This window comes from Haemaphysalis longicornis, unplaced genomic scaffold (genome assembly GCF_048455015.1).
Source record: "Haemaphysalis longicornis isolate Haplotype H1 unplaced genomic scaffold, Haemaphysalis longicornis Haplotype H1 scaffold_12, whole genome shotgun sequence".
Classification (NCBI taxonomy): domain Eukaryota; kingdom Metazoa; phylum Arthropoda; class Arachnida; order Ixodida; family Ixodidae; genus Haemaphysalis; species Haemaphysalis longicornis.
Genome location: NW_027526225.1, coordinates 84,640,880 through 84,712,968, shown reverse-complemented (window position 1 = coordinate 84,712,968; position 72,089 = coordinate 84,640,880). Strand labels below are relative to the sequence as shown.

Sequence of the window (72,089 nt, the reverse complement as noted above, 5' to 3'; positions counted from 1 at the left end):
GTCAAACGCATCTCGCACTTCCCAATGGGAGTGAGTCGTACGCCTGCAGTGCCCACATGTCGCGAAGTGGGGCCCCAAGCTGAACCGGGATCACGCAACCGTAACTGACTTCTGGAGCGGTTTGTGCCTTGTTGCCAAGGCAACCGATGTTTGAGATTGTCAAAGAAATGGCGCTCGCTCCAGCGCTAGAAAGCTCAGAGCCGCGGTGGAGCATGTTTTGCCAACGTTGCCGCTCTCCACCACGCGTCGCGCCAAGCTGAACTGGTCACATGATTGAAGCGTTTTGTGCACGGGTTCTGTATCGGTTTAATATGACTTTTTCACATGCCGCCGGCAGGAATCACCACCGCCGCAAAATAAGACCCGGCACCAGCGGGGCCACATCTGATACGGCGCTTTTTGGATAAACAGTGCGCGGTGCATCAAGGGAACGAGCGCACGACCCTCCCCGTGCGGCTGCGAGTTCGCCGCCGATAAAAAGTCATGTGCCGCTAGCAACGTACACCGCGAAAGGGCAAGGCCAGGCCGCCGCATACATGCGGCCAGATTTTTCGTTCGTTTTTCCAGCCTTGAGCGGAGTGCGGCATTCATGGTGTCAACAAAGCTTGCCCGTAGCAGACGACAGTCTGAGCAGCGCAATAGCGGAAGTACGTCACCGCTGCGGAGCGCAGCATCATGGGAGGCAAGGCTCGCGCGCCGTCAACAGCGGAGAGTAAGTCGAAAGGAGGAGGAAACGCGGAGCGACGATAATGCGCGGTTTTCGATTTACGATTTCTCAGCTAATACTCATCGCTTTAACAAAATTCTTGCGGGAGGAGATTGCAAATACATTGCTTTATTTGGGTACATGTACATCCATGCATCGGTGGAAGGTATTTCAGGACCCCTTTAAGGCTGATATTTCTACCGGTCGCACTTGCGGCATTATTGAAGTGAAATTGTATGTCTCATTATTTGTATGTCTCATTATTTGTATGTCTCATTGGAAGCTTTACCTCGAATAACTCGAAACGGGTGATGCAAGCATGCAAGTGAACATAGGAACGTCAGAAGCGAAGCAAAGCGAAGCAAAGCGTGACTACCGTGTAGAGATGATTAATGATTACCAAAAAAAGTATTGATTGATTGGTAATTGATTGCACTGATTTGTAAGGTGAGATTAAGGTAGATTAAAATATATTAAGGTGGACAGAAATGTGTTAGCGTGTATTCAGGTGAATTATTATGATATGGAAATGGATAATTTATTAGTTATTGAGAATAATGATTACTAACGTGAAATTAAAATGATCAGGATGAATTAAGATACATTAAGGTGTACAAGGCAGGTAAGGGTGGATTAACCCGGGTTAAGGCAAATTATTGTAGGTCTAAGGTGGATTATTGTGGATTATGATGAAGGAAGATGGAATGAGGGGGATTAAGATGGATTAAGGACGGTAAAATAGCGTGGATGATGCGCAGACGTTTGGACGTGGCATCCCCATAAGATATTGCGTGGCACCCCATAGGGTCACCTTTTGGACGTGTCATTCCATAAGGGAACCCCCCTAAATATCGCCAGGGTTTCACCTTCAAAGCATAGAAAAAGACTAAGTGTCTCGATAATTTTATGATAGCGGCGAGATGTTGTGACGTCGCGCTCTTATACTTCGGAGTCGACCGCGTACAGACGTCTCACTCGCGTGTGTACTCCCATGTATTAATGATTATCTAAAACTTTGTACTGAACATAGTATCGTAACTGAAGTTTCAAAGTCATGCTGAAAGAAAAGTTGTAGCGCGAACTAAGACGTGAGTGTGACCAAAATACGTATTCGCACGGCGTCCTGCCCTCACATGCCCGGCGCTGAACGGGGTGGAATAGGGGTGGAGGCGAGGGCTTCAGTTTGACCGGAGTTCACTTTACCGTTAAAGGAGTGCTGACACAAAATTTTGAAGGCGAGATAGCTTCGGAGATAGATTGGGGTAAACACATACATCATCTGCAAAATATCAGCGGCAAATACGGCCTAGAACATATTTAAAATCAATTTTAAAGTCTGCAAAACGCAACCGAGCAGCCAGCGGACAGTGTTGTACGGAACGGCGTTACAAGGAACGGCGTTCCTGGAACTAGTTCCTTTTTGGAGGAACGGAGGAACGCCACCGTTCCATTAAGGGTCGGTGGAACTGTAACGGTAACTCGTTACGTTTTTGAAGGAACGGCAGGAACGGCGTTCCTGCCGTTACATCGCTAGGATTTGGCTGTTTTTTATGCCAAGGCTCGAGTACAAAAATCCACAAAGCACTACTGCGTTTCTCTTCCTATAAGATGGTCAGTTTGCCCGCCCTTCAGCCGTACGTGCTACCTCGAAGGTCAAAGGCAGAAGAATAACCACGCAGCAGGCCGCAGCTTGTGCTTGCTTTCATGCTGGTTGATTACGCGGCGTTCGACGGGTGAATAGCGTAGCCGCGAGAATGCTTTTCACCCTTCATGGTTTGTCTGGGGAGGCCAGAATGCGCGTCTGGCTGATAGAATTGTTCCCTGGCGGGGAAAGAATAGAGAGTTTTAGCAGTCCGTCCGTTCTGTCGCATGCGTTGTTACTCGGTTGACCGGGACCCGGCTGGGCGATTGGGCATTCGTCACGGTAGGGGGATTAGTTCCGCGGGCCTGCCTTCGCCATGTCTGTGCCTCCACACCCTTCCTACTCGCCCTTCCTCGCGCTCAGGAGCAGACCGGTCGCGGTCAACCCAGCAACAACGTAGCCAACGAAACGGACGGACTGCTAAACGAGATCCGGACATTTCGGTGTCGGAAATTTCGGTCCAGGACGTTTTGGTGTGGACATTTCTGTGCACGGACATTTTGGTGCACGACGTCGTGGCCCAGACATTTTGAGTGAGGGGATGTCCCAGGCATTCTTTGAATATTTTAGTTTTAATATTGTTATTTCGTGACTTGATATGATTTTACGTTCGAGACTTGTGCTTGCGCCGCGGTTTGTGGAAACTAGCGCTAAACCCTGGCGGAGCATTGCCACGTGAAACCCAATTTCTGTAGCAGATGGTAAAAATTAACGTTGTTAATTTGGATCCATTCAACCATTTTGTTATTTTAACATTCATGCGAACAACCCTAATACTTTAAGTGTTACCAAAGCGCTTTCCTTTCACTTCACCCAACGGTGCAAGACGCTGCTGCTATTAGTGTATTCCTCCCCCCCCCCCCCCCCCCCCCAGGAAAACTTCCGCAAAAAAAACAACAGAAAAACGAGGTCGATTAGGCGCGTGTGCATTTCGTTTTAATTTATCTCTCAATCAATCTCGCCTCCGTTGCATTCGCTGTCAGTTCTACTTAAAACTAACAAACCAACGATCGCACTTACGGTGGCATTACTTAGGGGAGGGGAAAGCTGAGCCCCGCCGGCAATCATCCCCCTAAGTAGAGAGAGAGGGGTGTCACTTGTGCTTCACCATTGCGTCCACTGGACTTCGAAAACTTGAAGACGACTGTTGCCGCTCTCGTCACACTAGCCTATTCATTTTTTTTGCTCCTTATAATGGGAGGAAGCGATGTATACCTGGGGTGTCCATGATACGCGCGACTTGATGAGTTAATTCCCAAGGGGGCGACTGAAGGCGCAGAAAGAGCGATTCCTGGAGTGGGGGCGCCGTCGATATGACCGCGACGCGCGGAAGGGCATAGCCAGCAAACCATAGTGGCCATTGTGTTCTCAGCGGCTTTTTGGGTGGCTTTTTGTGGCACATTATAGAGGTTTCGTGCGCCCATGGTGAATGTAAAGCTTTTTCTCTGTTTTAAACGCGAAGTGTGCTATGTCATTGTTCTGAATGTATCACCCAATTCCTGCAAAAGCCTCCACTAAGAGGCTAGCAGTATGTTCTAAATAAAAAATAAAAAAAATCACTGCGGTGACGCTTTGGAGACCGTGAACTCTACCACGCCAGTAGGATTTTCAGGGAAACCGAAAATAATATGGCTGAAAAAAATCTGGTCGAGATTCGAGCGTACAGGCGGGAGGTGGGAGAGGGGGGGGGGGGGCGCTAGAACAAAGAATTCAAATGTGGTAAATGTAGGCTTGTAAACATTAAACGAAGGTTGTTTGTCCCGAACACAATGGGTGGAATTTGTATGCACAACCGGTACGCGCTTAATCAGCATTTAGGACACTAGAACCTGCGGATGTTTTCCGAAAGGCCCGTTTTTCCTCCCCGGAAATATCCTAGACCAGTGTTCGCAAATTCATTTTAGCAAGGCAGCCCAGCCTACGTAATACTCTTCATAAGGTTCTCTTCATTTGGGGGGCTAGCTAATGTTAGCTACTTTTTGGATATTGAGAGTGTGCATGTAATTTATGTAATTTGAGGGTGTTTAATTTAAAAAAAAATACAAAAGAGGCGGTAGACCATCGTAAACACGGGTAATTGTCTTAGCTAAAAAAGAGCGAATATAAATTAACAACATGTCATAAATGAAAAAAAAAAAACAAAAAAAAAACGTGTGCTAATGAATTCAATCGGCTGCATCTAACAGGTGTCCCCAGGAAGAGGTATTAAACAAAAATATATAAATGTAGAATTTCTAAAAATACCTGGCAAAGATCGAACCCGGCATCAACCAAGAAAATAAATTCACTGCTCCAGATTGTTGTCCATAACCCACGTTAGGCGGAAATAAAAATATAACGGCTGTCGCAAAGATGCAAGCACCGGATAATTTGGTCGCCGAAATGTCCGTACACCGAAATGTCCGTACACCGAAATGTGCGTACACCGAAACGCCCGTACACCGATATGTCCGTACACCTATATGTCCGTACACCAAAATTTCCGCACCGAAATATCCTGCACCGAAATGTCCTCGAGCCGTCTGGAGTTACCGGTGCTCCCTGAAAAAATTCGCCTAGGAACGTTTCTTTTGATTATCGTTATCTACAGATAATCTGCTGCCGGTGGTGTTAATATTCGTATAATATAGGCAGTTCGATGTGAGTTTTAAATGTCTCACTTAATTTCGACCCAGGATTATCAGACACTATATTTTAATTTAAAAACTTAATTGTAACGTTAATGTAACGACACGTTCCAATTTTCGAAGTGGAACTGGAACGCGTTCCTTTCGCAATAAAGGAACTTGTAACGGGAACTCGTTTCAAATTTGGCAAGGAACGAGGAACGAGCTTTCGTTCCTATTTTGGAGGAACGTGTACAACACTGCCAGCGGAGGACCTCGCGCATGCGACATTCTCTGGATGTGGAGTAAATAAACACCATCCAAACACGTAGCGAGTTTGGGTTGGCCGCTTCCGCACTGCCGGCGTATGTCTCCGGCTCGCCGCTCCGATCGGAGGCCGGAATGGAAGCGGAGGCGTCGGGATTTTGTTTGCTCATCGGGCAGCTGGTCGCGACCTAAGTTCTACAGCGATTCCACGCACCCAATTTTCAGTATCTTTTTATTACAGTGGACGCGAAAATCGCACTGAGCGAGTCGCACGGTCGCTGCGCGGGCGGCGGCCGCGGCGTTGCCACGAAGTGGCGCAGGCCGGCGCAGGTAGCTCGAGCGAAAGCTTGTTCCGCTGCACGAAATAGTACTCAACTACCAAACAAGGCAGCACATGCGAGAAAGGAGTCAATGATGCAATGTGGAATTGCATTAAAAAATCTTCATCTGCACCGTTTACGAGAGGTGCCATCGAATATCCGCCGCAGTGTTAAGCCTAACACACGTAGGCGGACCTGTAGGTAGACCGGCCGGCTGCTCCCAGCGTGCGTCTCCCCGCCCACTGACTGCCTCGAGCGTCGCGCGTCGTTCTCTAGCCGCGGCAGAAGTTTGCATTAGCAGCGCCTGCATCACGTATACTCTCGCTTTTTAGATGCAGAGCATCTGATTCACTCGCCTTGTCCCTAGCTCCGGCGTCGTCGTCGTCGTCGTCGTCGTCGTCGACGGCGTTGTCCACCCCTCCCCCATTCTCCTCGCCGCGCCAGCTGCGCTCTCCGCCGCTCACCCCCTCTCCTCTCCGAAAGAGAACACTCTCTGGCAAGGGGCATTGGATTGGATTCGATTGGATTGGCTTGGCTTGGCTTGGATTGGATTGGATTTGGATTGGATTGGATTGGATTAAAGTGGATTGTGTTGGATTGTGTTGTGTCATAGCCGCGGCACGTTGCGTCATAGCCGCGGCAGACGCGCTGGGGCTGGCGCATGTGCAGTACTCTCTCTTCCACGGTTTCCCCTCCTTCGGGCGCGCTGCGCATATAACCGGTGTGCCGTTCTCCGGCGAAGCAACATCCACGCTTGGTTCAAACACCTAGAGTCCACGCCGCTTTACAAGTACGCCAACGTCGTCATCGACTGGGACCAGCTTACGCAGTCCCCTCAACGTTATGCGCGCTATAAAACGCGGCCCCTTCGCTGCTCCGCCTATGCGTCGCATCTACACAGGGGTTCCCGCGAGGGGAGGTGGGAGTTTTTTAATTAAGTGGCTGACGAGATCAGTACTTAGGGGCATCAGCAGAAACTGTCACCGACGCGGAATCGACAGTGCTACGGCAGCTGGTTTTCTGTGGTCACGTGGACAGATTTGTTTATTCAAAATCCCCCCTTTCGTGGCCCCCGCTGAAACCGGAACTGCGACTGGCCGCCTTACAACGTCTCGAATCAAATAACCGTCGCGCGCTGAAGCAAATGATGTTTCCACGCGTGCTAAATAGGTCATTAGCTACTTATAGCAGCAAAAAAAAAAAACAAGACGCAAAATATCTGTTTCAGTGTCCCTTTAAGGAAGGCAACGCTGAGGAGGACCAGGGAGAGTTATGGCTTTATACGCTGTGTGAAGCGCATATTGCTCGTTTCGCCGCACGTGACCATTGACATCGCCGCATTTTTAGCTGTTGCGCCTCGCTTAATAAACCCGCACGGCGATGTAAAATATCTAGCCTATATCTTCGACGCTCTCGGGACCGGCAACTTGAACTAGAAAAGAATATGCTCAATGAACTAGTGATAGACTATTATCCGATGAAAAAGCGAGCCATGAAAATGACGTGCATACGTGATGGCGCTTCCGTAACATTTCTCCCTGGTCGCTGAGTGAATTTAGCCTGCGCGTTTTGCAATGCATACCGCTGTCGGTGTCGATGTAGCAGCTGTTTACATCGAACCCGTTGATAATGAGTTATTCTAGATAGCTGAAAGTCCCTGGATGCGAAGCCTTGTTTTAACGCCTGCGAATTGCGTGAGTCGGCTGTTCATTTACCAAATCGCGCGGTCCCTCACCCCAAGAAGTCGAGGAGTGCTGGGCACTTTATCTAGGAGCAAAAACTTTTGGCCCATATTTCACTCCTTTTCGAATCTTTGGGCTACTCGTCCCGGAAGGGGCGCGTGGCCGCCAACACGAGAGGTGAAATACTCCTCGTGGGAGTAGATTATTCCCTTCCAGGCGGAGTACCTGGACCCTGTATGGGAGTTACAATACCGTCTTGAAGGCCGCGTTTCGTCACTCCTTTTTAAGAGTGAATAAACTCTATTGGCTGCGGCGTTGCCGGTTACAGCAGAAGGGTTCTACTACTCTCTGGTAAAGCAACCCGCTACGCCCAAAGAGCGTTCTGCTATTCCCCGCGAGTCAGAGTGTTTTCGCTCCACCTGCTACCCCACCCTCCCAACGACGGTAGTGTAGACAGTTAACAAGCAAACAGCAAATAACAAGTAATTTTAAAACATGGAAAAGAAGGAAAAACGAACTGAGACTTTCTTTCCTAAAAAAATATCACATAACAATCGGTTTGCTCTACACTTTCCCGACCAGGAGCTACAGGTACGCCTGGTCAAGAGGGCGGAAGAAGTCGCCAAAAGGCACCGGCCTACGCTCACCACGAGCTCGCCCATCTAACTCAAGGAGAAGACGTACTGGTGGGGTGGGCGTTCAGCCCTTACCCGCCGCCAACATAAGAACTTCAATTCTTATTTTTCCCTGGTGCCGGGGTCTCGTTTCTGCTCCATTCGATGCTTACCAGGGGTCGGGCTACCCGGTGATAAGTGCTTGGCGCTCGCTCTATGATGAATTCTAGTGCCGCGTATGTTTCCGTTGGGCGTGACTCCCTGATGACGAAGTAATACTCGCCGTTTCATCGTGCTGTGTCGACTAGGGAAGACCGCACCCACGTCGTGGCTTCTCAGTGAACGGTTCGTTGGTTTCGCCGTGATTGCAGAGGGGCGGACCTGCGTTTTACGTTGGGGTAGCCCCTTCCTCCTGGATGCCCTCAACCTACTGACCATCACCTCGGCACTAAGGACACGTCATCATGGCGTCTTGGGAGGCTGTTCAGCCCCCGCCCAAGGCCCATGTCTTCTACTTCGCGGCCCCGAAGGACGTCACCGTGGATGACCTGGTGAATGCCCTGGAGGGAATCGTAGGCCGTTATGGCCTGGACACCCTGATGCATCAGGGTGGTTTCAAGTTCTGCGCGGTGGCGGCTACGGCTGCTGCTGCTCGCAAGCTTGCCGAGAAAGGAGCCGTTGTCGTGAACGGCGTTTCGTGTCCTGTGGCCTGCATGGGCCCGCAGGTCGTCTACATGACAGTGTACCGCCTGAACCCCGTTGTGAGTATAACGCGGAGCTTGCGGCAGCTCTGAGACCGTATGGGAAGGTCCTCAACGTCAGCCAGCCGGCGTGGAGGAGCCTTCAGCATATCAAGACCGGCATGCGACTCGTGAAGATGGAGATGGCGAAGGCCGTCCCTAACTTCATGAAGATTCGAGGGTTCAAGGCCCAGTTTGAATACAAAGGTGTGCGAAGGGTATGTGCCCGCTGCGGCCAGACCGATCACCAAGTTAGCGCCTGCAAGACCCCCTGGTGCGGCCGCTGCTCGGAGTACGGCCACGACGACGTCGACTGCAGTGCCCAGTGTCGTCGCTGCAAGGGCAACCATGCCACCGCCGACTGCCTGCGGCCCCGCTCCTATGCGGATGCTGCGAGCAATTCCTCTGAGACGCCTCGCGCGCCCCCCGGTCAGCAGGCTCTTGAGAGTACAAGTGACTTTCCCGAGCTACCCTGGGCCTCATCGGGCCAGCCTGCTGAAGAATCCAGCGGAGGGGCTGCTCTGGGCGTCACCGCGACCGACAGCCAAGAGATGGAACTGGAGAGCTGCCTATCGCCTTCGGAGGAAGAGCTTGAACCTGCGGCAGAAGCCACGTCATCGTCAACGACCGATACCTCCCTCTTCAAGGGCCTCAGCTCTTCCGAGAGCAGTGACCCCGCGGAGCATGCTCAGCGCGAGCCAGGGCGTGCACTGGAGAAAACCATCACTCTCCCTGGTTCCTCGAGTGGCTCGAGCAGCTGCCGGAAAGAACGCAGCAAGCCCGGCACGAGCGGCACGGCAGCGGTGGGCCGTCCTTATCACGCCTCTAAGTCGCCTGTAGCTGGCCACAGTACGTCCAGTTCCAGTGATGATCCTACGCCAAAGGTTAAGGACTCCCGTCTCGCCAATCCTGTCAGCCAGGTCGCTGATCTGCGGGGTAACCCATCTCTCCTAGAGCGGCTCTAAGCGTGCACCAAGCAATGTCAGCCTTCTTCGGCGGACTCAGGTGACGCGGGAGGCACTGACGATCCTCGCACTGCTGGCCCCTCCCTCGTTGTGACCGACCCTCGTCTCACCAACCCGATCAACCAGGTGCACGACTGGCTTCCTCCCCGACCCCCTCCACCGGATCTCCTAGATGCGTCCAAGCGGGCGTTGCCGTCGTCAGCAGCAGACACCGATGATGCCGACGACAACAAGAAACTGTGCGTCGAAGTCGACGTGCCGTCTGACGATAGTGAGTTTTGAGGATGAGAGGGTTAACGTGGTTTGTGCACTTATCACCTTATGCTGGTGCGTTTTCTTACTTTGAATGTCCAGGGCTTTCGGGACTTGGACAAGCAGAGGGAGGTGATGCACTATGCTCGGGCGCAACACGTTGACCTTCTCTTTTTGCAGGAGTGAAATTTTCGTACTCCACGCGACGTTCTCTCTTTTCGCGAGCGCTTTCGTGTGCAAGCTTTTTTCACCTTGCCGGACAGGATGGCTTCGGGCGTAGGCGTTGTATTTCTGCGCGAGAGCTTGCGCCGCAAGGCTCATTGTACCTATGGGATCGGAGGGCGCGTGCTTGCAGTTGATTTTTTTCTTGCTTGCTCGTCGCGTCCGAGCTGTTGTAGTGTACGCACCCGCGCAGCACTCTGACTCTTCCTCTTTTTTCGCATCCCTCGACGCATTCCTGCTCGAACCTTACCCAAAATTTTTGGTGGGTGATTTTAATTGTGTAACCGAGCCTCAGCGTGATGTACGGGGACGTGGGCAAGGTCGACCCTATACCGGTGCCCGGGAGTTAAAGGACCTGATCGGTAAATTCCATCTTTCCGATGCGTGGGTGCAGCTCCACGGCGACAGGTTTGTAGCTACTTGGGAAAGGGGACAATCTGGCAGTAGGCTAGATAAGTTCTATTTCCCACCCGAGTTGAGCCGCTACTTGGATTTCTGTGCAGTCCTCTCCTTTCCAACGGGGGCTCGTCGCGTGTCTGATCACCGGCCCGTGTTAGCGACGCTTAACCTTGGCAACTGTGCGCCCCGCCACCAGATGTGGCGAATGGACGAGCGTGCGCTAACCAACAGGGACAGTTCAGCAGCCCTTAATGCTTCGTTGACTGCTCTGTGCGAGTTCAGTTCTCTGCCTTGGGATGAGTTGAAGGACCACTGGCGCGTGCTTTTAGTAAAGGAGGGTCGTGCGCGCAAGGCGCGCACCACGGCCGCGCTTAACGGCACGTTGTGAAGGCTTCGCATCGTCCAGAGAGGGGGCACCTTAACCTTCGCGATGCGGGACTATGTTAACCTGCTTAAGGTACGCTATGAGTCCCTCTTACGGCAATCATCGCAAGCGACGAGTCGTGCGCAGAACTTAGGCAGGCCCGTCTCGGACCCCTCTGTACTAAGGCATATTAGAGCGGGCTCGCTTGACGAGGGTGGGCTAGCTACTGTTCCAGAGGTTACACTCGCTAACGGCCGGGTCGGCTAGCACGAGGGCTGAAGATCTAGACGAGGTCTTCGTGGGACACTTCGCGAACCTATTCTCGACCGAGAACGCGTCTTGGGATGCAGAGGATTTTGAGGATAAGCTTAGTGCGTTTTGTGGGGTGCTGCCGTGTGTGCCAGATCACCTTGTTGATTCGCTGTGTGCTCCCGTGGATGCTGACGAGCTCCGCGAGTGCGTTAAAAAATTGACTGGTGCGTCGGCGCCTGGGCCTGACGGGATTCCTGCTAGGTTTTACAAGAGGTTTTTCCCGGCCATTCAGGGTGCGCTACTTGACATGGTGAACGGCTTTTTTCTCCATGGAGTAAGGCCAGAATCCTTCCGTGAAGGTCGCGTAATCTTGATCGAGAAGCCAGGCGGGGATCCCATGCAGCCCCAGGCGTATCGACCGATCACACTCCTCAACACGGACTACAATATCGTAGCATTCATTTTGGCTAGACGCACAAGTACCGTTTTGCCCGATATTATAAGCCAAGCGCAAACGTGCAGCGTACCAGGTCGCTCAATTTTCTTGTCCCTGGCATTGACGCGCGATTTGTTCAGTTACGCTACAAAGATTAGCGCTTCTGGGTGCTTCATCTCTCTCGATCAAGCCAAAGCTTTCGATAGAGTGGAGCACCGATACTTGCTGGGCGTTTTGCGCCATTATGGCTTTCCGCCAGAGTTTGTAGCTATACTCGAGCTGTTGTACTCGGACGTGAGCGTTCGAATCCTAGTTAACGGGCTTTTAAGCAGTCCGTTCTCTGTCACCCGTGGGATAAGGCAGGGCTGCCCCATGTCGCCTTTGCTTTTTGTCATTTGTCTTGACCCACTGCTCCGCCGTGTTGATGCAAGCACTGCCATCCGCGGCTTTCCATTGCCAGGCATAGGCCAAGTTAAAGTGTCCGCGTATGCGGACGACGTGTCCCTGTTCATTCGGGACGAGGGCAGCCACCAAGCGTTTATGCGGCTATTTCAGGAGTACGGTGAGCTGTCCGGAGCTCGACTGAACAGGGGAAAAAGTATGGCGGTGCGTTTCGGCGCATTTGCGTCTGGCTTGGCGGGCGACGTAGAATGGGTGACAGGTGTTCGAGTACTTGGCGTGGTTTTCCATTCCTCGGGTGAGGTGGCGCGTAGTACTTGGAAGCGCCTCCTTGATACTGCGGAGCAGCGTCTTGAGGTTGCAGGAAAGTTCAGGCTTTCCCTCGGAGAGCGAAGCTACATAATTAAGTCGTCCGTCTCGGCGGCGCTTTTTTATGTAGCACGCGTAGCAAAACCGCCGCGCCATTTCACCCGACAGTTCGCCACGAAGTTTGGATCGTTCTTCTGGGCGGGCAAAACAGAAACAGTATCACGAGCGCTGCTGAGGCTGCCCAAGTCAATGGGTGGTTTTAGTCTGCCCTGTTTGGAAACCATGTGCAGCGGGCTGGCGGTACGTGCAGTCATCGACCTAGTAGACTCAGACGAGTATCCAGGGAAGGCGCTGCTACAGTACTTTCTGGGGACTTCCTGGTCATTATTTTATGACGTGCACATCGCCGGTCCTTCTGCTGAGCAGCCGCCACCATTTTACGCGTATGTTATAAAAAAAATGCGAAATCTCCAGTCTTCCTTGCCAAGCCTAAGTTTTAGGGAAAGTACGGCAAGTGAAGTGTGCGAAAAATTGGCAATAACCCAATTAGACAACCAACAGATAGGAAGGTCACGCGGTGTCCGTTGGCATCAGCTGACTTCGGCATCACTTCCGGCTGAAGTTCGGGATTTCGGATGGTTACGTGGCTGGGAAGTTCTCCCGACGTGTGACCGTCTAGCGAGATTCGGCGTTGTGCGTTTCGCACGGTGTCCGCACTGCGGCCACACTGAAACATCAGAACATGCCTTGTTTCACTGTCGTGTAGCGGCAACGTTCTGGACTGTATTAAGCAGGATGTTCGGACTCACACTTCGAATGAACACTCGTTCAAATGATGTGTTGGTCAACTTTCTGATGTGCGCTGGTGCTTTTGTTCTGTGGGGAAATCGTGGTGCTGCATGTCTTCGAGCCCGGCCGCAGCGGGCAATGTTCCCACTGCTGTGGCGTGTCCGGTCGATTCTCACGAGTCATTTGGAGCATGAGTTGCCACCTCTAGGGGAAAAAGCCTTCCTTTTGCTTTGGTCTACGCGCTTTATAGTGGTCAGGAGCAACATCCTGAGCGTTCCCCTAGTGCCGTACTGAGTTCAGTATAGTTTATGAACTCTTTCTTTGAACTCTGGTGGACTTTATGTGACTTCATTTGCAGTAGCTTGTTGCCAACGCCAAACATTTTTGCGCAGTGTGTAGAATGACCACGTTACAAGAAAACTGATTGGATAATTTTCTGTACTTAGGGCAGTGCTGTTATCACTAGTCGCTGCGCCCTGATATGTGGGTTATAATAAATTCTCTTTACCCTCACTTATTCAGCCAATGAAGTGTTTTCTCTCTCACACACACGCACACAAAAATTAATTTATTTAGAATTAAGATACCACAGCATAAAAAAAGTTCCTATTCCGTTCCACATAGAAGGAGACCAAGCTCCTATTTCGCACACATTCGAGAAAAATTACACCATCTTACCGTAGGGGAACCCTGAGTAGTATACGAAGCAGCCATGGGGTCGACTGACGTTCCCAATAGTTTTCAGTTCGTCGTTTCCGTTGACGTTCAGCTTCGCGAGCCTTCGTTGTATCAGTAGCTTCTTGGCGTAGTTTGAATGAGTGAAGGACATAAGGCGCGTTCGTAGAAAATGCTCCCGTCTCGGTTTGTTACGCAGTGGGAAGAGCGCCACGTACCTCCTGTTGCGGCCAGAGAGTCGTGGGATCGAAACCGGGCGCCGCTTAACTATTTCTTTTTATAGTGGACTGCGCCGACGTCAGTCCAAACGCTGACGGGGCTGAAGAGACGCGCATGCGCAGTACAGTGTGCACGGCGGACAACGACAACGAGGGAGTGAGGGACACAGCCCCGAGCATGAGATGCTTCGCATCTAAAATTCACAACAATAGGGATGCTGCCTATAAAGCCCAACCAGTGAAGGCATTCAACTGTCGACACCATGCTAGTGCGTTGCCGCCTTTAACAGCAGGTGACCACGTACGGGGAAAGGCCCAAAACTTCCCTGCGACACTCTTCGGCCCTCCTCAAAGGCCTCTCTCATTCGTGGTCGAACACCAAGGGACGTGCTGCAAAGAAACCGCCGCCACTTGGTACGATTCCAGCCCGACGCGACGCAGGACTCGGCGTCAAGGAGAAGAGTGGACGGAACAAGAAGGGAGTACGGGGAGATAGCCAACTTCTGGGACAGTTTCTGTTCCTCATTCGGCGCAGTCTCCAGGCAGCTACCGCATGAAATCTGGCCGAGTGGTCCGGCCCCCGCGAAGATGAACTTATAGCGTTCAAGCGTACACCTTGATTGTAGTCAAAGAGGGGAGATGTAGGGGCTGCCGGCGTATCTGACACGAGTGAGCGAGAGCGCCTGACGTGGAGCGCATGCTCCGAGGCTGTCTGGAATAAAGACTCCCATTCTTGCTGCTGAACAAGTCAGTCGTCTCTCGCGTGGGATCCGAACAAATGAGGAGGCAAGGTAGATTATTCCGAGGGAAATAAATCGGTTTGGAAGAATGCTAGAACGTGAAAAAAAAAAATGCAGCCGGCAAGATGAGTCACTGATAGGACTCTGAATGGCAATGGAACGTGGCGGAAATCCAGAGGAGCATTGTAGTATTGCAGAAATACGAGAGGTATTTAAGGCATGTGTGCAGAATCCTGGAGGCGGTGGGTGTTGAACAGCTGCTGCTCGCAGTTTACTTTCCGCACGTGCTTAGAATCAGCGGTACTGTAAGCTGTGTGCCAGATTTTTCGGGGGTATATCGAGTTTGCCACAAAACGGCTTTGAATATAACCGATGAATATGATAAGTAGTATGATGGTTCGGATGGTTATGATGATTTTGATGATTACGATGCAGGCGATTATGATAATGGTGATAGCAATGAAGGTGATGACCATAATTATAACAATCATTATGATGACAAAAGAATGATTACAATGATGACTGTAATTGTGATTATAGTGACGATTAACATGATGATGATGGTGACAACCAATTCTACTACTGCTACCACTACTACAACTACTACTGCTACTACTACTACTCGAAGCAAAGGACTGCAGATAAGTTTTGCAATCCAGGCAATATTTCTACACACGGGAGTTCTTTTCATTAGCCTTGATAAGAAAAACAGCTAACATTGTCGGGATCATACACACATCGTTCCTCTGTGATCCCGCACTGTGGTTATTTTACATGTTACCGGATAATTCGGTCCTAAGGGTCCTGCATGTGCTCTTATCACAAGTGGCAAAGGAGTTGCTCTCTGCCTTCCTGAGCAAGAACGGTTCCGTCCGTCCATCAGCTGGTCTCCATCCGTCGGAAAAACGCATGAGCCAAAAAATAGGCGTAGTTTGCCCTAGTGATTCAAGGCTAGGGGGAACAGTGGAGCTTGTGCACTCCTCCTTGTAAGCCGCTTCTTTATCAGGTGTCCGGGCTATCTTCGGGGTTCGCTCGGCAGCAGCAGGTATGCACGGTATGGAGGAGGCGAGAGGTCTGTGGCCGCGGTGGGCTTTCCGAGGCTTTTATTAGCACGTGACGTCGCGGCCAAGCTCCGCTTTTACACTAGTCCGCGGATCCGAGAGAGGAGAGCAGAGCGCACACATGCCACGGACTCTGCCTTATGCATGTGGGGTGCGAGGAGGTTACTTAGCTCCAAGATCTCGCATGTGTTTCGCTACTACATACTCCTTTACGCGGGATGATATCACGTGACTAGCTTTAAGCAGTTTGGTGTGAACCTATCACGTGACCACATGGGTTTTGAGGTGATGTCGGTTTTGGTGGGAACATGTCACGTGATCCGCTTTACGTAATGTTCCGGGATGCTGGCGGATACGTGTGTCGTGACGAGCGTTACATTGTTTCGGCGGAAGCATGTCACGTGACTAGATTGACGTGACCTTGATAGGAACGTGTCACGTGACTAGGTTAGTACAATTTGGGAAGCATGTCACGTGATTAGCTTTAAGGGTTGTTATTTTCTTCTTATCACGTGACTAGTGGAATTTTGTTCATGGTACCACGGGATTTTATGTACGCGTGCAATCTGTATGTGAGTTACGCGAGTGTGCGAGCAGCTGTTAAGTGACTGAGGTCACGTGACTAGCTGTACGTTATGTTACGGGATTTAATTTCGCGCGTACGACTACGTTTACGTGATGTTACGTGGTCACCTAAGTGGTATCAAAGCTAGGCTAGGGTAGGAGCAGCTTAAGCAGGTTGTTGCTAGGCGCGCGAGTCAACGTGCAGATGTACTGGGTTTTCTCGTGAAGTTCCGTGGCGTAACTAGGAGCTTGCGCGCCCGTGCTCTTAAAATGTAACCAATGAGCGTGCGCTGTAAGAGCTGCCGACCCACATGTACAGGGATGATGTGTAATTGTGGTGAAGGAAAGAACAAGCAGGAGGCAAAGTGGGTTATTCCGAGGGAGATAAATCGGTTTGAAAGAATGCTAGAAATCCAATAAAACGCAGCCGCCAAGCTGACTCACTGATAGGACTCTGAATGGCAAAAGGACGTGGCGGAAATCCAGAGGAGCGTTGTAGTATTGCAGAAATACGAGAGGGATTCAAGGCATGTGTGCAGAATCCTGGAGGCGGTGGGTGTTGAACAGCTGCTGCTGGCAGTTTACTTCCCGCACGTGCTCAGAATCAGCGGCACTATAACCTGTGTGCCAGATTTTGCGGGGGTATGTCGAGTTTGCCACAAAACGGCTTTGAATATAACCGATGATTATGATAAGTAGTATGACGATTCGGATGGTTACGATGATTTTGATGATTATTATGCAGGCGATTATGATAACGGTGATGGCATTGAAGGTGATGACTATAATTATAACATTCATTATGATGACGAAAGAATGATTACAATGATGACTGTCATTGTGGTTATAGGTACGATTAACATGATGATGATGGTGACAACTAATTCTACTACTGCTACCACTACTACAACTACTACTGCTACTACTACTACTCGAAGTAAAGGACTGCAGATAAGTTTTGCAATCCAGGCAATATTTCTACACACGGGAGTTCTTTTCATTAGCCTCGATAAGAAAAACAGCAAACATTGTCGGGATCATACACACATCGTTCCTCTGTGATCCCGCACTGTGGTTATTTTACATGTTACCGGATAATTCGGTCCTAAGGGCGAATGTTACGTGCAGATTTGTTTAGCCTCTAGAAGAATTCCTTGCCGCAAAACCTATTTTGTCGCGGATACTCACGAAAAACGGTCTCATCTGTTTGTGTTCTTTAGACATGGCGGCTTTCAACGCTCGGCAACCAATAAAGCGGCTTAAGCAATTCACCAAAATTCCGTTCTACCTTAACTTGCCGAGCTCACTAGCCTCCCATGTCATCGACCTTCAAAGAGTGCGTAGAGCGACTGTTAATGTTTGCGCTGCATTGGGGTTCGCAAAAGCGTCCATCGCAAAAGCGTCCCGCGGTTCGCATCCCCTTGAGGGGATACGAACCGCGGGATAAAAGCAATGACGGAAACTGGTGGCCAAAAAAATTTTAGGGGCGAAGCTCCTTAAGGCGTGGGTCTGTCCATCCTCGACGCATGTATGTAGCCACCTCTAGTTTAGTTCTTGGATTGTTTACTAGATGGCGTGGCTACCTCTAGTTTAGTTCTTGGATTGTTTACTAGATGGCGGTACTTGTATATGATGAAAAGATGCGCTTGGATTGTTTACTAGATGGCGTGGCTACCTCTAGTTTAGTTCTTGGATTGTTTACTAGATGGCGGGGAGCGTTGTAATAAAATCCGTTCGCTGTTGGCGCGCGCTCGGAGTCGCCCGATGGATAAGGCTGCAGATGTGCGAGCCCGCGAGGCAGAAGCGCTCCGTGAAGCTGCGCGACGCCGCCGCCAAGATCCTGCCGTACGAGAGCGGGAGGCCGAAGCGTGTCGTCTGGCTGCGCGACGACGCCGCCAAGATCCCAGCGTTCGAGAACGAGAGGCCCAAGCGTCACGGCAACGGCGCGAGGACCCTGCCGTACGCGAAGCGGCACGGCTGCGGCGCGAAGATCATCAGGCGAACGCATCAGGCGAGCTCAGCCCCAAGGTGCCGACGCGCGGTTTAAGCGAGACTTTCTAGACGTCACGTTCGGACACAGATGTAGTGGGCGAACTTTCACTGAAGAGTCACGGTTTTACCGATGAACGATGATTTCCCCTCAGGAGCTTCGCCCACTCATCATCATTCACCCCGTGGATATGCTGTGAATTTTTTTTTAGTTCGCCACCTCCGGAGTTTGCCAAAAAATATTCGCAACTCTGCCCTATGCATGTGGGGTGTGAGGAGGTTACTTGGTTCGAAGCTCTCGCAGGTGGTTGTCCGGGAATCACTGTTTTTGTTCACCTAGTCATTTGTTTCACTACTTGTGCTTTTGGCGGTAATATGTCACGTGACTAGCTTTAAGCAGTTTGATGTGAACCGATCACGTGACCACATGGCTTCTGATGTGATGTGGTTTTGGTTGGAACATGTGACGTGATCCGCTTTACGTAATGTTCTGGGATGTGGCGCATGCATGTGTCGTGACGAGCGTTAGGCGGAAACATGCCACGTGACTAGATTTAAGTGACCTTGATAGGAACGTGGCACGTGACTAGGTTTGTACAATTTGGGAAGCCTGTCACGTGATTAGCTTTAAGGGCTATTTTATTATCGCGTATGTAATTTTGCTTAGCGTACGTACGTGATTTTATGTATGAATGCAAGCTGTATGTGAGTTACGCGAGTGTGCGAGCAGCTGTTAAGTGACTGAGGTCACGTGACTAGCTGTACGTGATGTTATGGGATTTGATTACACGCGTACGACTACGTTTACGTGATGTTACGTGATCGCGTAAGTGCAATCTAAGCTAGCCTATGGTAGGAGCAGCTAAAGCAGGTTGTTGCTACTGTGTTTTCTCATGTAGTTCCGTGGCGTAACTAGGAGCTGATCCACCCCGGCTCTTAAAATAAACCAATGAGCGTGCGCTGTATGAGCTGCCGACCCGCAGGTACAGGGCGGATGTGTAATTGTGGTGAAGGAAAGAACAACGAGGAGGTAAAGTGGGTTATTCCGAAGGATATGAGTAGGTTTGAAAGAATACTAGAAAGTGAAAAAACCGCAGCGGTTAAGATGAGTCAGTGATCGGACTGCGTGTGCGTGCGTGTGTGCGTGTGCGTGCGTGCGTGCGTGCGTGTGACACGAGACGAGCCGAGTGGCGAGGAGGAGAGCGGCGTTATCACAGCTGGCGTGGAGAGGGGGACAAGGAGGAGAGGTGCGGACGCCGGACGCCGACGGAGGGTCGACTAAGAGATGCATCTAAAATTTGTATGAATGGTTGTTACTGCGTTCCTGCCTGCCGGTCTTGATACAGAGGAAACGGCGACAGAGCGTCGCTATTTTGCTCTCCTTTTGACGACGAGCTGCGAGCGAGATTGAAGCGCACTATTCCCCTGCAAAAAAATTGGCGAATTGAGCTTTTATTGTAGCATGAGCTTGCATTGGCCGAGGTTGAGCAGTTTCGCGTGGCTCCTGGAAAGCCGTGCTGCACATGCGCGAGGAGCAGTGACGCCTCACGGCGCACAGCTGGAGCGCCTGAGCAGACGCCGCCGCGACTGGACTAAATTGTATTAAATTGGATTAGATTGGATTGGACTGCAAATATTTTCAGCAGCAGTAAGCATGATAACGAGCTAATCCTAGACAACAAGGAAACCTAAGAATACCCAGCTTAACCTTAGCTCACGCTACGTATATCCTGGCATGCCACTGCTATTTTTTACTCACGTCCGGGTATGCTAAAAATCCCGCACCAACGTGAAACCCGGGGAGGGGCGAAGCATGCAGTGTGCGCCGGTGTTTCCCCTAGCAAAATTGCTACAATTTTGTTTCAGCGTTCATTATATACATACAATCAGCAATCGCGTAGCCAGTCCCAGTCAATATGCACAATGTATTTTTTGGGTTCTTCTCCCTCGTCCTAGTGCTCGTGGTGTTGATAAGGCTCCTGCTCTTCCAAGTCGTAGGTCGTGCCGAGTTCAGGATTTCTCTTACAGCTTTGCTATAAAAGTCTCGCGTCTTTGAAGCACGAAGCGTTCTAGCGCGAAGCGTTGGAAAACGGCTGTTTCGGTGTGTTCTTCCTGTGCGCATTTTTGCCCACGGAGATGAAAGAGAGAGAGAGAAAATTCTTTAATGAGACCGAAGAGGTAAGCCCTGCATAATGCTGGGCTTGCTACTTCAGATGGTTGGTTAACATGTGATAAGGGTTACATGCTTACACGAATAATACAAATAAGAAAAAGAAAAAAAATCGAAAGAAACTCCACCAGACAGACACATGAACCCACATAAAAAAAAAAAAGTCACAGGCAGTCACAGGCTGGAGTCGAGTCCAGAGTCTCTGAGGAAACGCGCGAGAGCTTAAAAACCCCGCACCGCCCTGTCTTCGCTGTTCCAGGGGCCGAAAAAGTCATCCATGCTGACAGTTCTCGCCCGTAATAAACTTCGCGCTCTCGTTCGCGCCGAGTTAAAACGTGGGCAAACGCTGAACAGGTGTTCAGTGTCTTCTCGTACTCCACAAAGCGTACACAGAGGTGATGCCATCAGACCGATATAGGCTACTTTGAGGAGCAGGCGATGTATAACACACTGTGTTTGCCTCGATAAACCGTGAGGTATACGAAACGTACACTTCGGGTCGATAGCTTAAAGGGGGGGTGTAAGGTCCACTTATGAGATTAGCGGCCAGGTGCCCGGGCTGCGCGTGAGAACGCGCCGCTCTGTCTGGCGACGTAGCACTGCCGACACTGCGCTGCAACCACCGCTAATTCGTCGCGGCGTGCGCGGGAGACGGATTGTCTGGCCCTCCGCATTCCTCAAGGATAATCCCCCATTGAGAAGGCAGACTGCGGCGCCGGATTCCAGGAACGCCTGCCGGACCCGCTGGGATTACCGGCGTGTCTCTATTGTCGCGCCCTGGTCAGCATGACGCACTGTCGCCGTCTTTCGTTTTCGCCCCGCGGGGTCGCTCGAACTTGCTCGTCTACGAGCGTGCCGTTGACCCGAAGGTGGCGGCGCCTCAATGAATTTTCCGTGGCGTGCTGAGTGACAGCTGTCTACGTGTATTTGGGCACGCCCATACGCGTTTACGAACGCTACAGGGGCGTTCCCGAGAGAGAGTGATCTCGAGGTTATATAAGACCCAACTTGGCCGTTGGAAATCGTTCTCGTCTGAGCGCTGAGCTGGCAGTTCCCGGCGAGACAAGGAGTCTCGACCGTTAACGCTAGGTTGGGATTTAGGAGCCCCCTAGTCGAGGTTAAGATCGCGTCGGAGGTTCAGGGTGCAGCGCCGCACCGGGCAACTAGACGGATCTTGCGGCGAGACAGAGTCTCGGCCGTCGTTTCTAGAGCGGTTTGTGTACGCTCCGAGAATAGGAAGAGTTAGACGAAGTTGAGGAGCTCGAGTGATTTGTGCGCACTCGGAGCTAGCGTCTAGCTGAAGTTTGCAGTTTTTCCTTTATTATTCATGTACCCAGTTTTCCCACTGTAAATAGCTGTACATAAACTTCCGTTTCACTTAATCAACTTCAACGCCTCGAGTTCGTCAATTCGACCGCCATCTTCAAGAACTTCAACACCATCGCCCAGCCAGCCTCCTGCCAAATCAACCGGAGCCCGGGCGATTGGGTTCCTGATCGACACTGGACTTCGGGGAAACGAAACTTCACTGGGGGCGTACTACAGGTCCGGGTTCCGCCAGTGCTGCAATTGCATGCGCCATCCAAGAGTTGTGGCTATTCTGTTGATGTCCTTCTTGGAAAAAGGGAGTTGTACTGGTGAGCTCGTGGAATGGCCCTCGCGTGCGAGCCGATCCGATATCACATTGCCCGTGATGCCGCAGTGTCCTGGCATCCACTGCAAAGAAATAGTGTGCCCGTTGCGGAGTACCTCAGTGTGTATGACGTTGATTTCTTGTATCAATTGGCCTTGATTACTTCCACGCTTGAGAAGCGTTTGTAGCGCAGAGCGGGAGTCCAGGAAAATTACCCAGGGTTTTGGAGGGCAGTCCCTGACAATCTGCAGCGCAGCTCTTACTGCTGCCAGCTCGGTTTTTGTAGCCGATGTCTTGTGGCTGAGCTTTTGGCTCACAGAGACCCCGAAGACGGCACCCATACACCTATGGCGGAAGATTCAGAAGTCACGGACTCATCAGCATATACGTGGGTATACCCGCCATAGCAGCGAGATATATGCTGAAGTGTGTAGTAGGTCAAGGCCGGTGGAGGCATCGCTGACTTTTTCCCGATTCCAGGCACTGTTGTTGTTATTCACCACGTAGAAAATTGCCAAGGTGGTAACTCGGGTCTAATAGGACGTTGATAGTAAACCGGCAGGAATTCCTGCACATGACTTCTGGAGCTATCTGCCAAAAGATGGGCAAATGAACCGCTAACATAGCGGAGGCAGACACGGATATTTTCTTGTCTTAATAGTACCCTGGCTGAGAGGCACCTCGCTTCACAAAGTGTCCCGAACGTTGAAGTGCACTTAGGGAGTCCCAGGCAAATACGCAGAGCTTGCGCCTGTAGTGCCTCTATCTGATTGACGTTGCTCTTGGACAGTGAACCGAGGGTATACAGGCAGGCTGTAGCGAAGCAGACCAATAAAGAGTGCCCTGTAGAGTCGTAGCAGGGAAGCAACCGAGCAACCCCATGCCACCCATGCAGTGCCTGCAAGCATCCGTAGGATGTGCACGAAACACCGTAGTTTGTCTTTGAGGCATCGAATATGATAAGTCCATGACATTGATCTGTCAAATACAATGCATAAGAATCGCGCGAGGCGCCTGCAAACGAGTGTCCCAGTGTGTTCTTTAGTCGCGTTACGCTCTATCGCGAAGCGTTGGAAGACGAATTTCTCGGTGTTTTAGTACCATGACTACATGAGACGACGACGACGGCAGGAGACGCCGACATCCCGAGCCCCTCAGGCTGTTCGTCCCTAAAACGCAATGTAATAAAGCCAGCTTACAAAAATCAAGCTTATGGCCAAAGCAAACGTATACCACCGAAGAACCCATATCGACGCTCGCGTCGGATTGGAAACTCTCCAAGGAAAGAAAGTAAAAAAAAAACAGCCAACAACACAAACGTACACCTAAAAGCATAAGTTTACGTACCATGAAAGCAGCAATTCTGAGTTATTCCTCTGCCGCACGGCACCCCTGAGTACTATGTGCGGTAGCTTTCATTTAATTCAGAACTTACACGACATCTCGCATGCATTCGACAGTTTGTCGGGCTGCTGTAGGAAGAGAAATAACCTAAAATTACTATTTCCCTGGTGCGTAAACTTTTGATCGCGGCTGTACCTCGCCAAAGCAAGCGCATGTCTCCGCTCGCGTCGGAGCTGCGTGTTTCTGTGGCTATAGCTTGTATACAGCGGCGAGGCACGCATGCAGGCAACCATGCGAATGCGCAGTCACTGGTTACGTCGGGTTACGCGGGATGGCGGCACTTGTCCGGGCTAAGCACATGATTTGTGTTGGACGTTCCAACTCCACCCTACCGACCGCAAAGTAATTCCTCAAGAATAACATATCTGTTGACACCACCATTAAGAATCGGGTTGAAACCGAGCAGATGACGCACGCCGATGGTTTTATATTCTCCGGCTTGCGGGTGCAGTGGCACAAGCCGCGCCATGTCCATGGCTGTTTTCAGCGTCGCCAAGCGAAGAAAATGACAGCTAAACTTTTCAATGAATACCACCTATACGATGTTTTGCGTGTAGTGTGCGCCTGATAAGATGGCCAAGCACGCTGCGTTTTAACATCGAACGTCCCAGTGCATGCGCTTTTAGAACGTGGTCACCACCAAAGTACCGAAAGCATGACTTGCACCTCCAACTCGGCAGGCATGGCTTTGCCGCGGCAAGATGGGTTAGTTTGTTGACCTTCATGATTTAAAGTGACCCTGGACAGGGTTCTGAAGGCTGCGATATTACGCTGGAAGTCGTTAGAGTACTATCCAAGGATCGTACTCCCGCAAAAATGTTGTAGCAGCCGAAAGTGTGTTTTCTCCAATAACTAGGGCATCACACAAAACACCTTAATTCGAAAAGGTTTTTGTGATAGTTCCGCAGAACTTTTGAAATTTGAATTTTTAGATCTACCAGCTGCACGGGCCGCGCTAAAAGATATGCTGGCAATCACGGCAGTGAACCGTGCGACAACATACATCTAACTGCATGTGAGATTAAACGAGGTATTAAAAATTGTTTCCGGCTAACAAAACAATAATGTGCAACCTTTCCTATTCCTTCGTGCGATTTTTGAATCAGGCGCCGAGATCGACGCAGATGTGTGGACACGTGTCACGTTTAAGCACTACATGGCGCCACCTCTCACACCAGAAATTTTCGTGCAAATTAAAATGACTTCCCTCTGTTTATTACGAAAGGCCTCGCGGTTACCCTAGTATTAAAACGCTGGCTTCCATGTGGGCACGAGGACTTGCACTCCACAAAAATCGGTTGTCTGTCCCCTCAGGCACCAGCCGAGTTATCCCTAACCAGAAAGGGCCAGTCATAAGGCCTGGGGTTTTGTATCTTACCTCGCTCCTCGAAGCACTGCGGATGGTATACGAGCTCACCAGCTCGGAGAAAGACCACCTATCGAAATACCGATCATGGCTCTTGCACTACAAGGTACGCGCCGTCATTGGTTCCGCGTTCAACTACCGTAATATCCCATGCAGTCAAGTCGAAATCACTGGCAAAGTTGGAAGAGGGCGCTATCCTGGAACGGCACCAAAATTCAAGATGGCCGCAACAAAGCTCCCTCGTCAGACAAATGGAAAGCACATGGACGTAGCGTTTTGCCAAGAATATTAGTTATCGCTTTCAAAACCATCAAAAGACTCCTCCGAGTCCGTCCCAAAAAAATTTCGCAGCATTCCACTTGAAGTTCGCCCCGGTCTTCCGGCACTACGGCTCCAACCAGTCCATCATGCAGGTCACTTACCTTCGAGTCATCAAGTGCATTGCTTACGGCACAGCTCCAGAAGGACCCTGCCACAGTATTTTCGGGTACAGCATCGCACGCCTCTTCAACAAAATCGAGCTCACGCTGCCGCGAATGGAAACCAAATAAAAACAAGCAATGGCGCGTGGAGATTGGCTAACACGATTGGTTAGATTGGATGATACACGGACCAAGGCACACCAGTGCTACCTCGATGGGCACGGTGGATCATCGAGTGCGGAGTAAAGGGAGGGCAGTTTGCCGCAACAGCGCAGAAATTTGAAATTACTGGTGGATTTAGGGAGAGGAGGGGGGATGGCCGCTTACACCGGTGGGGGCGCTTGTTCGGAATTTTACGCTATACCTTTAGCATTTTGACTACACCAAAATTTCCACGATCGGCCTTGAAACTTTTGCTGCCCCGAAACTTCCACCGTTCGCTGAACTATATACCCTGACCAGTTTGGCTATCCTAAAATTTTCGCCATTGGCTGGACTACAGCCGGGGCACTTTTGCTGCGCCAAAATTTGCACTTTTCGCTCAACATTAACGTTAGCACTTTGGCTACCCCAAAATTTTTGCAAACGGCTGAAATATAGCCTGGGAACCAAGATTGCTGCACCAAAATTTGCTCCCAAGGTTCGTCTATAGCACTGGCACTTTGACTACTCCAAAATTTTCGCTAACAGCTCCACTGTGGACTGGGCACTATGGCTGCCCCAGAATTTCCACCATTCGCTCAATTATAACCGTAGCGCGTGTACTCACCGAAAATTTTCATCATCGGATGAAATATAGCCTGGGCACTTTTGCTGCACCAAAATTTCCGCAAATGGTTCGAGTATAGCATTGAAACCTTCGCTAGCCCAACATTTCCGCCATTGGCTGGACTATAGCCTTCATACTTTTAAAACCCCAAAATTTCCACCATTGACTCAAGTATTTCCTTACCACTTTGACTACCCCAATACTTCCACCATGGGCTTGACTAGCCTTGGAACTTTGTGCACCTAAATTTCCACCACTCGCTTAAATGTAACCGCAGCATGTTGGCTACCCCAAATTTTCCATTATTCGCTAACTATAACCTCAGCACTTTGACTACCCCGAAATTTTCGCCATTGGCAGGAATAAAGCCTGGACAACAAAATTTCCCCCAATGATTCGACTATAGCCCTGACACTTTGGCTGCCCCAAAATTTCAGTCATTGGCTGAGCTGTAGCCTTCATACTTTTACTCCAACAGATTTTTCACAATTAAGGCCAGTATTCTCTTAGCACGTTGACTATGCCAAAATTTCTGCCATCGACTGAAGTATAGTCTTCACACTTTGGCTGCCCTAAATTTCCACCATTTGCTCATGGACAACCTTAACACTTTCACTAAACCAATAATTACGCTATCGGCTGGTCTATAGCCTTGGCACATTGGCGGCTACCCCTAAATTTTCACCATTCGCTCAACTGAAACCTGAGAACTTGCACTACCCTAAAATGTTTGCTGTTGGCTCCACTATAGCATAGACACTTTGGCTGCCCCGTAATTGCAACCATTTTTCTGAACTATAACCTTAGCACTTTGACAACCCCGAAATTTTTACCATGGGTTGTATTATAGACTGGCCACTTTGACTGCTGCAGAATGTTCACCATTCGCTCAACTATAACTTAGGACTTTGCCTACACCAAAATTTCCGCCACCGGCAGGTCTACAGCCTTGGCACTTTAGCTGCTCATAAATTTCTATTTGTGTGTATTTTGCACTTTCGCATTTGTGCTTTGACAACCCCAAAGTTTCGCTATCAGCTGGACTATGAATGTTTCAGAATTTCCATCATTCGCTCAACTATAACCTTTGCACTTACCTACCACAAAATTTCCGCAAGCCTTGACACTTGGGCTGCCTCTATAATTCCACCATTGACTTAGTAGATACAACCTTAGTACTTTGACCACCCAAAATTTCCACCTTCGGCTGCAATATAGCTTGGGCAATTTCGCTGCTCCAAAATTTCCACCAATGGTTCGACTACAGCACTGACACTTTGGCTGCCCCAATATTTCCGCCATTTGCTGAACTATAGCCTTCGTACTTTTACTGTCCAAAAATCTCCATCATTGGCTCAAGAATTACCTTAGCACTTTGGATACCCCGAAATTTCCGCCATCAGCTGGACTATATAGCCTTAGCACTTTTGCTGCCCCTAAACTTCCACCATTTGCTAAAGTATGACCTGAGGACGTTGACTACCCCAATATTTCCATCATCTGCTGGACTATCAGCTGGACTACAGCTTTGGCACTTTGGCTGCCCAAAATTTTCACCATTCGTTCAACTACCGTAACGTTCCATGCAGTCAAGTCGAGATCACTGACCAAGTTGGGAGAGGGCAATATCCTGGAACAGCACCAAAATTCAAGATGGCCACAACAAAGCTCCCCTGCCAAAATGGAAAGCACATAGACGTAGTGTTTTGCCAAGAACATTAGTTACCGTTTTTAAAGCCATCAAAGACTCCTCTGAGTCGGTCCCAAAAAAAGTTTGCAGCATCCCATTTGCAGTGCCACAGCTCCAACATGTACTAGTGCATCATGCCGGTCACCCTCCTCCGAGTCAAGTGAGTTGCTCATGTCACAGCTCCAGAAGGACCCTGCCACAGTATTTTCGGGTACAGCATCGCACACCTCTTCAACAAAATCGAGCGCATGCTGCCGTGAATGGAAACCGACACCACAAAAAAAAAAATGGCGCGTGGAGATCGGGCGATAGGGCTGTTAACAGGATTGGTTAGATTGGATTATACACGGTGGATCTCCGAGTGTGAAGCAAAGGAAGGACGATTTGCCGCAACAGCGCAGAAAGTTGAAATAAACGACAGATTTAGGAGAGGGGGGGGGACACACACTGGTGGGGGCACTTGTTCGGTATTTTACACTATACATTTAGCACTTTGACTACCCCAAAATTTCTGACATCGGCTGGGCTACTTCGCTGCCCTGAAATTTACCCCATTTGCAGAACTATATACCCTGACCAGTTTGACTATCCTAAAATTTTCGCCATTGGCTGGACTATGCCCAGGACACTTTAGCTGCCCCCTAATTTCCACCCTTCACTTAACTACATATAACCTTACCACTTTGCCTACCCCAAAATTTTTGCCATCAGCTGCAATATGGCCTGGCCACATTTGCCGCACCAAAATTTCTGCCAATGGTTCAACTATAGACTTCGTACTTATACTGTTCCAGTATTTCCACCATTGGCTGAAGTATAACCTTAGTACTTAGACAACCCAAAATTCCCCCATCGGCTGGTCTATAGCCTCGGCACTTTGGCTGCCTTAAATACCAACCATTTGCTGATGGATAAACTTAGCATTTTAACTCCCCAAAATTTCCGCCGTCGGCTGGACTTTAGCACTTTGCCTGCCCCTATATTTCTACCGTTCACTCAATTGTAACCTTAGCACTTTGACTGCCCCGAAATTTGCGCCATTTGCTGATAGCCTTGGCACTCTATCTCCCTTAAATTTCCACCATTTGCTCAACTATAACCTTAGCACTATGACTACCCCGAAATATTCTCTATCGGCTGAAATACAGCCTTGGCACAAAAACTGCTCCACCAAAATTTGTGCCCATAGTTTGACTTACCCCAAAATTTTCGCCTTCGGCTGGACTGTAGACTGGGCACTATGGCTGCCTCAGAATTTCTACCATTCACTCAAATATCACCTTAGCACTTTGACTGCGACAAAATTTCTGCCATTGGCTGAACTATATAGCCTTGACACTTTAGCTGCCCCTAAATTTCCACTTTTCGCTCAACAATAAAGTTACCACTGATTACCCCAAAATGTTTTCCATCAACTGTAATATAGCCTGGGCACTTTTGCTGCACCAAAAGTTCTACCAATGGTTCTACTACAGCACTGACATTTCGACTGCCCCAAAATTTCCGCCAGTGACCTTCGTACTTTTACTACCTCCAGAATTTCCACCATTGACTCAAGTGTTACCTAGAACTTTGGCTGCCCCTAAATTTTCACCATTCCCTCTACTATACCTTTCGCACTTTGACTACCCCAATATTTACGCCATCGGCTGGCTGGACACTATCTTGGCATTTTGGCTGCCCCTAAACTTCCACCATTCGCTGAATCATAACCACAGCACTTTGACTACCCCAAAATTTTCGCCATGGGCTGGACTATAAAATGGTTGCTTCAGCTGCCCCAAAATGTCCACCATTCCCTCAACTATAACCTTAGCACTGACTACCTCGACATTTCCACCATCGCCTAGATTATCAGCATTGGCACTTTGGCTGCCCCTCAATTTCCACCACTCCCTCAAGGATGCCCTAAGCAGCTTGACTACACCAAAATTTCCCATCGCCTTAGCACTTTAGCTGCTTCTAAATATCCATTTGTTGAACTAACCCTTTAGCACTTTGACCACTCCCAAATTTTCGCCATCAGCTGAAATATAGCCTGGGCACTTTTGCTGCAGCCAAATTTCCACTTTCCCCTCAACATTAACCTTAGCACTTTGATTACTCCGAAATTTTTGCCATCGGCTGAAATATAGCCTGGGAACCAAAATTGCTGCTCCTAAATTTCCGCCATTTGTTGAACTATAACCTTGCCACTTTGACCACCCCCAAATTTTCGCCAAAAGCTGAAATATAGCCTGGGCACTTTTGCTGGAGCCAAATTTCCACTTACCCCTCAACATTAACCTTAGCACTTTGATTACCCCAAAATTTTTGCCATCGGCTGAAACATACCCTGGGAAGCAAAATTGCTGCGCCAAAATTTGTGCCCATGGTTCGAATATAGCACTGGCGCCTTGACTACCCCAAAATTTTCGCCAACAGCTGGACTGCGGACTGGGCAATATGGCTGCTCCAGAATTTCCGCAATTCACTCAACTACAACCTTGACACTTTCACTACCACAAAATTTCTGCCATCGGCTGAACTTGATTGATGACTGATTGTAGAGTTTAACGCGCCGATGCAACGCAGGCGATGAGGCGCGCCATAGTGGAGGGCTCCGGATTAATTTTGACCACCTGGGGATCTTTAACGTGCGCCGAAATCTCGCACACACGGGCGTTTTTGCTTTTCGCCTTCATCAAAAAAGCGGCTGCCGCGGCCGGGAATCGACCATCGGCTGAACTAAAGGTTGGCACTCTACTGCCCCTAAATTTTCATTTTCCGCTCGACTATAACTTTAGCACTTTGACTGCCTCCTTTCGAAGAAGTTCAAAAGCTCGGCCTTTCACACTGTTCTGTTGGTCGCAAGCTTACAAGCTCAATCTTTTACACTTTTTTGTTGGCCACCAGCCTCCTTTGGATGGACAAGTTCTTCAACAAGCTCAGTCTTTCACACCGTTCCATTTGCCACAAGCCTCCTCTCAATGGAAAAGTTCTTTCCCTGCTCTTCGACCCTTGCACTGTTCCCCACCGCAACATCTCCCTTCGGCACTAACTAATATCTGACAGCCCAACCCTGTGGTCATACGACCACACGACTTGCAATGGGCAGGCCTCCCTCAGTAGGCTGCTGTCATGGTTACGTGCAACAATTCTGATGCCACAACAAAACCATTTCATTTAAATCCTGCCGTTTTTAAGATCACAAAATGAAACGATGCCCGGCCATCCCTCTATGACAACAAAAAAGACACCGTGTTCACAGAAACTGTTGGTTAGCACCACATGTATACGACGCCTTAGCAATCGGTGCAGAAGGATCAAAGTATTTTCGAAAAAAAAATATTCCAAATGCAAAAACAAAAAAGCATGTTAAAAGCAGAACCAATAGCTTTCAAACAGTTTTCTGCTTCTATAAATTACGCACTACTTACCAATCATGACATAACCATTTCTGGCTCCGGCAACTAGCTATATTCTCGCTGTCTTTCTGATCAGCATTTTTCCACGCATGCTGGCATTGCACCGCAAGAAAGGGCAACTGGGCCCTACAACTTGCTATTATTAAGCGTTGCTAATATTTCAGTGTGTAGCGCCTTACAAACTGCTGGAGCCTCCTAATGCAGAGAGGAACAACGTTTAAGAAAAACGCTGAAAGCATTGTCAGTTCATGGTGTGCAGCTTAAAAAAAATGTCCAAGGCCTAAGACGACGTGTCCAGTGTTCCCTGCTACACTGCAGTCGCCCAGATGCTCTCCTTCTTGGGTGGCACCGCTCCACTTCTTGGGTGGCACCGCTCCCCTTCTTGGGTGGCTCTAAAGCAGCTGCACAGGAGTGACGGCGGGCAGGAGCGAGTTGACACAGTTCACCCACAGGTTGGCACACGGCGAGTGGTATTCGCGGCCACTGTACGACAGCTTGGAAGGCGCAATGTCCACATTGTCCACATTTAGCAGGCACACACCACAGGACCGGGCCGACTCCTCCCCACTGGGCAGCCACCGGGGATCCTCAGCGGGGGACACCTCCAGGCTCTGCACAGTCACCGCACACTTTCAACGTCAAGCAGGGCCCAAGCGGTGCGGTGTGCTACACCACGCAATGTAACATGGAGACACGCCAGGTACTAAAATGTCGGATGCTGTGAACAGGTGGGCAGCGTTAGTGTTGAAATTTAGAGCTTCGTAGTAAGGAGGCTGGGAGCAAGTAAGGTGCAAGCCCTGCCACTAGCAGGGCGGACCTGACCAGTTTGCCAGTTCATTCAGGCTGTATGGAGTAAATACTATTTTACCAACCCAATAAACGATGAAGAGTGTTTGTTTTATCACATTATGCAATGCAAACACGAACAGACCTTTGACAAATTCGTTTCAGTGTCGCTTTAAAACCGCCTGCCAACTGGTGCCGCAATAAATTAGCGGTTACGTATTGCTGATTCTTCGTTCAGGCCCGCAGTGATTGTTCCCCCCCCCCCCCCTTCCCCCCCCCCCCCCCCCTTCGGCAGCTCGGTGAGTGATGTCAGAGCCCCAAGCATGTCAGTGTGCCACTGCCTGGACGGGTCGTGGCCAGCATCTGTGTACAGCATCGCAGGGGGTACTCACCAGGAGGCAGGAGTTCTCGAGGAAGGAGGCCAGCCTCTGCCAGGTGGCCTGCACCTGGCCGCACAGACTGTCCACCTGGTCCGAGTGGAGGCCCAGAAGGCGCGATGCCAGGGCGATGCGCTGGCATACCCGGTACACCTCGCACAGGTCTGCACCACAGGAGGGAGGGAGGGCAACACTCACTGCGCAGCTGGTCTCTGATGCGTACCCGTCATGGAGCGTCTAGTGCAAAATCCACCACTTAGCTTCGGTGACGCACGGCTGGCGCACGCATCCAGACCGGCCGTGGACGTCGGCGACCACATTCACTAACCGACAGAACTCGAGAATGTTTCACGATGTACTTCGGCTTGGTTCTTCCTTAAAGGGGCCGTACCAACAAAACACAAGTTTGGTCCATTCGAAGGACTGCCTCTTTGGAATCATACTGACACCACTTTTAACGTAAACTTCGCTGAAATAAGCTATATATTTAGGAAGAAAGGGAATGGCCATGCGACTCACTAGCTCATTTCCCACAACAGAACCTATGATGTCAAATGTGCCCAGGTGTGCGATTGGCAGAGGCCGGCAAAAGCAGACACAAATTAGGCAGGGCTTATAAGCTTGCCGAACGAGCTAGGTATTTGTGCTTAAACATAATACATAATCATCTTACTGAAGTAAGAACGGTGCGGTAAACAATGAAAGTTAAGAAAATATACGTAAGCATAGAAGTACCGATGCACACTGCTGTTGGTATGGGGCGCATTATCTTGTTTTAGCTTGACAGCACTGCTGCGCTTTGGAGTTGTCTTACAAGAAGACACTGGCCGATTGGCATAAGCGACGTTGTCTTACGCGAGTGTGTCGAGCATACCCCATGTTTCACGAAACGATTACTTTCTAAGTAGCAAAAACAAGCCTGAAAATACAGTAAGAAAACAAAGCAATGGATGAGTATGGTAGCGCCATCTGGGAGGACTGGCGGCAAGCAAGGCTGCAGAGCCAAATGACACAGTGGAAGTTAGTTTGAATACGAGCACTTATGACTTCATTACTTATGTCCCAAAAACACACGATTTGGCAGGAGAGTCAAAATTTCTTCTGAACTGATTAATTTCTCAGTGAATACGGCATCGTTCGCTGCCAGACAAGCGCTGGGGGCACTATAAAGCACGAAATCTTTCGAATGAAACAAACTTCTATTTTGTCCGCGTTGCCCTTTTAACAGCCCCCTACTGACACCTCCCCAGATGATTCAACCAAGTTCCACTTTTCATTCGCTTCAAAACAAACTTTGGCGAGTCATAAAGCGGTTGAATGTCAGAGGACATGGGCGTTTCGCCTTCAGTATTCCCTGTTGCACTGCGTGCCAACCGCACAATTTCTTAAAATTAAACCTTCATTGCTGTATTTTTTAAATGAACGCTATTTAATTGAAAGTACATTACCTACACAGAAGTAGATGTGCTGCATTCAGCTTCAAGTTAACGTTCAGTGCATGCCAACATCCTGACCTTTTAGTAAACAAAAGCAATACATTCTGCACTGGCCTGAAAAACACAGTGCAGCCCTATAGAAAAAAAACTCGTTTTCACCTCCTTTATCATTTACAGGTTTACAGATGCGCAAATGCTTATACCAATGCCCAAAATTCAGTTTTAGAGCACACATCAGGCTGCGGCAGGTCAATGGTGAACACAAAAATGACAATCAAAGTTGCGTGTGACATAACCGCAAGCGACAAACAAAACTTGTCCACTACGCCAGGAAATATCTCGCAGGAATGACATCCATCGCTACTGTTCAAAGAAAGGACGAAGACGGCGTGCCACGGAGGGAATATGAGCTAGTAAAGAAAAAAAGGGCAGGATTAAACGAGCGTTCTCAGCCTAGCCATGGCCAAGGGTTCTGTTGCTCAACATTTGTAGTCGTGAAACCTGGGAGGAACGGCCCTGTGAAATGCACACGATGGCGCAGCGCAACTTCAAGGTATGCGAGGCATCCCCTGACCCCAGCGGCCTTGCCCTTGAACGGTTCCTGCCTTGGCTTGCTGCTCAAAGCATCGCACCGGCCCCCTAGAACCCAGAGAGATGTCCAGAATCCCCTGACCTTAGCGGCCTTGCCCTTGAACGGTTCCTGCCTTGGCTGGCTGCTGCTCGCAGGACATCTCAGCGAATGTGAAGAACATCCATAGCATCAGTCGGCAAAGCAAGATGCTCGAGGTTTTGAATACCTAAGGAATGAGGGCGGCTTGGGCACAAGCCAAAAGGGGGCAGTGGTCGAGGGCAAGGCCTCCGAGACAGAGCAGCGCGAGGTATGCAGGCCTCACTAGCCTTGAAGCCACTGCACCATCAAACATAGGTGTAGTGTAATATAGTGTAATAGTGTAATAAACATAGGTGTATTTGTAACAGTAATGGAGTCGATGGACAAGCCAGTCAGTGAGCCAATCCTAGCCTTCCTCCCTCCCTAGTGGCGCCCCCTGCAGGCGCGCCTCTATATGTCTTAACAGCGCCCGTGGGGAGGAGCTTGGCAACTCCTGCGCATCCAGTAACTGCTCAGGAGGCCAGTACTCACTGCGAACGTAGGCGCCGCCTTCCTCGGTGTCCAGGGCCTCCCGACAGACCTGGCTGCTGGCGTCCCGGTTGAAGATGGAGTCGGCCTCCGCGACCAGCTCCAGCACGCTCTCCAGGCAGCGGGCCCAGCTGTCCATGCATGCCGCCTCGCCCCCGACCACCTCCTCCTGGGGGAAGGACAGTGAACCAAAACAAGCTTTAAGAAAGATTTAAACCCTTGTAAGAAATGCCTCAATAAATAAATTTCAAAGCATTGTATTTCTTCACCAAATGCCGCTAAGTTAAAACCATATTTGAAATCAGCCTAAAAAACGGCTTAAGACCGCCACTTTTCATCTAGCTGGCACTAAAATAAAATATATTGTCTAAAGACCCACCTCGTCCCTTAAATTAAGCAAGCGCACAAGTTCACCATTCCTTTTCCAGGCACCCCTTCCACCCACTAGCTCTTGTCCTTGCACGGATGGATCAGTTTCTGCTTCACCACGTGTTGAGACCTGTGACCGCAGGTAGCTGCAGTGGCAGACACATTCGCACCTTGTGCGCAGACGGGCCTCACCTGGTTGAGTCCCCGGATGACACTGTACTTGTCCAGCAGCAGAATCGGCTGGCTCGTTGCATCCGGCTGAGCGTCCGACGCCCCATCTAAAGAGAGGACGAGAGGCTGCAGCTGGCAGCATGCCTGGCCCAAAAGGGTCGGTGCAAGCAAGACCCACACACCCTTCCAGCATGCCAAGTAAAGGGCGGCCCTAATCTTTAGCCCCCCTAGTAGCACAGTGTTGCTCATACACACGCACTTCCAACGAAAGCGCCTGTACAGTGAAACTTCGATACTACAGCCCCGTTACAATGAACAACTACCCTTACGCCCACTTGATACAAGATGGTAACTTGCTGTAGTTTCTGCATAACAAAGCCTCTGCAGTTCAAGAAAGCTGACCCGGAAGCAAAATTTCGCCACGACAACGAAGGCTGTGGGGAAAGCATTGAGTTGGGGCAAATGCAACAACGAAGGCAGGCGAGCCTCCTGGAGTGGGCGGCTTTGCTCTGCCAAGAGTAGACGTAAGCAGCTCCATTCTTTGCTGCCTCTACACCGTGCTAGAGCAAAGGCTCCTGTTCTCAATCAACATTGCATGCTATGACAGGGAGCAAAGTGAACCAACCGCCAGCTCATGTGCTGTCGAATGATTTTGCATGAGCCATTTGGCATGAGTAAAGTAACGATTCCTTGCTGTTTTCTTTCGCTAGCTTTTCTTGTTTTCGCAAGCTACTTTGGTGGTGAGCGCATGCTCTCTTGCATGTAAATTGTCAATCGATACGGACATTGGCTATAACAAACTAAGGGTTATAACAAAGTATTTACGCCCACTATTCAACTTCGTTATAACGAGGTTTCACTGTATGCGGGTTTTCTTCCCATAGCCTCAATGCATAAACTCACACTCCCAAGTCAACTTATTGTTACAGTTGAACCTCGTTATAAGAGACATGGATGTAAGAGACAAATTGGTATAAGAGACACTATTCACCCACATGGTTGGCTGCCCTATCTTTCCCGTTAAATTGCCTCTTCTATAACAGACATCGGATGTAAAAGGCATATAAGGGACAAGTCATCCTTGAGCTTTAATCAATAATCTCACTTGTAACAGACATTTTAACTTCAGATGCAGTGCCACCAGTCACTGATTGCAGTTGCTTCCATTGTGGAAACACAGGTGGACGACAGACGCCTGCAGTCGCTATTTATTATAACTTCAGCAAACACACAGTGGTTCAGTCAGCTGTGAAATGATGTTGAGAAGCCCTGCCAATGGAAATGCAACTTACAGAAGTGGTTGAAGCTTACTGCCATCCATTGGTGCGTGACCGCACATGCGGGCTCTCCCACTCGCATAGCTCCCAATCAAGAAGCACTGCAGATGTTGAGTCCTGCAAGCGTAATGAATAATCCGAGCACACAGCGGAAGGAGCTGTGCACTCTGGCTATTCATCAGGCTTGTGAACTCAACAACTACGATTCATCTTCCACAAACAGTGAAAGGAAAAAAAGCTTGTAGAATCGGTTGTAAAAAACAGTGTAAATACAGTCATGAAGCAAACAAAGATTCAGAACTGTTTCAGAAATTCTGGGGGCCAAACGTAAATTAGAATGAATCTTCTGCAACATGCTGTACCATTCTTTCGAGCTTATTTTAGTCATATGGTGCCCACATTGAACTAGGGTCTGATTAGTAAGTGAAAACATGGTTCCCTGCTTATAAGAGACATCTCGTATAAGAGACAGAAACTGCTGCCTGCTACTTGTCTCTTATAAAGGGGTTCCACTGTATTACCAAGATACCGTTATATGTGGTATCGTTATAAGTGGACTGCACTGCACAAGGGCTCTCGTGTGCGCAAAATGGTGCGCTGCCACGCTTAACCTCTCTTCATCGTACACTATAGCGAAAGTTGACACCTTGATTCCTTTTCTTTTTTTTTTTTCTAAGGGGGGGGGGCGTAATCAGCAACCAGGCACAAATCAGCTTGTTTGGCCCTGAGGTTTTGCCATTGGTTTAGACATGGTCACTTAGGTCATCCCAAAGAATCAACCTTACCACAAATATAAGACGCAACAGTGGTTACAGCATATACTGCGCTGTGGAACTGCAAAGGCTAACTGCTGCCTTCAGCCACAGTGCAACAGGCGACTAAGATGCAATGTTTGAACCCCCTGTCGCCAGCATGAACGACCACAGTCAAACCCCACGATAACAAAATCCCGTAAGGACGAAATTCCTGCGGCAACAAAATATTTTCGGATCCCCGGCGGACATCCATAGAAGCCCATGTATTCTATATCTTGCGGCAACAAAATGTTTTTCGAAAGCGATACCGTGTTACCAAATTTCACTGCACGTCTAATCGGCATTTTATCTACCCGTTTTTTTTTTTTTTTTTTTTTCAATTCCTCTGATGCCCTGGGGCGAAATGGCGCAATAAAAAAAAATCTACCCATTTGAAGCTAACAGTGTCCAAAAAGTGCTCAAATGCATTTTTTTTCACACTCGAAGTGCGTAAACTTCTGCCACAGTGCGCTTGCATGGCCGCCGCCATATTTGTTTAGATAAAAGACCATGCAACAGGTGGCCGTGGAGGCAGCCTCACAGCGAAACCACCAGGGGGCGACACATGGTGACTCACAGCATGTCTTTTCTAAGGCTTGGGCTGTCGCTTTTATAGCCCGCGTTCGTGCATTCATTGTGTGCGTGGCAATCAGCAAGTTTGCTCTGAATCAAAAGTGGAAGTTTTTATCGCTACGAGATAAGGCAGCCGTCATTGTTCAAGTCAGTGGCCCAAGTGCAGGAAGGGAAGATAGCGCCGACGAGTAGGGAACCACTCTTTAATGGTGCACATGCACAAAACAAAACCGTGATGGCTGTGGCCTTTCTGGACGTCAACAAAGCAGTGCTCACTTAGTTTTGCAAACAGCATTGGAACAATGAGGTGCCACTGTCAGAGACAGTTCGTCAACAGAAGAAGCTGGACTTGGCTTGCATGCTCGGACGTACTCGGTGCCGCGGACCAGGGATAAAAACGTGCTGAGAAGGTGAAACCACGGGACGTTATGCGTTTGGATGCATTTGATATGGTTGTTATTAGGTTCGCACGACCAGCAATGGAGCACTTCTTGTAGCGTGTGAGCTGAGCTGTGAAGTTTTACTGCAAGGTAAGGCTTGCAAAGTGTTATAACCGACTTTTACAAATAGATTTTCGGTTTGTGTGCGATTTTTCTGTCGTTTATGTTCCATTTTCGCAGCAACGAAATTCCCGCAAAAGCGAATGTTTTGGCTTCCCCGCCAGACTTGTTATTGCAAGGTTCGATTCGATGGTGGTTTTATTAACACAAAGAAACAACATACCATGAGTATATACAGACTGTACTACACAGACTGTATATACAGACTGTACTACACAGCTTTGCACGCGCTGGCTGCCACAAAACTCCCACTTCCCCTTCTAGCCACCACAATGGCTGCCAGCTACGTTGCTGCACAACCGAGCTGCTCAAAAATGGCCACGTTTGGCTGAATGCACAATTTCTGGAGTTCCCATGGGTCATTATGAAACGTTTCCTAACTAACTTCTCCCGTACGTTTCATTTCATTTTTTTTTTATTGCGGAAGTTTGCTATTCAGCATAAGGGGAAATTAAATGTACAGATACACCCCGGATTCCCGAAGGAATCGGAGCAGCAGATAGATAATCAAACGCAGACACAAAAGATTAAAGCCGTTCCACTCAATGTGAAAGCTGTCGGAAGTGCAGAGTAGTGATTTGCCATAATGGGCTGTAGCACCGTTATGTTATCCCCTCACTGCTACCACCCGACGCATTTCAAATTTCCCAACTTCGCAGTGCTCTCGCGCCCCCTGCCTGAAACTGCACCAGTGGGAGTTCTGTTCTTTTTGTGCTCGCTTTACCTCCCGCACGTGCCGGCGTTGCACAGCCACTTTTTTTCGCTTACTATCGTAAAAATCAACCCAACGAGCAGTCCCAACTACCGTATAATGCGGAATATAGGTCGAGGCGGAATATAGGTCGACCCCCCTACCTTGTAGCCGAAAAATGTAAAAAAAAAAAAATAGGTACCAACCATTGTTTTATTGAGACTATAACTTGTTTCGTCTCAGATTACTCATTTAAAACTGTCTGAAGTATCGTCGGACGACTGCTTCTGGCTCGCTGTCGCCCACACAGCAGGTCGTCCTCGGTGCAGTCCAGGGAATTGCTTATGCAGCACTTACTAATTAAACACTCGCAAGACCATGTCATCGTGAAGCGAGCGCAAAGCATGGGACACTCGTGTGCAGACCGTGGCGACAGCCAGTCTGTGCAAGCGGTCAGCAAACATCTCGGGGTATCCATTCGTAGAGACATCGCACGATGCTAGCGGACAAAATTTGCCCCTATGTACAGCAGCACAAGTGCACAGAGCAGCGCCCATGAAGCGAGGTCTTCCGAGCGTTGCATACCGAGCGCTGCCCCCTCAGCTAACGCCGCTAGCAACAGTTTTTTGGTGATACCGAACTGGTGCAAGGCGGACACGTCATTGGCCTTGGAAAACCCCCAACTTTTCTTTTTAAATGCTGCTGTGAACTGGCACCAAGTGCCTTAACTCATTTTGAGCAAGAAGAAAATAGCACGCACACATTCGCCGACAGCGATAGAAGCGACAAAACAAAGATGGCGTCGCGTCCGATTGATGGTGGTGGCGATGGCGCCTTTGGGGTTTGGATGGGCTCGATGGGCTGCCCGGTCGCCAGATGACAACTGCCAAATGACTGCAATATAGGTCGAGGGGTGACTTTTCGGCAAATTTTTCTGTAAAAAATCTCGACCTATATTCCGCATTATACGGTAAATGAACACGGGCACTGCCGGTTAACTACGTATATTTTGCCTCAAATGTGCCTGCAGTTTTCTGTGTGCTAAAAAACAGCGAGACCTATGACAAGCGCCAGCGGTTCACAAGTTTCGAATGCTTATGACTACATAAACCGCTTGGCTTTCGAAGCCTCTGGGTTACGCCGTGACGACAGCCACTACCACGGAACACCGTATGGTTCTACTTGGGTCCAGCGAGCGAGCTACGACAAGGCGAGCTCCGAAAGTGCTTTGCACTTAAAAGGCACGACACGCATTCTTGGCCTCTCACCTGCCTCCTCGGGGGACCCTTCTTCCTGGCTGTCAACTCTGGCAGCAGTGCTGCCTCTGCCCTCGTCCGAGCCACCCGTCCTCGCCGAAGTGGTCTCCTCATCGTCGCTGTTGGCCACCCGGAAGTCCAGGCTCAGCACCGACCCGTGCCGACTGGACAGGGACCCCTCGCGAGCCCCAAAGTCCAGGCTGTTGACCGACAGTCCATCACCTGCACACAGCTCTGCTTGTTATAAGGAACAACCGCACTGGGGCGAGACAAGCTAGCACAAGGTGGGCAACAGTGACGTCACAGTTACCGCATTTTCGCGCGTATAACCCACACCAAAAATGCAAAAATTTCAGAGGCAAAGTAGGGGTGCGGATAATACACGGGGTTTATCCTTTAGTGCAGCTTCACTGCAATGCACGTTGTGCCATGAAGCTCCTACGCAGTAACACTGACTAAGCCTTCCATTGCAGCAATTGTGCAAAACATACGAGGACAAGGATGAAAAAACAAGGACAAGCGCACTCTAACAACTGGATTTTATTAGTGCATTGCGACTTTCACCTTGCCGTCAGTGCATTCTACTTGCTAAATATACGCTTTTCTGTATACATAGTATGTGATGCGTTTCTTGAGCAGCAGCTTTGGTGCAGCCTTTCCTGTATCAAATGTGCGGGTAATACGTGGATTTTTTTTTCTTTTCTGGCAGGCTGAAAGTGGGGGTGCGGATTATATGCAAAGGTGGGTTATACGCGTGAAAACACAATATACCATCCGTTCGTGCATTGATTGCTAGGGGTGTGCATATATCCAATTTGGGACTGCGAATCAAATCAGATCTTTGCCAACGCATTTATAGAGCTTCCCAAACACAGCTGCAAAGGAAAAAAAATAATAACCCATGCAGTCGGGACTTATCACATCTAAGTGTTCATGAACCAGTCTTTGATAATGAAATGGGGGAAGAGAATTAAAAATAAGACGAGATGGCAAAAGTGGTGAATAAAAATGTAGCACACATTTAGGGAGCAAAAATGCGGGTCCCTCCTCAACATGCTGTGAACATAGAAAGCACATCTGACTGGTCCCTCCAGCCACTGAGAAGAGGCTAGGCACGCCAGTGGATTTGTATGAGCAGTACTGCCTTAGTGCAAGTATTCCCAATGCCACTGTACAAGGGTAACTATACTCTCGATACCGGAAGTGCGAAGAAAAAGAAAGGACCTCCGGAAGCCGCATTGCCCATTCTATTTTGCGCATGTTTTGTGCGCTTATGTAGGTTACAAAATCGCTAAAGTGATTTCCCGCGCTTTCATACACGCCCTGTGTATGGCAGAACCATGGCCGACCTCACTGTTTTGTGAGCACGCCAACACACTGCGGAGGCCGGTAGAGGCGTTGCTTTGATCGCCCCGCCTCCGGAGCTGAGTGGCTGAGCTGCCTAGATGCAGTAGGCCTACATTTGCATCGGAAATTTGATGGCCGCTTTCAATAAAAGTGCTGATGGCGACTTCTTATTGTGATTCTGGTCTATAAATGGTATTCGCTGAAAAGTTCAGCTGTCAATTTCTTCGCTCGGCAACACTGGAAACAGCCACGTTCGTGCCGCTTCAGCACAGACATGGCGCAGCCTGTGCCACTATGCCCGCAGGGCGCACAGCTGAAGGACGACGTTTAAAGAGCGCGGGAAGCAGAGGGGTAGTACCTATGGAGACGCTGTCGTGGGACTGCGAAGAGAAAGCGCCGCACAGGGGTTCATCCAGCAGGTTGGGCTTCTCGGGAGTGCTGGGGGCGATCACCTGGACGTGGCAGAAGTCCCCAAAGTCGTCCACTTCGGGCAGCGGGTTGTGCCACGTCTCGGCTGCGTCTGCAAGTGGGGATACACACACAAAGACACACACACCTGTGATGAACAGCCGCTCCTGAGTCCACTCTGGCTTGGACTTCTTCCGCCCAGCCTCCACACGAATGCTGCCTAGGCGGTGCTTGTGTTAACTTGGGTCTGGCAACACACGCACCACCCATCGAACCACCGTCCTCGAGTTTGTTACCTAGCATCCCCCTTTGAACTTTCCCCGAGACAATTTATTTGTTCTGAAAGATAACTCTCTCCTCTTTCTTTTATCATAGCAAGACAGTCTTACGAAATCTCTTTCTGTGTGCTATATTCGATAACCTCTTCCAATTCATGTTTATCCATGCTACAGTTTGATCTTAACAGAGTGTCTAATTAGTGTGGCCCAAACCACCATGCCGTGAAGTTCCGAAAGAACGCCCACCCAAATACAGAGATATCAAGTAAAAAAAAACAGGATGGGCAATCTTTCGGGTCACGTGCAAAAAACTAGAAAGAAGTGGCCGCACCCCCAACCAAAACTGCGGAGATATCAAGAAAAAAAAATACCAGATGGGCGAGCCTTCGCCTCAAGTGCAGAAAGGACAAATAAGTGACCGCATCAACACATGAATAGATTATTCGAGTTTATTTTGTGCACTCATCGGTGCTAAAACCATCGATTTTTGGGGGGTGGACGATGTTTGGGGTCTTTTAGTAAATTGAATATTTCACCCCCAAAGGGGGGTGGGTGATGTTTCGGGGGCGGGCGTTCGCTCGGAACTTTGCGGTAGGTAGTCATGCAACTGTCATGTCATGCAACTGTCTGACAGACACAGACAGGTTGCATGCAAGCCATTGTGTAGTTTTGTTCACCACTGAGGCCACTCTGACCAGTCGACTCGCCACTGGGTTCTCCATCAAACCACTGATGTGAGCCGTGTAGTTCTTCCTGAGGGAACTACGAGCTCCCCTCACTCAACACGGTGCAAAGTTGCTCAAGCTGTAAGAAGGAACCTGTTAAAGATGACAGTCTTTCTTGGGATACTTGAAAATGACATTTCTGGTCTGCCTGTCTGTATGTTTGCCAGCCTGTCTGCCCCTCAATTCAGCCACCTGGCAAAAAGTTGAAGGATTTCTTGAACGGGAAGTTTATAAGGGCGAAAGGGCGAAACACTTTCAAACTGCCAAATGCGGTAGCACTTGTAGTAGCAAAAATAAAACATTTGCAGTATTTGATGTAAAAATTTCTCCCACCTCCCCTCGCGGGAACCCCTGTGTAGGTGCGAGGCATAGGGGATTCCGTTGTTTCCGTTAGGTTGATTCTCCCATCGCGACAAACGCGCCGTGAACCCCCTGCCGCGGCTATGACGCAACACAATCCAACACAATCCACTTTAATCCAATCCAAATCCAATCCAACCCAATCCAATGCCCCTCGCGAGAGAGTGTTCGCTATCGGAGAGGAGAGGGGGTGAGCGGCGGAGAGCGCAGCTCGCGCGGCGAGGAGAATGGGGGAGGGGTGTGGACGGACAACAACAACGCCGTATGGAGGGACAAGGCGAGTGAATGAGATGCAGTCGCATCTAAAACAAATACATAATTGATATTAGCAGTGCTCTTTTAAAATTAAGGATAGATGTGGGCATAACTTTTGTGACGGCAAACAAAAAAACACATTAAAAAAATATTTGAACAGCAGTGCAAACGAGGGAAAATACAATTGAATTCAGCAAACCTTCATTGCATTCATCACGGCAGGGCCGAGACTAAAGGGGAACAGTGTGAGAGGTGGGCAAGAGGGAGAGGAGAGGCAATTGCGGCCGTGCTCCAAGTGAAGCAAGCAAATACACGGCCAGTTTTTGACTCCCGGTGCCATGCTCCAACCTCTTTATCACGTTCCAATTTGCGGTGTTTGTTTTTAATGCGCATCATTACCAGGCTCACTGGGCGAAAACGCCGTCGGCATAACAAACCCCAATCGGGCAAATGGCCCGTAGATTCCCACTGGATTCACTGGAAGGCGCAAGCTGGCCTAAGGCGTGCGCCGCGTCTACGTCCACAGGCAAGACCGCGAAGCCTGCTGGTGACCCCACCACCACCATGCACCGAGATGTACGCGCCTGCCCAGGTAGGTGCGTACGTCTCCCACCTTACAAGATGCCCCGCGTTTTCTTTGCTTTTCTGATGCTGCTTGTTGCAGTTTGCGGATGTGTTTCAGTACAACTGTCGGTTACTCGGCAGCACCTGCGGAGTGCTGCTGGCATGACTTAGAGGGGAGACATCAAAGGCAGCAGTGATCAGTGCTTCCCGCAACTTTCCACTTCATTCGCGTTGAAATTGCAGGTTTATACACATTACATGAAGCCGACCTCTGCTTTGGCCCACCACTGCCGTTAGCGTACGCTTCAGACAGATGCCTTCCAGCCCCGCAAAAGTGGACTAAACATTGTGGCTCCCTCAATGAACACGCTGATGATGATTTCTATTGGTTTCCCCTTTGTATCGGGGTGATGACATGTCATCTTACCAAAAAAGACTAATATACCTATGTTTTACACTTTTGGTGCAATACTAGCGCTGCTTAGGGCAGGCACAAAAAGCTTATTAGGCACAAAATACTTTTTTTTTTCTGTTACAAGTGGTAACTGTCCTAGGCAATATTCCCCTCTCTGCTTTTCGTCCACCAGCATTCTAATCTTCTTTTCGTCCCCTCGACAGCCTTGAAGTTAACTTCCTCTGTGATACCTTTAAATCCTAGGGCTTCTGACAGCCCAATATTCCCTTCATGTAGATTTGGATGGATACCCTCACATTCTAGCACGATGTGCCGCATAGTTTCTGTTTCTTTTCCGCAGACCACGCATACCCCATCATTTTGTGAATACTTCCCCACAAAACTCTTAGTTCGCAGGCAACCTGCTCTAGCCTCAAAAAGCAAAGCACTGCCCTGGGAATTATCGTAGAAATTTTCCTTTCTGATGTTCATCTTCTCAGCCCTGTACATCTCTAACGACGTTTTGGCTTCCATTTTTTCCCTCCATTTATTCGTTTCAATCTGCCTTGCCTCTTTTTTGGTTACCTTGGCTGTTTTGGATTCCCCACTGTTCTTTCCGTATTTCATCGTTAGCCTTCTAGTCTTTCTTAACCACTGCGTGTCCACGCTTTTTAAGTATAGGTACCTAAAAACCTTAGCTGCCCACCTTCGTTGGTCCATTGCCCTCAACCTCATCTCAAAGCATATTTTACTCTGAGCTTCTCTAACTTCAAACGACGCCCAGCCCATATCTCCCTGAACTGCTTCGTTAGTTGTTTTTCCATGCGCGCCTAAGGCCAGACGTCCTACCGTTCTCTGGTTTACTTCAAGGCGTGATAGAACGTCTGATTTTAAGCAGAGTACAGCATTCGCAAACGTGAGACCCGGAACCATTACTCCTTTCCACATTCCTCTTACTACTTCATATTTGTTATACCCCCACAGAGCTCTATGCTTCATTATAGCTGCGTTTCGCTTTCCCTTAACCTTAAGTTGCTCCTCGTGAGTACTTAAGTAGCTATCCCCTTCGTTTATCCACACTCCCAAATATTTATATTCCTTGACTCTAGGTAATTCGCCTTGCTGGATAGACACTACGTCGGTGGTAGCGTCATTGAAAACCATTATTCCTGATTTTTCTGCACCGAAATTTAACCCGAGGTCAGTGGCTTCCTGGCCGCAAATATTTATTAGCCGCTGCATATCGGTTTGGTTATCAGCTAAAAGAACAATGTCGTCTGCGTATAACATTCCCGGAATATGCTGTGGTACCACTTCGCCTTGCAGCATATGGGTTAGGCTAAACCCTACTTGACTTTCTTCCAGTTTCTTTTCTAACCCTGCCATGTAAAGCATGAACAGTATTGGGCTCAAAGGGCATCCCTGTTTCAGTCCCCGATGGATGTTGACCTGCCGGGCGCATTTCTGCCCTTCCCAAGTAAGGTGCACTCTGTTGTCTTTATAGATTGCTATAAGGAACTGTACTAACTCGTCATCTAATCCCTGGAGTTTCAACATTCTCCACAGCCGTTCTCTGTTTACGTTGTCATATGCCCCTTTAATGTCCAAGAACGTAATCCATAGTGGTCTATTCTGTGCTTTCGCAATTTCAATGCATTGCGTTATCACGAACAGATTGTCATCCAGTCGCCTGTCTTGTCTAAATCCATTCTGCAGTTCCCCAAGTATTTCATTTTCTTCCATCCATGCTTGAATTTCTGATTTTATCGCCTGCATTACGAATCTATACACCACTGACGTTACTGTGAGTGGTCTGTATGACTCAATACTGGCTTTGTCTCCTCTGCCTTTATATATTAAATTCATCCTACTTTCTAACCAGTCCTCTGGTACTTGTTTGGTTTCTATTACCTTATCTATTGCCCTCATAAACGATTCCTTACTTTTAGGTCCAAGTAGGTTTATCAGTTGCATTGGTATTCCGTCCGGGCCCACTGCTGTCTGAGGGGAAACCTTTTGCTCTGCTTTTTTCCAATCAAGGTTGCTCAAACTTATTTCCCTTTCCGCAGTCTTTTGTGGCGCTGATGTTATCGGTGCAGGTTTCCCTACCACTATTATCCTAAACTTCTCACTAATCACTCGATGAATATGCGCCAACGCGTGCTCTCCTTCTAAATGTTCCCCCTCCTCATCAATCAGGAATTTTTGATAGTTATCGTTTTTTGAGCTTAGTGATTTTACATGGTTCCAAAACTTCTTGGATGCGCTTTTGTCCTTCTTCCGTATTTCTGCCATCCATTGTTCGCTTTTCTGCTTGATCTTCGCTTGCACCATTTTCTGCACTTCTAGTTTTTTCCCACGGTAGACATCCCACTTTTCCTTCACTACCTCCGGTTCCATACTAGTTCTTTTTGCTTCTCTATGTTCTCTCGACGCCTTTCTTCGCTGGTCGGTAGCCTCTTTTATTTCCTTATTCCACCAGCTTCTCGGCTTTCTCTTCCCTTTCCATCGGTTTCGTTCCTTTTCTTCATTAATCTTACCCTTTATGAACGCAATTATTTCATCGTAATCCCTATTTTTGCCTGGGTATTTATTGATTTCATCTTCCAATCTATCAGCGATGATTTTTAACTGCTCATTATTCAAATTATTTCCTCCTATTGTACCTATTTCTGCATTTGTCCGGGTTGCGCCTCCAAAGTGCAAGCTAAACCGCTTGTGGTCGCTTCCTAAGCTGTCTGTTCCATTTTCATCTATCCTCATTTCCCGCAGCCTTCCGTATACTGTCTCGGATACTAAACCGTAGTCTATGCTGGACTGCCTGTTACCGCTTTCCCACGTTATTTGTCCGTCACACTTGCTTTCCGTGTTTACTATTACAAGCCGGTTTTCCTGACATAGATCTATCACTAGAGAACCGTTGTGGTCTGTGTATCCATCCAAACCTTCTATATGGGCATTCATATCTCCAACTATGATTATTTCGCCCGAATCTTTGAACTCGTTTATATCTCTTCTCAAACAGTTTACCATTTCCTCATTTTCTTCCTTAGCACTACTTCTGGTCCACAGATACACCACTCCTAACCATGTATTTTTCCCCTCTATGGTGCCTCTAACCCATAGATGCTCTTTACAACTTTCATGCACTCTCTGCCAGTCGGTCCCTTGTTTAATGAGCATGCCAACACCTCCCCCTTTCTTCATTCCTGTGGTCCTGTTGCAACCTTCCCAGACATAATTGTCTATGATAGGTGGGGCTTCTAGGTCCCGGAGGTGAGTCTCGGCTAATGCGTACACGTCTATTCCTTCCCGTTCAAGTTGCTTTTGAATTTCCACCCACTTATCTGGCTTTCTGCCTCCCTGCATATTTATGTAGCTGATTAAATATTTATTGCATTTGTTTTTCCCTCTCCGCTTACGGGGTCTGTTTTTGCCGTTTACAGAGTTGTTTGCTCCATTGTTTCCACTTAAATGGCTTCTGTCAACGCTCTCAGTTACGTCCGTAGGTTCTCCGTTTAGCTCTAGGCCTGGCTGCCTCCCCGCGTTGAGTGTGCATGTGTCTCTTGCTTCCCCTTTGTCTCCTAGTTTGCCTTCCTTAGCTGCGCGGGGCCCCCTAAAAAAGCTACCGCTCTCCCACCTAAGCGCCACCCCACCTCGTTTCCTAGCCTGGGGCTGAAGTGAATCCCGTCCCACTGAAAAGCTTGCCTATGTCCGATGTTGCCCACTACCCTGTTCACGTCTATCACTTCAAGCCCAAGTTCCCTGCCGCACCTCACGATCTCGCTGTTAGCAGCGAGTACTACCCGTTCGGTGTGCACGCCCTGCTTCATCACCTCCGGCACGGTGCAGACAGCAATGCTCACATTTGGGGCCGTCGCCCGCAGGTCCTTTACCCCCTTCGCTATCTCCTGGCCAAGTGTACCCTCCTCTCCCTTTAGAACATCGTTAAGCCCCGCGGCAATCACCACAAGGTTTCTAGCTTTACTAGACAAGGCCAGCTGCCCCTTCGCTGCAGTCATCACCGTCTGCATCGTTTGACCTGGGAAACACCCCACCTTCACACGCTTATCCCCCTTTACCCTTTCCACTATGGCAGCGCCGCTCCTCTTCATGTTAGAGTCACCCGCAATGATTACCACGCTATCATCTGCCACGTGCCGCTCTTTACTGGTACCCGGGTTATCGACTGGTTTTGCTGTCCTATCTTGCAGCACGTGGGAGTAGCTGTTGCCTTTCGTTACTTCCACCCCCGGTGTCACCTCGGCGCATGCCTCCGCTTCGCTGCATGGGCCGAGGTGGTCGTCATTTGTTGGCGAAATGACGCTCCTTTCTAGGTTCCTCTCAGCTGCTTCTAACTTTCCCTCAACGGCCCTCCGTTCATCGCGTTCGTTACTTAGCGCTGCCTCCAGTTCTGCAACCCGCTTAGCTAACCCCGAGTTATCTGCTTCTACGCGTTCTAGCCGCGACACCACTACGCATAACCGACACGTACCTGCCCCTTCGTCTGCCTCGCCGCCATCCCACTGAAACTCCTCTGCGTCTACGTGCCGCGGACAGCTACTACACTGTACCAGCTTTCTACGCGCCATCTCGGCTGAAACCCCGACACAACGAGAAAGAAACCGTGCAGGTAAATACTCAGCTTCGGCTGTCCTCCGCTGTCTCTGCCGTTTCGCTGTCCTTCACTGCAGAAACACGCTGTTGTCGGAGCACCAGAAAAGCACGTCCGAACAGGTCGACTGCGCACTGCGCACTCTTACGCCACACCTTACGCCATTACGCCACACCTGCTGTTTTTTCTCTTGCAATGTGACGCGTTTCCCGAGTTCAGCTCCGTGTCCCCATCTGACGAGCAGACAGATCTGATATTCAACCATGATCCCCCTACGTACGTTGCCAAGCAGACATTACTGCCACACCATGACATGAGCCCGCACCGAGTAACGTTGACGTAAGCACGAATCCCTAAAGCACTGAATGTGCCACAAAGGGGGCAACAGACACTCACCTGAGTGCTGAGGCAATGGCACCAGCGATGGTACGTCCTGGGTGGGCAGCAAGTCTTTGAGCGCACTGTACCGGTCCCCAGTTGGCGGCGGTGCTGGACTCGGAGAGGAAGGGGGAAATGCAGCCTGGAAGTCCGCAAAGTCGTCCTCCTCTGGCTGACCGATGTCCGTGCTGGGAGGGCTGGTTGCTGCTGCTGCTGCTGCTGCTTCCTTGCTCGGTGCTGACTTGAAGTCGTCAAAGTCGTCGTCACCTGGGAGGTGGTTTAGGGGGAAACACGGTGCAAGGCAGGATGAAACGAAGAAAGTTTGCGGGGATAAATTGGTCACAGTTAGCACAGGATAGGGATGACTGGGATGATCTATGGGAAGGCCTTTGCCCTGCAGTGGGCATAGACAGGATGATGACAATGTTGATGATGATTATCATGATGATGACGACAGTACAAGGCTACAACCACGGGATCTTTCACGTGACACTCACCCAGCTCCCACCACACGACTGCTTTAGCCCAGCAAAACAAAGTCCTCAAACACCTTTCAATTTCCAAGTTTCACACTTGCCCCTCTCTGTGCCTTCACGTGCATACTCTGACCCAGAGAAAATAAACAAATGGCTGAGTCTAATCTCCCGGCAGCCGTGAGAATTACCTCCAGGAAATTCTCACGGCAGTTTCTTAAAAGGCGGCTGGTCTAAAATTCACTGAATAGATATAGCTCCCTACGTAACTTAACATACCCTAACCTCACCGAACCTAACGTAACCTAACTTAACCGAACGCATCATAACCTAGCCTAATCCAGCCCAACTGCAGCAAACCTAACCTAACCCAGCCCAACAACACAGAACACAACCTATATTAAAGGGGTCCTGAAATACCTTCCGCCGATGCATGGATGTACATGTAACCAAATAAGACAATGTATTAGCAATCTCCTCCCGCAAGAATTTTGTTAAAGCGATGAGTATTAGCTGAGAAATCGTAAATCAAAAACCGCGCATTATCGTCGCGCCGCGTTTCCTCCTCTTTTCAACTGTTGACGGCGCGCGAGCACTCCCTCCCATGATGCTGCGCTAGTCAGCGGTGACGTACTTCCGCATTACGCTCCTCTGACTGCCGTCTGCTATGGGCAAGTTTTGTTGACACCATGAATTCCGCACTCCGCTCAAGGATGGATAAGCGAATGAAAAATCTGGCCGCACGTGTGCGGTGGCCTGGCCTTGCCCTTTCGCGGTGTGCGTTGCTGCAGTGCAGCACGTGACTTTTAATCGGCGGCGAACTCGCAGCCGCTGGGGAGGATCTTGCGCTCGGTCCCTTTCATGCACCGCGCACAGTTTATCCAAAAAGCGCTGTATCAGATGTGGCCCCGCTGGTGCCAGGACTTATTTTGCGGTGGTGGTAATTCCTGCCGGCGCCATGTGAAAAAGACATTTTAAACCGATACAGAACCCGTGCACAAAACGCTTCAATCATGTGACCAGTTCAGCTTGGGGCGACGCGTGGTGGAGAGCGGCAACGTTGGCAAAACATGCTCCGGCGCGGCTCTGAGCTTTCTACGCTGGAGCGAGCGCCTTTCTTTGACGATCTCAAACATCGGTTGCCTTGGCAACAAGGCACAAACCGCCCCAGAAGTCAGTTACGGTTGCGTGATCCCGGTTCAGCTCGGGGCCCCACCTCGCGACATGTGGGCACTGCAGGCGTACCACTCACTCCCATTAGGAAGTGTGAGATGCGTTTGGCATTACAGGAGGCGATTGTGTGTGTGTTGTGGACGCCTTTGTTTCGCGATGAAATGCGACGTTGTGCTTCTGCGGGTGGATAGTGCTTCCCATGGTCTGGATTATCTTTCTCGAGAGACGTACGACTCAACCTCACATGGGGTATGTGCAGTGTGCATGGCTAAAAGCCATCTCGGCTTGCGCGCCAGAGTTAAGTGACTTGCTGTTCGTCCCCGCAAACCGCGCGCGAGGTGAGTGCCGAATTTACGATGGGCAGGAGGAGGCAACCCATCGTCTGTCAATCGCGGTTCAGACTTGCAACGCATGTTGTGACGTTGTGTTCGTTCGAAACGCATCTCTGGATTGTTTTGAAGTGGAAAAAAATGTATCCGCCAAACCCGGACATTCGGCTCAGGGCGTTCTCTGCGATTGCACGAAAGAAGTGCCACGGGGCTTGAACACTTTCTTTATGGAACGTACTCCGGTCAGAGAATATCCATGTCGTGTTATGGCCGTGTTGCATTCAATACGAACGGTTAAGCGTTTGTTTACACTTGTTTCGTTTGTCGTAAAATGTTCAAGCACCCCGACACTCCCCTGGCAGATCAGCCGGCGAGTCGATGCTGAGCAGACGACTCATCTCTTTGCCGGAAGTGCGTGAAAAAGCCGCCCAATAGCAGGATGTCTAGCTCATGACGAACATCTGGGAATCAATGCTGTAGACATGTGAAGATGGCGGCGTCCAAAAACACGAAGGAAAGGGTGAGAAAAAAGCGACAAACTTTGCAACAAAAGTGTGAGCTTTCTGCTGCGCGTAAAAGAGTAATACTTGGCCCAGATGACCTTGACGACCCAATCTAACGATTGCGCTACTTCATTTAGTGTGCTCAAAATGCCTTTCAGGGCCCCTTTAAACCTAATCCAACCCATTCTAGAAGCCGTGTGCGTCGATATCTTGATATAGTAATAACCAGAATAAAAAAGCAAAGCCCCAATGAGTGAAAACTTAAAAAATTTCGAATGCTCTGAAAGAAAGAAAAAAAAAAAAAAACATCTATTCCGGACTCGGACCTGGGTCTACGTATTAAAAAGCAAGTACTATACCACAACGCCACAGGACCAGCTGTAGGAATGAGATTTTAGGGAGTATTTGTTCCAGAGAATCTTCAGGTGGCGTGTTTAGCTAATCAGAGGCGACTGCTGTGAGAAATTTCTGATGGTAATTCTCACGGTTGCTGTGATAATAGACACTACCTAAAAAATTACCGTTACACCCGCTTATGAACTTCACTGACATGCCCAGCTTGCCCATTACATCTGCAAAGTTCAATTGATGGATCCCTTATTATAAGAAGACCAAAAAGCCAGCACACAAAAAAACATCAAGTTTCTTTTGACAAAAGAGGGGGGAGGGTCAGTGATGAGCATTTATTTCAAGCAAGCAGGCACGACCACCACAGCAATCTCCAACTTTTTCAGAGCCCACCTCGGTTCGATGTTTCCATCTGACAAACTACGAGCCACCCATGACAACAAGAAAGGCACCATGACGACAGAAGAACAAGAATGCATGCAATGCAGCAAATGCGTGGGAACACTCCCACAAAAATGTGCTTTGAGCTGGTTGTGTTCATACTCTAAACTTTCAAGTATCGAAGCGAATAACGATATTTGACTTAGTTTCAAATCGAACAGCACTGCCTGAAAACATCGAATATATATCTGGAGTACATCAAAGCTCAAAATAGCAATGGTATAGGTGTTTAACTGAACTCAGATACACAAAATTATGTTTTGTTTGAAGCAAAAAATATGTTTGAACTAACTGAAATAACGTAGAAAACCGGGCTAGTTGGTACAGTGCGTGTCCTGTGTTTTCCTCCCGTCTTTGTCCCATTATATTTGCACTGTGAAGATGAAGTTTGAACTACAGTGTAGGCCACGTACAATGTAAGTACAGTGCAGGACTGGATGCAACAGGGGTTTCCCTGGCCACCGGTAGGCCTCCCATAGAACTCAATGCATAAGCGTACCGCCCAACACTTTCATGACCGCACCTCTTCCCATCGATAGTATGTTATCGATGAATACAAATTCAAATTTCGGCACTCTCAGAGTGCTTCTGGACCGCTATTGTCATCCAAATGGTAAAGGAGGAAGTATTTTACCAGTTTCGCTTTCGAGTTGCGTTTTTCTGACACGGGGGGGATTTTTAAATGTCCTTCACCGGCAAGGAGACGAGCTCACGTGGTTTCAGTTTAAGGCGTCGCTGCCGCTTGCCGATGCTTCACGCGAACGGTGAATTTCGACAGATTCCAATGTATCTGAGCTTGTTGAATCTGTTCATGATGGTAGAAGCCCGGACACGGAAGACGACTTCGATTTGTCAGACTTTAGTATGGACAGCGAAAGTGCGTCAAGTCGCCCCGGACCATCACCAGGTGTGCACCGGTGAGCTTCGCTTTCTTCTCCGGTCGCTTTATCACGGGTGCGCGTTGTTGTAAACAGACGCAGCCCTGTTCTAAAGGCCATAGCTTTTATCTGCAGGGTGTGGATTTGGTTCGGGTGAGCCCATTTGGTACCGGCTGCACAGAATCGAGTTTTCTCCACGAAGACTGCCTGGAGTTCACCCGGAGACTCAAAAGAGACTGCAGCATTTACCAATAATAATAAATAAATAATTCTATCACCCTGAGAGCCCAGAGCACTTCAGCCTTACCTGCCGCAGCTTGATGCAGTGTCTGGTGGCATGCAATGGTAATGTTCTCTTGGCTGGTTTTGCAGCTTACGCACAGTGATGTTTCTGCGTACGCATAGATGCTCACAGCCAAAAAACTACAGAGGATGATTCCTCCAAAAAATTTGGCGAGCTTAATCGTTTATATTGTCGCACAAAGACGAAGATGTGGACTGCAGAGCACAGAACCACGATCACCCATCTTTGAAGATAAGGCTGTGTGTGGCGTGGAGCTTGTGCGGGCTCTCCCTTTGCGGACACCGAATCGTTCCACTACCTCACAGTCTGCCTCGGCTGTTGTGGCACCATGTAACAACAGGGTGGTGGATCACCCAGCAAAAGCGTTTGTTTCATAGGGTTGCACCCATCAGGAAACAAAACACTGGGCCGCAGCCCCAGGGCGTGCACAGAACTGCTGCATCTTGCCAGCCACACTCGTACATTTCTACTGCAGCTGTGTCCATCTCCAATCATTCCCTCCTCCTCTCTCTACCAGGATCTCAGTGCGCAGACATTTCCCGGAACACAAGGGCCAGGGGCAGGCAGATTCGCTGTAAGAGAAGCTAATATCCCTGTCACACGGGCACTTTCAATCCGGATTGAAGAGAAGCGCGATTCACATTTCGAGCACGCTCGACGCACCACTGCTGTTACATGGCATGTTTCAATCCCGATCGAGAAGTTGCACCGGTTGCCCTCACGTATGCCAGACGGCGCCAAAAATCTACTTTGTGGCTGGAATCTGGTAACTTTGTGCCATCATAGGTATACGTAACTATATAAATGTTACCACACGATTATTTGGGTAAAGTTACTTGATACAATTTGTGGCGTCAGTTCGAATTGCCAACTTCTGTGCCATTAGTCAGCGGGGACGAGAGTATGACTGCTTTCATCCAATCGCGCTTGAGAAACCAGAATCGATCGCAGGATCGGGCTAGATCTTGATTGAAACTGCCGTGTAGCAGTGCCTGATCTGGATTGAGCTTGGCCTGAATCGACTCAATCATGATTGAAAGGGCCCATGTGACAGGGGTATAATGGAGCAGGGCACAGTATGGTAAAGGCCAAGCTGGAATGAGGAATACCCTATGCCTGCGCACCTGTGGAGGAGCACACGACACAGCCGCCGTATCATAGTAGAGAACTCTGTTCCCGGATGTGACCCGCGAACAATGCAGTGCACAGGATGGCGGACATTCCAGCAGTAGGAACAGGGAGAAAAGGGCTGGCAGGAGACTTTCGCAAACACCTTTGCTGGTGGTGGGAGCGTACCTGCTGGCCCAGCGGGGTGCTGCGGCTGGCTCGGTGGCGGCCATGGCCTGCTGCTGCCGTTGGGCGGGCAGGGGGGGAACACGGGCACGGGCAGCTGGGGCAGCCGGGCTAGCAGCTCCAGCGAGGGGGCGTGGCCTGCCTGCATGCCACCCCAGGGGCACACCATCAGTGCCCGGGACAGCCCTCGGCTCCCACCGGAGTGATGGGAGGACATCGAGTGGCCTTACAAACAATGCACGCCTGACAGACAAGCGGAACGCCTCCCTTTTCCAAAACACGCCCACAGGTTACAGCCGCAGGTTAAATTTTTGCTCCCAAACAATGTTTATACCAACCCCCCCACCCAACAGAAAAAAAACTGACTGTCACATAAGCAATCAGTCTAAGCAAGAAAACTAATTCAACTGGCTGAGAATGTGGAGCACCTCGTCAGTACCACTCGCAAACTTCAGGCTTGGGCCGATGTGCACACCACGGACCGGTTTCACAGGTCCTCACACGGCCTTCACACGTACCTGGTGCTGTAGCCATCCCTGTGGTCATGTTTGCTCGTTGTACCAAAACCATTAGCTGCCTGTAGTTCTCTCTATTTCCCATCCTTCCCACTCCACCGCACTGGCTGCATGTTCGATCCTACAAAGCATACGTACAAGCTGTCGCGGGAGTCACAAGGAGAAGCACCCCCGAGCCACCAGAAGCTGGCACACCTCACTTCCACTTGTCGCCTCCAAGGCAACGCAACCAGCATTGCAAAGGCAGTTAAAGGGACCCAGCAACGCTCTTTGAGCAGTGCAAGTAAATCTGCGCGACGTTCAGATTACACTGCCAGGAATACCTGAGTCAAATATTACGTGTGCATGTGAAGCGGTGAGCACGCAACTCGCTGTGAAAGACACGGGAAAACCAACCACGCTCTCACCAATTTTTCTTATTATGCACCCCTGGCATGGCCTAAACGACGTCATTGAGGCCATGGTTGTCCTATTGGCTGTCGCTGGTCAACTTCGCGACTTAGTTCTGGCATTTCCTGTGACGATCCGCTGTCGTCGGCACTGTGTACCAGCCTCTTCTATGCCTGAACCTGTACGTATATATTTGGTGTTTCTTTTGTGTTTTGAGTGAACCCGGAGCTTGAGTGACGAACTCAATGCTCCCCTTTCAACGAGACCATTCGACAATAAGCGTTTATTGCTTCAAAAACACCCTACCAGCCTGCGCGCTCGCTTTCGAGCAGACAGCCATGCCTGCTTTTTTGTGACACCAGGCCAGAAATAGACCATTTCGCGTTGCGGATAAAAGGAGAACACTCCCCGGCTTGTGATATATCGAAGGCCGCCAAAGAGAACACCGCGAGCCGCCCCCCTCTCCAGGACAGAGCGCGCAGCTTTCGTCGCGTTGGCCACGGTCGAGTTGAGAGGGAACGATTATGCGCGATTTCTCATCACGCGTAGTTTCGGTGATAGTGAACTGATTTTCATAATTCTTGCGGGAGGAGATTTTTGGGACTTCACCCCAAAATACATTCCGAGTAGTCAACGGTAAGTGCTGCAGGGTCCCTTTAAGTTGGCTATCTCTGTGCACAACCTCCACTCTGTGACTCTCTGCTACTCCATCGCTCGGCCTGCTTACAGAATAACGCGGAAATGTACAGAGCCCCACAAAAATATTGCCACATGCCCCATCTATTTCCTCGCACGATAAAGATATCATCCCAGGATTGCCTTACGACAAGAACTTTATCGTATCTCCGAAACAAGCACCTGCGCCGAGGGGAGTTTCGCTTGGGCGAGTTTTGAAGAAAGTTGTCGCAGCTTTGTGAAACGGTATAATAAATAAAAAACCGAAAATCTGGATAATCCGAAAAACAAAAAACTCCGGTGCATGAAGGAATTAATGCTTTTGCACACAGATGCAAATTACATAACAAAAAATATTCCGCGCAATCTTTGTTTAAACTTTCTTTTTCACACGGTCAACAAGCAATAGCAAAGCCAGCTTCTTGAAACTACAATGAATCTGATCTGATTCATCATACCGATACCAACTTCCACGACCTTATGTACACCATGTCTGGCTGCTGGTAACAATTGCGGCTTTAACTTACCGGCTAGTCTGTACACATACAAAGAGTGAGGGAAGTGCCTTGAGGCGTTTCTTGCTTCGACTTCACTGAAAAGCCGCCAGAACCCTATCCTGGTGTAGTCTGGCTAAAAAGGCTAAAACATACATAATACAATAGTTGAAATACGCCACCAGCACACAAGTACCGTATTTACTCGCGTAATGATCGCACTTTTTTGTCCGAAAACATGACACAAAGTTAGGGGTGCGATCATTACGCGAGGTAAATCTTTCGGGAAAAAGTTTCAGCGCAGAAAACGCAAATTGCAGGTCAGAATGTTTACGATAAGTCTCATGAACATATTAAACAAAACAAATAAAAACATAATAAGAACTCCACCGATCACCGAATGACCACCGAGTGATGCAAAATGCAGTTTTTTCATTACGGAACGCGCCAGAATTACGGAATTACGGAACATGCCGGAACGAGTTCGCTGTGAGGTGAGAACAGGTCGACCAATAAGTGGCTGCTGCTGTCACAGTGTGGGACATCAAGACACGGCTGCCGACACAGCAAGCCAAGCGCATTTTTTAAAATGTTTTGAGAGTACATTATGCACATTTAATGAGAGTTTCTTCCGCACCAATAATGAACTCACGCATGCCGATATCGCTAATATTATCAAGTCCGCGGCAATAACGTAGCCATGTCCGCTTTCAAAAAGGAGGAAACTAACGTAAGCACGACCGTCGTCGTCTAGACTTGGCACACATACGACATATGGCTGCGGCAAGTTCACGGTGCGGTCATTGCGCGGGAAATAAAAAAGTAATATTTTTATGACGAACTTCAGGGGTGCGATCATTATGCGGGTAAATACGGTAGACGATTTTAAAACCAGAATTGAGAAGCGGGCAGAAGCGAAGTCGCAGCTGTCAACCGCTTTGGGAGAAGCACGGTAAATGGAGCCAGACCGGTGCCAGCCGGAGCAGCAAAGTTGCAACAAAGCTACTATTTAAACGCGTGCAATTTATTAACCAAGTATTTAACGCTTTTTTCATGGCGCGCTTACTGTCAGTTAGAAAGGAATTTGGCCGCCATGAAATTTCACTGCAGTTGGCCTTTAAATGCAGCTTTCCTTGGACCTGAAAAGTCTGCCATTTCCCCGTGGCAACATTTGGACCTGACACAGAGTCATACGCAGTTTTTACTGTGGCTTTTAAAAAAGGAAAGGTCACTGCGATAGCAAAATCTGGTTGAGTGGCTTTGATTCAGTCACTGGCTGTCACAAAATGATTGATTGTTTTGTTTTAACACGCCGACGCTTCACAGGTGAGGAGGCGCACCGTAGTGGAGGACTCCAGATTAATTTTGACCACCTACAAATCTTTAACGTACTCCAAAATCTCAAACACACGGGCGTTTTTGCTTTTCGCCTCCATCAGAAAAGCGGACGCCGCGGCCGGGAATCGAACCCGCGTCCTCGTGCTCAGCAGCACGACGCCTTAGCCACTGAGCCACAGCAGCAAGTTGGCTGCCACAAATGCCATTTATTTTTTGTTTGCCCACTATTATTACAATCTATCTTCAGCCTCGGCCAAAGCAGATGGGACACACTATTTCTTTTCATCCGTGTGCACTTTTTCTTTTCCCTCACCAAGCTCAGGCACACGACGTCGACGAGGTAGTCTTGGCGCAGCTGTGGGAAAGAGGGCATGAACGCAGCCCAGTTTTTGGACAGGCAAGTGGTACATTCTCACATACCGGCAGCAGGAAGAAAGGGAGCACCCCCCGCTTGATCCCAGAGGTCACTCAGGGGAAGAAGTGTAGCAGAACTCAAATAGGTGCGCTCAGCAATGATGCAATGGCCCAAACATCGTCACAAGTTACGGGGCCCAAGTGCACAAACGAGCTACCCAGCGAGACCGTTGCATGTCCAAGTTTTAAACTCTTATTGGCATTTATTGTGGGACGTTTCTCAAGGAGTGGACAGTACTTAATGGGGAGTCCAGCAAGCCCTCCTTTGTTCTGAGAAAACTGCACCCTGGCGAGGACAGCCCACACCTTCTGTTCGGTTATAGCTCCGAGGTGAGTTTTTTTGACATTTGCCGAGTGTTTTCGACCAACTGTTTGTTTCACCAACAAGTCGTGTCTGCGTAAATTCCCATTGAAGTTTGTTTGAGAACGTTGCCCGGGTAATGACTAGGCTTCGCCTTAGAGTTGGCATTCTTAGTGTTCACTGGCATTCATTTGTTGTATGTATGTGATCTGTGCCCAAGGGGCAGACAATGAATGTTGTTCTGTAGCAAAAGCTCCGAGTGGAGCCTTTTTTCTGTTTTGTGTAAGAGCAGCCTTTTTCTGTTTCGTGTGAGGCAGCACCGTATTTCTTCAATTATAAGGCAGTCACGAACATAAGGAGAGGTATGACTTTGAGACTACAGATTTCGGAAAAAAAATACCTTGCCTTATATTCGAAAAAATATGGTAAGTGGTGTCCATGGCCTTGTGCACACGTTGTTCCTTTGTGGCGCAACCCACACTAGTCGGCGGAGCCCGCCAGCACCCATGCTATTTTGGTGCGCGTTGATGTTGCTGGGTGTTTCTGCCTTTATTCCGCGCCTGCGTCAGAGACGATCCGTAAATGCCTCGTTCAGTCGAACCTGACTCTGCATGAACTCTCGTTCTAACAACCCCGACGCACGTGCGCACTACACAGGCCGACAGACCTAGCAGTAAATAAGAGTTGCTGTGCCCTTGTGCCGCGCGAGCATTTATGGAGTGTGACATTCGGAAAGACGCTCCTTGCCCTTCACCGCTCGGCAGTGTCAATGTACGAAGGAGGAGCCAGACGCCGCTGATAAGAAAAAACTGAATTTGCAGGCACAAAGAGTATTTACAACTTGAGGGTTGCGGTTATTACAGTTGAGCCTTATTATAACAGCCACTGATATAGCGAATTATCAGCTATAGCGAACTAAATACAGACTTTGGTTGGTCATGCTTTATTTCAATGACACTTATTCTTTTATAAGAAAACTGAAACTGTGAAAGCTGCGCAATATCGGATTTAATAACGAAGAAATATCTGACCAGGAGGCTGAGAAGGTAATCGGAAAAACCCCCCGCAGTCCTAAACTGCAGAAGTATAAAGGCCTTTTGTTCACGGACAATGTGGAAAACTTCACCCTGCTCAGTGCTGCGAGTATCCACCAGACGAAGATCACATCCTTCATCACATAACTAAGGACACAGTCCTGTTTCGTCAAGTGAACTCGGTTCTGTTCTAATTCCACGTACTCATGTTCCGGTTTATTGAGTGCGAAATGCAACAAGGAGAAAGGTACGGGTTACCTCGTGTATACTGGGTTCAAGGCCTCACAAAATGCATTTCTGTATCAAGTATTTTCGCGCGAGCCAGACTGTCGATTTGTTATAGCCGATTTTTACCTCTACTGTTATAACGAATAATGGATATAACAAACTAATTTGCTGTCCCAATACTGCTTCGTTATAACGAGGTTCGACTGTACATGCTTTGCCAGTCGACTGCAAGCAGTGAAGGCCTGAACTTACAAGTCCACCCGCGCTTTGCACTGGGACTCAGTGTTGGGCTTCAGAGGCCACAGCCCGTGTCGCATGCCCCCGCAGACGCGACTAGTCCGCTTCCCCTCGCAGGACGAACCGGTAGCGAGGTCCCCTCTTTCCCCGGGCCATAAGAGGGGTAAAAGAAATGAAATCTAAGGTTTGACGAAAACTCGTCTGGTCGGGGGAAAGATACATAGTAGAAGAAAATGGATATCACCGACCAAAGGTTTAGTTAAAAGGCTAAAAAGACGTTTCGGCTTCCAAACAGAAGCCTCGTTCATTTTCTTCTCCTATGCATAAGAGGGGTACCTGTGCGAGGGCGACCAGGGCGAGGGCGGCGTGGAGCTCGCGCTGGGTGAAGCTGCCCGGCCGGGTGCGGCTGCAGAGGTCCCAGATGCGGCCCAGAGTGGGGCGCGGAAGCCCCGAGGCCAGCAACAGCGAGCACACCAGGGTCCCCTCGATGTCCCCCCGGGGCCCCAGCACCCGCCGCTCCAGCTCCCGGTATGCGGGGGGCACCAGGGGGCCAGTGGGGGCGACGACGGGGGCGGCCCACTTCTGCTGCGGGTGCTGCTGCCTCTGCTTCGGGCCAGCCACAAAGCTCTTCTCAAACAGGTTCGAGCACTCCAGCATCTTCTGCTCCAGCGCTGCACGGGCGGAGGGGGGCAGAGGAGGTCACTGGGCAACCCCCGCTGTGCAGCGCCCCACAGTATGCACCAAACTCCGCTTCAGAACATGCTGAGGGGCAAGCGAATTGGCACGCCATCTAGGGGAGAACTAACTTTGCTGAGCATTTACTTAATTACACAACCCGACAAAATAAAGCTTGCTTTTCCCATTGGGAAACATTAAATCAGGTAACATTTGCAAGGTTTTTCTTTCACAGCTTATAGCAGCAGCAGCAAGCGCTTGAGTATTACTACTGCAACTTTCGGCCGAGAGGTTTCAGGATAGCCAAGTTGCCCTTTTCCTGCCCCCAGCGCAGGGGGGGGGGGCAACTACGGAGCGGCTTTTGATGCATAGAGTTTGGTAGCTGGTGCATACTGAGTAACCCTGCCCATTGGGCGCTTCCCTCACACGCTCGCACGGCCCACGCTTTCCCTGGTACAGCCGAGATGGGGCAGACAACCAGAAAAGGCCTCACCGAATCGCTGAACTATTAGCTACCACCCTGCACCAGCAGCGAGTTTTGGGGACGGAAGAACTACGTATCCTTTGCCCGGAGGTCCACGCAGGAATGACAGCCGAGTGCAATGTCACTAAAATTCCATCCAAATATAAAATGGCGGTATTTGTACTTTACTGGTACACAGGTACTGACAACCAAAGAAGACGGGTGCACTGAAAATCAATGAGCGGATGAGACGTCATTCACAATAACACTGCTTGGGTGATTCATCGCTGATGTCACCTTTGTGGCATAAAGTAGTGCTCAGTAAACATCCTGCTGGTGTTCAAGGCACCACTGAACACATTCCGAGAGAGAGAGAGAGAGAGAAAGACTTTATTTATGGCCAGCAGGGAGTGGGAGGTCGGGATGCGCAGAGCCTCCACATCCCACCCACGTTCACGACGTCTTCGGGACTAGGCCCCGCCGGCGTCGGCGTGAGCGGTGCGCGAAAGGTACTCGGGAGTTCGTGTAAGGGCTTTGAATTGGAGGACTATTGCGGAAAGCCCCAGAAGCTAGACGAAGCCCTAGGCGTAACACTGGGTCAAGCACGTTCACTGGTGGTTTTGCCGTGCAATGATAGGAAACACTATCAGGCTTCTAAAAAGGCACCTTTCTTGGGCACCAAGGAATTGGTGAGGCGGAGCTTTTAAAATTTTTTATGTGCAGAATGAATGCTAACTTTTTGTGTAGCACCAGCACACCCACAAGCCGATGTTCTCCCCTGATGGAGAACGCCACAGCATGCAGAGTTGCATCAGGCTCTAGGCTGATGCCACACTCTCTCGAAAATAACACGCACGTACTCTATTGCCCCTGTCACATGACAGATCTAATTACATTTAGAGTAAATGTCATTCGCTCTAACTGTCATTAGTTCGGTGCTACATGAGAATACCGAATGACATTTAAGGCAAATGGCATTTAGCAGCTAACTGAGGTTCGACAGCTCATTCAGCAGTCAAATAAGTAGCCTCAACAGCAATGGCACATCACTAGATAAGGAAGTTCAGTAATAAACCAAAGCATGTGGTTTCTAAAAACTGTGAGTAAACTTATATTTTCTTTTTCATATTGTTTTCCAACAAGTACCTACAAACAAAAAATCTCATCCTCAATGCGCGCGGTACCCTGATACAGATTATTTGCGGACTTGTCTCGGCTTGTGATGTCTACTTATGCCAGCTACAACGGTGATTTCCTTCATTTTATTAAAAAGAAAGAATTATCTGTTCAGTTTTAAAAATCTATTATGTATATAAAAACATTCTACACGCAATTGAACCATAAGTTTGCGAGCTTGCTAATCATCCCCGCTATCACTATCAAATGACATTTGTTTCGCCGTGTAGACCCGCACGGCCAAACCGAATGTCATTAACAGCTAACGTCACTCCCCTTGAATGACATTAGATTGGCCATGTGACAGGGGTATTAGAGGATATACAGTTTAAAACAATTTGGCTCTGTACACTTTGCAAGCCTACTAGTGCGTAGGTGCATCTGCCTTTAGCATATCAAGAGGTTACCTGACTTGAAAATAATTTGGACATCGCCTTTGTCTATGGGGTAAAAGAGTGAAGCTGGCCATGACTTTCCGAATGAGTTCATTTTAACTTTGAACAGAATGCACCTCAATGCTCTGCCTTGGGGTACACCATTTTCCTGGTATATATGTTTTTTATAATGCTGTCTCAGTCCTCACCTTATATGTTATTTCTGGAAGGTTACTTTTCTATTGTGTTTAGCATGAATTCCTATACACAAAAGGCCTCCTAATAGAGGAGGATGGCAAAGCCAAGGTGCTTAAGTGTCGCAGCTATGATAGTACTATGGGGCACACTATAATGGACGGCTCCGAATTGATTTAAATTGACTTAGAACACTTGGGTATCTGTGATGTGCACCAAAATCTCGACACACAGGTATTCTCGTTTTTGGCGGCTGGGTTGAGCAACCGGGTACTTGGGCACGACAGCACAAAGCCTTAGCTTAGCCACTGCAGCAGATCACAGCACCAAGTTGCATCATTTGCTTTTGCTAAGACAAAGAATACCGAGAGGCAGTGTTGCCTGTGAATAAAAGCCTCTTTGACATAGAATTTGAAGGCTGATACGTTGTGAAAGCATCTTCTAGTATTCGTGTTTCAAAAAACGGTCAGAACTACTGGGCGGTAACTTGCAGGCAGTGAGGAGTCTCTTCCCTGTTTGAGTGTGGCGATTACAATGGTTTGCCTCCAAGCCCTAGGAAAGTGTCTACCACCCTTGTCTTGTTAAGTAAATCCAGACCTGTTTCAAGAGTGTCCATGAGCGGGTTGTGGATCATAGTGCGAGTCATATGACATCTGTCCCTGGGGCTGAAGCTTCAAATATTCAAAGGGCAGCCAATAGCAGTATCAAAAACATATATACCAGGAAAATGGTGTACCCCAGGGCAGAGCATTTAGGTGCATTCTGTTCAAAGTTAAACTGAACTCATTCGGAAAGTTATGGCCAGCTTCACTCTTTTACCCCATGGACAAAGGCGATATTCAAATAATTTTCAAGTCAGGTAACCTCTCGATGTGCTAAAAGGCAGATGCAACTGTGAACTAGTAGGCACATATCTGCCCCTGGGGCTGAAGCTTCAAGCATTCAAAGGGCAACCAATAGCTCTGGTGAAGAGAATTGAGAGGCGTGTGACTAGTCATCTGTTGCCTAAATTAGTTTTCATTTCCCCAGATGTTTCATGTTGTGTAAAAGTATTTGAGTTGTGGGCCGAGCTGGATGTGCATTCAAAGTGTTGGCCCAGCACATTTGCTTGATCTGTAACGGGTGTCTCCACCGGTGCAAAATAGAAAGCTGAGGTTTTCACTTCTCTCGGACGCTGCTAGCCCCTTCCTCTCATTTTCTTCCTAGGCTGGAAGTTGCACCCCTTAAATGGCGCTCCTACTGGCCAGTTACCCAAGCCACTTCCGGGCAAAAAGCTAAATTTTCTGGCGAGCCAGAAATGGGAGAAGCGATGAACGATTCCCTATGCGGCGAGAAGTAGTTCGTCACCCTTCGCATCACTCCCTGTTTCGCTTGCAAAACGATCCATGTGGTTAGTGCTTAAGTACTCAAAAGGCATCAAAAAGGCAGTCGGCATTGCCCTGACAAGGTTGTCAAGTGCGTGAAGCGCACTTCCTGCCTGGCAAGGACGAACCAACAGGCCCAGCTTTCAGTGTGAATAAGGCAGGAAAGCAAATGAGACATGAGATTGCCGGCACGTACAACACCGACTGTGTGCAAGAAATATGGCATACAAAAAATAACAAGTGACAATTAAGCGGTGTGCTTCAACTAACAGTAAATTTGTGGCCACCCATGACACAACTGGCACTTATTTTATTCACTCATGTCTTTGGCAAATAAAAATGCAGCCTGCATTAGACAACAAGCTTTTGCTAATGTAATTCGTCGGCTCTTTGGCATCACCTTTCTTCTGGAGAAAAGTTCTGTCAACCCATGCGTTTCTGGAATGACTCATCCATCGGAAAAGTGAGGTCAGAAAAAGGAACAATTCGTGGACGTACTCACCGCTCAGAGGCTGTTTGTTGCCCTGCTTGCTGGCCATTTCACACGCCCCGCCGCTGGCAGCCAGCTGAGCGAGAAAGACAGAATGCTTAGCAGCGTACACAGGCAGCAACACGGAAACTTTACACGCTCACAGAGGCCGTACGTCACACCGACAGCGCAACGCGAAGCTGCAGACGGTGCGTCGTTTCATCTACTCGTCACTACTAAGTAACACACCACAGGACGCCAGTCGGCAACGCAACGCGACCACGGGGCGCCGTTGTGCGGTGCCCTGACGCGATGGACGCAAGACGCCGCAGAACAGCCCTACTTGCGTGGTCACCCGATGGTTCTTCCCGTGCGATGCACTATGACAGTGTGTGCAGAAGCAACAGCAGCAGCGAGCGCGGCAGGAGGTGAAGGTCGACCTGCGTGCCAGAGCACTGACAGCACATAAGCGTAGCACTGCGTTCTGACTGCTCTATGGCTATAAACGGGAAGGTACAGGAGTGAGCGTGGGCCTGTGATACTAATGTGCCAGCCGACCAGTCGTGAATTCCGTTGGGCGAGGAAGCAACGAGGCTTCATGCATCTCTCTGCCAGCAACTAGCAGATGTCACGTCAGTGCCACTTTAAGGTCGAAAAGCGCACTTCCGAAGCAAACCAGTGACGCGTAAGCCAGCTTTGAAACAAAGACCGCATACAAGGCGTGTCTGAGTTCTTTTCAATGCGGGGAGTACCACGGAGGAAATGCTCACCTGTCCAGGGCGTCTGCTTGCTTTGGGCTGTCCTCGCTCGCACCGCTCCTTATTCGCACGATGTTATAGGGTGTCCCTACTCGCACGCGGAATGCGAGAATGACGGCGATGGCAATTGTGCTATTGATGGACTACTAGCATATCGGCACCACACATGGTTTCCTTTATTTGGCTGCTCAGCTGAGCAGTTCCGAAGCAGCTCTGTATTTTATTTGCCCATAGAATTTCTATGTACTTCCACGGCCGCTGGATGAGAGCGCACGCAAGGGGAGTGCGCCTTTCATTGAAAGGCCGTGGTTCTGCAGACTGAACCAAGAAGGACCTTGTCCTGTCGGATACCATTCAGGGTGCCTAGTGCTGGGTTATATTAGTATGCATACTATCGCAATAAAAAAAAAAACTCTATGATTTCAATGCACCGCATACGACGTAGGGGCACAAAGACTGCTCGAGAAGAGGGAGAGAACGAACAAATCTCAAGGGTCCGTACAATTCGACCGTGCTCCCACACAAATGGGCACTAGCACTACCAGAGATATGCCGCGACTGACCTGTCACTTGGCAGAACACGGGAGGGAACTTGAGGTCCGACCTGTGCGTCCTGAAGATCATAGTCAGATGCACCGCTTCCTTCAAAGCGAAGATTAGAACAGTAAGTGCGAATTACTATCAGGGACAAACTTAGGAAGGAGCAGGAGCCAGAAAAGAGAATGGTAGAGGAGCAACTCGCCTTGGTGAAAAAACACATAGAGAGAGTTTCAACCATGAACCAAACTCCGCGTGTCGACACAAGACTGGCACATCTGTGGGAAGCTTGACGCAGCCTTACCAGACGCTGGCGGCAGCTGCACAGCAAAAAATTAAGCTCCGCAGGAAAATCCAAGAAATTAACAAACAGGCTAGTACGCAGCGCAGCTATCCATGAAACTGGCTCAGCCTCTGCGACGAATTCCCTTCAGGGAACTCTGTCTGCTCGCAAGGCGATCCGATACGACAAGGATGGGCGAGGAGAAAATATGACGCGACGCGGATGCTAAACAACTATGACGGCGACTTGAAGAGGTTCTTAGTGATCTTATGAACAAATACCCCAAGACGGACAAGAGCGTAGAGCGTGCAGGAACCGGGTAATCCCCGGTAATTACCGGGGATCGAGACGCTATACGAGCCAGGGCCGTAGCCATAAATTTTTTTTGAGGGGTTTATGGATTTTGGGAAGACGGTAGTTTTGCTGAAAGCAACAGTAAGTATTGCTTACATGCTGTCTGGAAAAGATTTCGAGGGAGGGAGGTGGTTCGAACCCCCAACCCCCCCCCCCCCCCCCCCCCACCTCCGGGTACGGCCCTGAGACGAGCCCTTCATCGACTCCTAGCTGAATGTGTCGATTACCGAGAGCAACCAGAATAGTGCATCAGTGGCGGGCGATATCACGTACAGACTGCTTAAAAACTTCAGCGTTAGAGCTGAAAACCCCGGCACACTGAAGATCCATTTTCCTCGCGTCCTGTGTGGGCAAAAGAGGATGGTGCTAAATAGGCTGCAAAGCAATCTGGACAACACCAGTCAGATGCTAGGTAAATGGTATCCAATATGCATGTTTGGATTCCGAAAGTACCTCGGCACGCAGGACGTATTGCTACAAATCAAAAAGGAAGTCATGAAGCAGGCCACGAGACATTCGCCCTAGACCGTTTCGGCGCTTGATCTCAAGCGCGCATTCGATAACCTCTCTCACGCCAGCATCCTATGGAACCTTAACTTGCCGTGTTCTTCTACGTCTTCGAAGAATCGCACATTGGGAGTGTAAAGTTCAAGAAAACGCTGAAGTGCATCGTGGCTCCTCGTTTATCAAAAAGAAAGCACCGATTTGCTTTTTTTGCGTCAGATTTTCTACATGGTCTTGTAGACGGGTCTTGTGGGGAAGCATCACGAACGCACAGGCGGCGGACAGAGTTCCCAAACAGTTGCGAATACTTGCACGGGAGCTTGATCGGGTGAAGCATACCAAGGTTTAATGAATGGACACTACTGTGCACGTACAACGCTTTCGGAACGAAAGGCTTGAACACCGTTTAGGTAGCCGCTCATGGACGCCGCACCATCGTATGCCTGTCCGCAAAGCAGGCTTAGGTCAAAGCCATGGCCCCTGAGACTGCTAAGAACTGTGCTCACCAGGGCCTTGCCAGTGAGGTCGTAGGTAGGAACAACATCCACAAAATCTTAGTTCCAAAGCATGCATGTGATCAAGTCCCTTGCCCCTTCTGTTCTGTGGAACGAGCCTCACTTCACCACATCATTTGGCCATTTCCAGTAATACTGGCATCACGTAAAAAAAATCATCCCATTTTTCATATCACCCTTACCAGTAGAGTGAGAGGCTGCTATCTCTAGCCCAGCTATCCTCATGCAAGAAGCCCTCACCCAATACATGTAGTTGGCTGAAGACACCGAGCTCCCAAAACATCGGGAGCCCCGCTGTCTAGATGACTGAGTGGTGCAATCAGTGCAATCACCACAGCTTTTGGGCAAAATAAAGTTATTACTGCTAATACTACTCAACGTACCTGACACATAGGGAAAGATGGGAAGTACGAGATACACCTATCAGTCGCTTCGTCGGCAAGAACTGAAAAGCATGAAGCTGTGTTGCCGCGGTCAACGACCTTTGTACGATTTTACCAGAGAGGGTTCATTCTGCATTTTTGTGCTCGTGTATAAAGAATTGGCCGGAAACGCGTTTCAGTAGGAGTTCCCAGGGCGTCACCTCCGCAGTGGCCCGTGCGCGGAATTTTCATCGTTTATTTCTGGCAGCACTTCAGGCAGATTTATTGGGCCACAGTCGCCTCTGCCGTGAAGCGTAACTTCTTGCGTGTCGCAGAAAACGAAAATCTTGCACCCCTCCGTCTAACGACGACGATGGTTGAACGCAAAGCTTTCTCGTGATGGATTCTTTGGTTGGCCAATCCCACACTGCAAGCATGGACTACTCTAGAGGTACGTACCACTTTTCTAGAATGACCACCGAAACTCTCGGGTGTGCACTCCGAAGGCACGTTCGGGTTTGGGGTGTACGGCGCGAATCGGTACCTCCTGCTTGGCGTTCGCTTCGACCGTGTCGAAATGGAGCATGGTCGAAGCGAACGCGAAGCAGCAGGTGCCGGTCCGCGCTTCGACGATGTCGAAATGGAGCAGGATTCCACTTCTGGTCACGGTTGCGAGCGGACGTGTGATAACAGTCTCGTAACGAGAGGCTGCAGTAGCCCAGATGGGCCGCGGAAACAGGACTGAACAAGCAAACCAGGACTACAACATTGTTTTGCCACCTCTGCCAATATGATTCAGTTGTTTTGAATATGTATTTCTTCACGCCGACGTCAAAGCACGGCCGTACCGTATCGAAGATTTTAGAGAGGCGCTGCTTCACGAAAGCGACCCCCCCAATGTAGTTTTCCTTTGAAATTTTTAAATGAATAACCTTTGGGCAATGGCATTGAAGAACGAAGAAGCAAAGAAGTTACTGCTGGTTAAGAACGAGATAGGCGTCAAGGGTCACCGAAGTTTGGTTATTGACCCGTGTAATCAAGACTGTCGCATCCAACAGCATTGGGTACCGCACAATGTGATCGACGAACACTACTGTAGCGCTTCTGGCTGTACGTGTTGTAAAAACAATTCCACGTTGTTAGCACTCAAATTATTTTTTTTATATTTAGAGAACGTACTCAAGTTTTTTTCCGGAGATAGAAGTGCTTAGGATTTGTCGCCCTTTCAAGATATTAGCGCAACATTTGACGTGTTGCTTCGCAAGCAATCTGAGAGCATTCGTGGGCAATTACGCCCACGTGACAAAATGGCGGAGCCTCCCAGACTAAGGACCCTATCCTCGACTTTGTGAATGTGAATTCTCTGAATTCACCATGTTTTGCGTAGGTAAAACGTGAGCAATTAGAGATGTCTGTACGCATAGATCTGACGAAACATCGTGTAATTTGTTGCTTAGCTTGCAAAAATCGTCACCGAATGACACCTAGCCCGTCCCACTAAGAAACTGAAATGCAACTAAGAACTGGAACTGATCCTATGTCCTCCTTCCTTCACAACCCCAAACACTACCTCATTGGCTTCAGCCGTGTTGTCAAATAACAGTTGCAACAAACGAACTCTATTACACACAAAAGATATAAAAACGCTGCATACGCATTTTGAATACAGAGAGGGAAGTTAGCGCTAGCACTATAAAGCAATTCCGTTTAGTTGAAATCAGCTTTAATACCGCAAAACAAGCTAGTAACGCTGATCTGAATGCGAGCCGAATAAATGTGTTGAACTGAAGAAGATCACACAATATTTTTTTCCTTATCTATTTATTCCTTTTCCCCTCTTTTAGTAACGTCACTGACTTGTCTGATTCAGTGTTAAGTTGCCTGCGTTATCACTCGCTGCCGCCAGCGTCACCACGCTAATATTAGCGCACTATCAACTTCTGTTGCTATTTTACGCGAAGTTTATACCGCGACTCCCGAAGAAGAAGGCCGTGACTATCGGTTCTTTGAGGCGGTGGTGAGAGCAAAACACTTCACCTGGTAATGGAAAATCATGGTGGCGCCGCTGATTCACTCATTCTTCAAGCTCGAACTCAATCAACGCAGTAATGAATAAAACAAGCATTTTGCTTTTTTTTAATTTTTTCTCTCGCCTGAGTCATGTGACGTACGAGCCGACTAGAAGTGCGGGCAGATGCCGCACGTCAGGATCTTTGTAATACTAGCAGGGAATGCACTGCCCATTGTGGGGCGGTTGCACCAAGCTAACAGCTAAGAGTTTATTGCAACTGGTAAAAACAAAAGATGGAACGTTATTTTTATGCTCTCTTATCTCTGACTTGGAAGCAGCCAAACATTATTATTTTGTATCGTTAGTAAACAGTTTTAAAAAACAACTCATGCGGAACTGCTGCAAACTGAGTCGAAGGTGTGTTAAATTTTTTGCCCCATTTCGGGGCAATGTCAACCACCGTTTGCAAGCGCGTCCCTCAGTTCTCGTGACCATTACGCATGCTGAAGTTGCCAAGGTATGCCGTTCAGGCCTTCTCACACAACGACAAAGACAACGACAAAGAGTTTTTTCGAGTATCAAAAACAAGCCTACATTGTCAAGTTTGTTGGATTTTCTCAATGCCGGGCATGAATTATCACCTTCAGCAACGATAAAAAAAGGGTAAACCCTACAACTGGTGCCGTTGAACTCCTTGAAGCGTCGAAAGGATGAAAGCACTCATAACAACTACGTAAGCCGTAAGCTCGTGACAAAACTGAACGTCAATAAAAAAAAAAAAAAGCTTCACGCCAAGGCGGCGAATTTACAGATAATTCACGAAGCCTAGAACACAGCCCAAAGTCGAAAATAAGGAT

General features: G+C 49.1%; 1 protein-coding gene across 1 annotated transcript; it reads right to left on the bottom strand.

The window, feature by feature from the left end:
- Nucleotides 1–31,004: 31,004 nt before the first annotated feature.
- Nucleotides 31,005–66,792, bottom strand: LOC144162908 (uncharacterized). Its single transcript, XM_077693628.1, has 11 exons — nucleotides 66,679–66,792; nucleotides 65,942–66,005; nucleotides 61,529–61,863; nucleotides 55,570–55,708; nucleotides 49,843–50,091; nucleotides 42,206–42,367; nucleotides 40,513–40,722; nucleotides 35,371–35,456; nucleotides 34,813–34,978; nucleotides 32,251–32,399; nucleotides 31,005–31,683 (listed from the first exon to the last, which is right to left on the bottom strand). The coding sequence occupies exons 2-11, from the start codon at nucleotides 65,976–65,978 to the stop codon at nucleotides 31,465–31,467; spliced, it is 1,752 nt and encodes a 583-aa protein (XP_077549754.1). The 5' UTR covers nucleotides 65,979–66,005; nucleotides 66,679–66,792; the 3' UTR covers nucleotides 31,005–31,464.
- Between the last annotated feature and the right edge of the window lie 5,297 nt (nucleotides 66,793–72,089).

Bases quoted from the DNA above. Each gene is read 5' to 3' on its own strand.
- LOC144162908 (XM_077693628.1), bottom strand. From the start codon at position 65,978: ATGGCCAGCAAGCAGGGCAACAAACAGCCTCTGAGCG. The intron at 40,723-42,205 runs GTACTACCCCTC...AGCTGTGTGCAG, and splicing joins CCACGACAGCGTCTCCATAG to GTGATGGACTGTCGGTCAAC. The intron at 34,979-35,370 runs GTGAGGCCCGTC...TCCTTCCCCCAG, and splicing joins TCATCCGGGGACTCAACCAG to GAGGAGGTGGTCGGGGGCGA.